The sequence below is a fragment of the Cibotium barometz genome, chromosome 7 (assembly GCF_041138505.1).
Source record: "Cibotium barometz isolate CiBa-2024 chromosome 7, ASM4113850v1, whole genome shotgun sequence".
Taxonomy (NCBI): Eukaryota; Viridiplantae; Streptophyta; class Polypodiopsida; order Cyatheales; family Cibotiaceae; genus Cibotium; species Cibotium barometz.
This window is the reverse complement of record NC_141052.1, coordinates 14,499,594-14,571,682: the sequence shown is the minus strand read 5'-3', so window position 1 is coordinate 14,571,682 and position 72,089 is coordinate 14,499,594. Positions and strand designations below refer to the sequence as shown.

Here is a 72,089-nt window from a genome sequence, read left to right as displayed (position 1 = left end):
GGTCAGATCAGTTCTGTTAGTTAAGGCTCTTGACTACGTTAGAGTAAATTTATCCCTGAGAAATCAAAGGTGCTTTTCGAGCGAGGGAAGTTTTTCTGAGTTCGGATTTGGAAGAACCGATGGATTAGTCTCTTGTCCGAATATCCATGGGCAAGGCCCCGAGTGAGAGACCCTGCCCCGCGCAAGAAGTGCTACTTCCGCTGCTAGCACCCTTGAATCCGTTGCGCGGAGGGGGCAGGGATCTTTATTAGAGCGAATTGACTAAAGTGGATCAATCGAGAAGCTAAAAATGTCAAAAATTTATGAAGTAATAGTAAAAAGTTGAAAATGTGATGAAATTCATACAAATTGATATTCGGACTGAAATTCATAAATTAGTAATTGGGTCTTCAGATGGAAGTACCGCAATTGCATGGAATCCCTAACTTGCTTGAGGCTTAGACATGATGGTATTTACCTTATAATTCTAAGGACTGTGACTACTCGTATATACCGAGGGTATAACTGCAGCTCTTTACTGGCACTATATAAGAGTAAATCTAATACTTTGAAATTATAAGCAAAATGCTATCCAAATGATGAATTCAAATGTGGTTGATATGATTTTAAAATTCTGGTTGAGAATTGATGAGTTGATTTGGATTCTGATTGAAAATGACGATTCCTGAATTTCGGTTGAAAAGCGATAAGTTGAACAAAACCACAATGAGGATGAATGGGACGAGTCCCTGTGATGATGTTCGTAACTGGAATGACGATAATGACTTCAGCAAATCACTATGAGATTAGTGGATTGTGCTAACAGATTGCTACTGTTAACACTTGACCCAGTGGATCAAGTTAAGGGTTGACAAATTAAAAATCTGTATAATTGAAATTCCCATGGAGGACTGTTCAGATGGAAATTTCCATGGAGGATTGTTCAGATGGAAATTTTGGTCTAATGGACCATTATTGTGTTAAAGATATGAATGATATGATCTGAATAAATTGTTATCTGATGATGAATTCTATATAAGGGATCTTTATCGTAGGATTCTGTTGGGTTCACCAGACTTTAAGGAATCCCAGAATCAGTTGCATCTTAAGGGAAAGAGTTATCCTCTAGTTTGCGAGCTGAGAACATCTCGCATTTTTTAAGTAGGGTAGGATGTAAGATTCCTCTCTCTAGCTTTTGAGGTGTGCAGGTGTAAGAACTTCCCCTTCTGATCTTATAATTATTCCCCTTTCTGAAATAAAAGAAAGATCCTATTTTACCCTATTTTGGACTAGAGAGAGAAAATGTCTAGAGGGAGGTAATCCAAAATTGAGATATTTTTTGATATAAAAATCCTCCTAGTGTCTAAAATGGTTTTCCCTGAAACAGAAATTAAAAAAGAACTTTCTAATTGGAATTAATTGAAAATAGGTATAAAGGACCTTAGCCTAAGGGTCCAGATTTTCAAAAAAAATTAGATTATGGTCCAATTAAGGTTCCTGTGGACCAATAAGATTAATCCAAATGTAGGGAGGAGATAAATTGAAGAATAAAAGAAAAATACCCAAGAACGAGTAAATGCTCACATAAGATGAAGAGTTGACTGAGTACAAGGTTTATTAGTAAAAAAAACTATGAATATTACTAAAAAAAAGAAGAGATATTTTGGGTATAATGATACATTTTTGACACCTTGGTAAGGAGAAGGGGGCTCTTCAAGGAGGCGCCTATTTCACATGTGTGGAGAAGTTTTAAACTAAAAAATAATAGATATCTTTATCTCTCCTCTCTCCTATTTTAAAACTAGATCCAAAAAGTAAGCTGAACTGACCCAAAAATAGTCAAAAATTGACCAAACTGATCTGAAAAATTCTAGAATCAGTTTGCTTGGTTAGAGGCTCACTTTTTCCTATAAATAGAAGCCTCCCTCTTTGTAAAAGCTTAATGGTGTTTTATGCACTGTTACTCTACTCCTGTCCTGAGCCATCTACATTGAATTTTTTAATAATTCAATTATTTTTGGCCTAATCCTCTCCAAAGTGAATTGGTGGCCACTATTGCTTCAAACAATAGTAGAACCCTCAATCCCTCAAGCCAAAAGAGAGCTTACAAGCTCCATGTAAGCTAATTTTCTTATTTGTTTAATGAAAAATCTATGGTTTTCTTAATTTTTATGTTTTGCAAATATTGAATTAAATTCAAATGCTATGCCTTTGATAAAAAGGCCACCCCCTTCTCTTCTTTACATTCCAACCTTTCTTAATCCTAGAAATATTAACTAAGTGATTAATTAAACTCTCCTTATTGTTTACTCTCTTGAATTTAGAAAATTACGTAGATTAGAGTTCTATAATTCTAAATTGAATTAATTAAGTTAAATAAAGAAAGATAAAAATGAGAAATGGTCAGCCATACAAAGGAGGTTATGGTAAAATTTTCTAAAATTTTGTGGAAAAGAAAGTTTGTTTTTATGTTATTCCAAAAGAGTAATTCCCACCATTTTTGCATCTAAAATAAATATTCTAATTACTCCATGTACATATTCACCTATGAATATGCTTGGATATCACTGATATTCTTATTAAATTTGATTTTTATGCATAGAAAGATGCATAAAGGAATTTTTTTTATTACAAAAGTGTTATTCTTATTAAATTTGATTTTTATGCATAGAAAGATGCATAAAGGAATTTTTTTATTACAAAGTGTTATTCTTATTAAATTTGATTTTTATGCATAGAAAGATGCATAAAGGAATTTTTTTATTACAAAAGTGTTATTCTTATTAAATTTGATTTTTATGCATAGAAAGATGCATAAAGGAATTTTTTTATTACAAAAGTGTTATTCTTATTAAATTTGATTTTATGCATAGAAAGATGCATAAAGGAAAATTTTTTATTACAACAAATTCCCATGACATTGGAATGCAAATAATTAAATGCAAAAAGAGGAATTTCCATGGTATTTGAGATCCATGATATCAAATGGAAAGAAGAGGAATTTTTAGTATAATTTAATTTATGATTATTTATCAAAAGTGAAAATATGGATAGAATTGATTTTTGTAAATCCCATGAATTATTTTATTCAAAAGAGGAATATTAAATATAATTCAATTGGGGATTTGAGAAGGAACATGAAAATAGTCGTCAAGAAAAAGAATCTTTATCTAAGCCAAGAAATTGATAGAAATTTAGAAAAAGACTCATTATCGGTATCAAAGTAGAAAAAGTTACTAAATGGGAATAAGATGTGGAATGGATGTGATAAGATGTAAATGGGATGCGATAGGATGTGAATGGATGTGATAAGATGTAAATGGGATGCGATAGGATGTGAATGGATATGATAAGATGTAAATAAGAGGTGATAAGATGTAAATGGGATGTGATACGATGTAAATGGGATGTGATAGGATGTGGTGTAATGAAAATGAATGTGGATGTATGTGAAAGAATGGATGTGGATGTGTATGTGAAGAATGGATGTGGATGTGAATGTGAAAGAATGGATGTGGATGTGTATGTGAAAGAATGGATGTGGATGTATGTGAAAGAATGGATGTGGATGTGTATGTGAAAGAATGTGATGTAAATGTATGTGAAAGAATGGATGTGGATGAATGTGAAAGAATAGATGTGGATGTGTATGTGAAAGAATGGATGTGGATGTATGTGAAAGAATGGATGTGGATGTGTATGTGAAAGAATGTGATGTGGATGAATGTGAAAGAATGGATGTGGATGTGTATGTGAAAGAATGTGATGTGATATAAAGAGATGTGATGTGACATGAATATAGGTCGTACATGTGAACGATTGGATGGATGTGGATGAATGAGATGAGATGTGATATAACGTGAATCGGGATGTGAATGAATGAGATGTGATGTGAAATGGATGTGATAAGATGTGATGTAAATTGGGATAGATGTGAATGGATGATATGTGATGTGAATGAATGTGATGTGATGTGATGTGAAACGAGATAGATGTGAATGAATGAGATGTGATGTGAAACGAGATGTGATGTGAATGGATGAGATGTGATGGGATGTGAATCGGGATAGATGTGAACGAGATAGATGTGAATAAATGAGATGCAAGGTGAAATGGATGTGATGTGATGTGATGTGATGTGGATCGGGGTAGATATGAATGGATGAGATGTGAATGAATGTGAGGTGATGAGATGTGGATATGGGTAGATGCGAGTGGATGAGATTTGATGAGGATAAATGAGGAAAGATGTGATGAGATGGAAAATGATGTGATTGGATAAGAATGGGAATACATATGAAATGGATGTGGATTAAATAATGTGGATTGATGTGGAACAATGTGGAAAGATGAGAGTTCATTATAGAAACTGTATTTATGACATGTTTTTAAATGACTCTTTTATGTCAAAAATGCTAGGGAAGCATTTTGACTGTCTTGTAAATGAGGTTGTGGAGACCTAACGGATAAAGTTGCAACAGCTGCGAGACGGAGAGTCAACAGAGGACGTCTCGCGTAGCAAGGTCGGCCGAGGTCTTGACCAGCCTCGATTCGATTTAAATGGTGAGCTTCCGGCGGTAAGGTGGATGAGGGACCAAGGAAGCGACCTATGAGTGAAGCGCTAGGTGACCTACGAAGCATCCTAGAGGGTGCTGACCATACGGTGCTCGGTCGCCGAAGATACCCACACGTGCATCGTGGAAGATATGGAATAAGGAGTAAGAGTTGTTTTCTAAATTCGGGCATGAATCTGGTTGATTGACCTTGCGGTCCTCAACGGATGAGTCCATGGCTCTTTTATATGGATCTGTTGGTTGATCTTGCTGATCTTCAATGGTTTTGATTTTTATAAGTGAATATATTGCTGGGTACTATGAGCTAGGAACTATCGAAAAGGTCCCTAAAGTGGATAGGTGGTGAGCGTTCTGGTTGCCAATGATGCCATAGGTACACCGATGAAGAAAAAATTAGAAATTAGGATTCAATCGGATATTTTGGAGGATTATGATCAGTGACACTGTGGTTTCATTAAATGATTGTTTTAAAGAGAGCTGAATCTGTGAAAAAGGCAATTTCATATTGGGTGTGTAAGTGGTGTGACTAGTTTTAAGTTTGCATGAATATCCAGCTAGGGGGCCTGAGAACTCTTTTCCGTGGTACCCGGGACAAAACCTAACCAAATTCTTAAATGGATCCCATCACTACAGTGGTTGGGCAATTGGCTAACCCACAGGACTAGATGGGGTTAGGCTGGACTGATGGATCCCTAAAATGCGACTCAATTCTATTATGGTATGATAGATGAAGTAAATCCCGGATAAAAATTGTTCTATGGAAAAGAATCAACGGTTGTGCCTCTCAATGAGGAAAAAAAGCGTTGGTCTCTATGATCCAAGTGCAAGTCTTTTCCTTGATCTGACTATGGGACTTACGGGTTCGGTCAAATCAGTTCTGTTAGTTAAAGGCTCTTGACTATGTTAGAGTAAATTTATCCGAGAGGAATCGCCCGTGCTTTCCGGGCGAGGGAAGTTTTTCCGAGTTTGGTTTTGGAAGAACCGATGGATTAGTCTCTTGTCCGGATATCCGTGGGCGAGGCCCCAAGTGAGGGACCCTGCCCCATGCAAGAAGTGCTACTTCCACTGCTAGCACCCCTGAATCCGTTGCACGGAGAGGGCATGGGATCTTTCAATGGAGGACGAAAGATATCCATGATAGGTGTGTAGGAGTAAAGTGCAAGTAGAGATATAAGATGGAAGCTCAAGCCATAACAATGGTGCTGAGAGAGAGAGAGAGAGAGAGAGAGAGAGAGAGAGAGAGAGAGAGAGAGAGAGAGAGGACCAACGTCCGAATCCATTCCACAACACATAAAAATCAAGTGTGTTATGGAAAAACCAAACACCTATGGTCTTAGCAAGAATCCAGTTAGAAGAGCGCCATTTAACCCTTGTTTTTTGGAAACAATCCTAATGGAAGAGCACCATTTAACACTTGTTTTTGGGAAACACCCATCACCAAAACAAGAACACTCTCTACATCTAATAGTAAACCCTAGGATGCCTACGTGAGAAATATACATAATGGGTGCTTGTCCCAAAGCCACTATGCCCCATCCACTGGGGATGCATCAGAGAGATGCTGATGTGCAAGTCCATAAAGCCACAAAGTCTTTACTTAGTTGCCTTCTCGGGGATGAAGGAAAGCATTCTAGGTGCATGTGGGTTCACACAACCTTGTTGAACTGAAAGTTAATCCACTAATGGGTGCCCACCACGTGATGCTTTTGGGTTGAGCACCACACCTTATGGGACAGTTTGGAAGTTCTTCAATATCAAATAGACCTTGACTGCCTAATGTTAAATGGGTGATGGCTATCCAAAAGCACTTGAATTATCTCTAAAAACAAAATCATTGGTTTTCCACTAATTAGCCAACACACAAAATTGAGAGGGCGCTTTTGCATGGAAACTAGTTTTAGGAGAGTCATTTTTGACTAACGTAACGTCTTAAGTGCACAACAGTAGACACTCCCATAGTTGTATGTTGATGTCATAAACCATGAGTTCCCCATATTTCCCACCATCATATGCTTTCAAATTCATCATCAAAAGGACACCCCCACGTTTCACTTCTCGTCGGCTACTATCGGTCGATTGGGATTATTCCTACTATCGGCTACTATAGGTCGCTTGGGATTATTCCTACGACGTTAAAAGCTTCTCTCTTTCATCTTCAGTGGAATGAGTCTGATGGAGTCGACTGGGGTTGATAGGGATATCCAATGGTGTCATGAGAATATATTTTAAGTCCTCTAGAAAAATATTATTTATCCCCTCTTGAGTAATTTGGGGACGCCTGGGTTACTCTTGCGTCATGCCGGCTAGGTTAATATCGTGGGTGACACCACTATAAATATTAATACGTGCGGTATAGTGATGTATGTTTGGGGCCATCTATGATTATTTCACTTAGGTTCATATGGCAGGGTGATTCCTGGGGTAGTCATGAGTTGGTTATGATTTGTGCCTGTTTAATATTTGTGGGATTAATTTAATTATTAATTGGGCTTATATTTTCAGGTGATGAAGACTATGGAAAATGAAGAGTTTACTTTAGAAGAAATATCTTGGTTCATCATATTTAATTTTTGGCAAGCATAGTAGCTTGCAACCTTAGCAAATGATTTTTCCATTTTGAACTTTAGGAAAGATACATTTATAATGTGGAATTTATTAAAGCCTATGGCTTTACCCTAGTCCCAATATTACACACTCTATTTTTGTAAAAGAAGAGTGCCGTGCTCTCTAAAAGCACATTTTGTATATTTTGGGGACTATGGCCTATTTTTGAAAAAGCTAATTAAATACCCTTGTGTGGCGGAAGGCCATGCACAAGGAGGGGGAAGATTGCACCCAGCATGGTCTATTGAGCTAAGTATTTTAATTTTGTTAAGTGTTTGAATTTCAATTAATTTGATTTAGTTGAAGCTTGCAAAGCATTGGTTTTTATGGTTGAATCAATTCTTGTGAATTCTCTACTCTTCCACAATCTATCCTAGAGTAAGATTCCGGTTGCAGTGGTATCAGAGCTTGGGCTAGGAGATTTGTGGAGAAGGTAGGAAAGGGCTTCATCTTCTCAAAAATCAAGAAAGTGCAGGAATTTATCCATTGGACAGAAGGGTGCTTTGTAGGTCTTTACCCAAAGGTCGAAAAATTCAAAACTAGATCTACTCACAAACCCACTCACCACCCTGCAAAACCATACTTCTCTATCAAAAAGTGGTTTTTCTAAATACTCAGAGAAATCAAAATCTGACCGCATGGATGAAATCCCCATAGCCAGAAACCTCACATGATTTTCTCAGAAATTAGAAAGCTTCAAGCACTAGCAAATCTATAATGGACGGAGCATGTTTATCTGTGGAAAAGCCATTAAAAAAATTTCACAAAATCCATGAGGAAATAGACGCAACGCGGGTAGCTGCCAACGCAAATCGACGTTTGGTTTTGATTAAATTTTTTTTTTACAAAGGCTTAATCCTCCATAAGCCTAATCAATCCTTAACCCAAAACCTACTTTTTCCAAGTCCCATGCAAGTCACATCACCTTTTTGAGCTTTTACTCCTCCTATTTTCAAATTTGAAGAGAAATTCAAAAAGGTTTCCTATTTTGAAATTTTTGGGTGCAAAAAAGTGATTTACAGGTTTTAAAAAGGCTTAAAAATTGCCTAGAAAAGGCCAGAAAATTCCAAAATCATTTTTGAAAATTTTTTAAAAAATTTCAAAAAATATTAAAGAGATTGGGAAAGGTTTACAGGACTATTTCAGCAGGTTTCAGAGTGCAAAAAATTAGTTCATCAACAATTCAACTAGCCCAAGTCTTGTAAATCACGCGAAATCGCTCGAGATTTGTTTGAAGCGACGAGGATTCCATTCAGCCATTGAACAGCATCTTTGTTAACCTTCAACCAAGATCAAATTACGGGAGAAAAACAAGATAAGTACTTACATTTGCTTTATTTATTTACATCAAATAAAATAAAATTTTATTTATCTACATCATTTGCACAAGCACTATGGCAAATTTTCCTATCTCGCCATCAATTCAAGAGCAACTCCTTTCTTTACAACATAAAATTGTAGAAGAGAGAGAGAAGCGTATTGAATTGGAGAGATAGCTCACGAGTCGTAGACGCAAGCGTGACTCTTCGCTATCTTTTGATGACGAAGATGACACTATCCATGGCAAGCACAAAGGTCACAGAAAGAATCCAAGATTAGTCGGAAAGCTTTCACATTTCAAAATTATGACGGAAAGAAGGATGCTAGGGTCATTCTAGCTTGGCTTAGTCAACTAGATGACTATTTTTCAAGAGAAAAAATTTCAGAGGGTAATTCCGATCCAGACTACTCAGAACAAGAAGTGTCTAGTCAAAGGAGAAATGAGTCCTTTGTTAAGTCACACTCAAGCAAAGAGAGCTCTAAGAAAAAGAGAGAAGACTTATATGGTATGGGTTAACTAGCTTGATGCTAAGTTTGACACATCCAAAAGTCCAAAGTTTGATCTTTTTATCTCCAAATTTAGTGACTGTTTCATGGAAGATCTACCTCCAGGATTACCTAAGTCTAGGCTTGAGGATCATAGTATTGACTTGTTTCCTGGAAATTCTCCGCCTTGTAAAGCTCCCTATAGAGTCAACAATTTAGAGCAAAAAGAAATCCAAAACCAAATCAAAGACTTGCTAGAGAGAGGCCTTATTCGACCTAGTAGTTCACCTTTTGGAGCTCCAGTCCTTCTTGTTAAGAAGAAGAACGGAACTTTCCGAATGTGTGTAGACTATCGTGCATTGAATAAGATTACTGTCAAGAACAGATATCCTATTCCTACGGTAGATGATCTTCTTGACAAGCTTAGAGGATCAAAGGTCTTTAGCAAGATTGATCTAAAGTCTGGGTATCATCAAGTTCGCATGACTGAATCTGACATTTTCAAGATAGCTTTTAGAACACAAACTAGTCATTATGAGTTTTTGGTTATGCCATTTGGTTCGACCAATGCTCCAGCTACTTTCAGCCGTATGATGAATCGCATATTCCTTAAGTTTCAAAGTTTTGTTATAGTGTTCTTTGATGACATTCTTGTTTTTAGCAAGGATCGACAAGAGCATGAACAACACTTGGAACAAGTGTTCAGCCTTTTGAGAGAAAATGAATTGTATGTCAATCCTGAAAAGAGTTCTTTCTTTCAAAAAGAGATTGAATACTTAGGTCATATAGTGTCGCTCGACTGAAGGGATTCGTGTAGATCCTAAGAAAATTGAGTGTATAGCTTCTTGGCCTAAGCCTAGGAACATACATGACCTTAGATCTTTTCTTGGCCTATGTAGTTATTATAGGAAGTTCGTCAAGAATTTTGCTTATATTGCTCATCCTTTGACTGAACTCCTTAAGAAAGCTACAAATTTCAATTGGACTGAAAAGCAAGATAAGTCTTTTGCAACACTCAAGAATGCTTTAACACAAGCACCAGTTCTAACACTACCTGATTTTCAAAGACCATTCTTTATAGTAGTGGACTGATGCTAGTGGCAAAGGATTTAGAGCTATTCTTATGCAAGACAACCATCCTATTGCTTATCAGAGTAGATTGCTTAAGCCTGCAGAGCAAAATTATAGCACATATGACAAGGAATTAGCAGCAGTCGTGCATGCTTTGAAAATCTGGAAGCATTACCTAATGGGTTCTAAATTTCTTATCAAGACGGATCAACAAAGCATTAGGCATTCGCTTTCGCAATCCCTTATTTCAGATAGGCACATCAAATTGGCATCCCTTATTTCAGATAGGCACATCAAATGGGCATCTTTCATTCAAAGTTTCCAACCTATGATTCAATACCAACCTGGAAATTAAAATGTTGTTGCCGATGCTTTGAATCGAAGACCAAATATCAACAACATTTCCATTATTGAAAGTGAACTATTTGTACTTATGAAAGAAACTTATGAAGTTGATGCAGATTTTTCTAAAATATGGGTCAAATTGCATGAAAACAATTGGACACCTCAAGGAAGTTATTCTCATAATGATGGCTATCTTTTCTTTGAGAAAAGATTGTGTTACTCAACCTTATAGACAACTTGTCTTGGAAGAGATGCACCAACCACCATTTGTGGGACATAGAGGAGTTTCCGCAACACTTCAAGTAGTTTCTCGAGAATTCTTTTGGTCTCATTTGAAGAATGATGTCGCTAAATTTGTAGCTGAATGTAACATTTGCCAAGCAATTAAAAGCTACAAAGGCAAAGCTTTAGGATTGCTTATGCCTCTACCCATTCCTAATAGACCATGGGAACAAGTGTCTATGGACTTCATTACTGGTTTTCCTACTACTTCCAGTCATCATGACATGATTTAGACAATAGTTGAACAGGTTTAGTAAGCAACCTATATCATTCCATGTAAAAAGACACTAACTTCTCAGCAAGCCGTGAACATATTTGTCAAGCAAATCTTTGTTCATCATGGACTACCCAAAGTGATAGTTTCTAATAGAGATTCTAAATTTTGTAGTCACTTTTGGGTTGCTCTTTTCTCAAACTTAGACACTAAGTTAGATTTTTCCACGGCTTTCCATCCGGAATCGAATGGACAGACCGAAGTCACAAATAGCACTATCCTAGATATGCTTAGAGCCTATGTTTCCCAGCAACCTAGTGCATGGGATAAGTACATACACCTACTCCAATTTGCTTATAATAATACTCCTTATTCTACTCTACTGGTCGAGCACCATTTGAGATTATCTATGGTAGAGCTTTGCCTATTCCGGCTACTAGACTCTCCCATAAGATTGAAGCTGCCGACCAATATGTTAGAGACTTTGATCGCATTTTATCTGAAGCGCGTGATTGTATTGCAAGAGCTCAAGAGAAGTATACATCTCAAGCAAATAGGAAGCGTAAAGATTTTTCATTTCAAGAAGGTGATTATGTACTTTTGAGAATTGAAAAAACGGCGATTAAAGAGTGTGGAAAAATTCCCTGCAGTTAAACTAGCGCCTAGATATTATGGGCCATTTAAAATCCTTTAAAAGATTAATGATGTGGCCTATAGACTAGAGCTTCCATCTAATTGGAATATCCACAATTCTTTTCATATCCATCTCTTGAAACCCTTTCAAGGAACACTTCCTACTCACCCAACATATGAGGAACCACCTCTTATTATTGAAGGAGAGGAAGAAGTCTTAGTACCTGATGCTATCATTGATCAAGAGATAACAACAACAAGAATAGGTAATCAATACTTCAAGTATCTTTTGACTTTCAAGTATCTTTTGACTTTCAAGAATCATCCTCAAGAAGATGCTAAATGGATGCTTGAGAGATTTTTTCGAGTTTACCCTGAAATTTTTCATTCTTTTCAAACCCAGCAAATCCGCAATTGAGGACAATTGCAAACTCAAGCAAGAGGGATGTCATGAGAATATATTTTAAGTCCTCTAGAAAAATATTATTTATCCCCTCTTCAGTAATTTGGGGACGCCTGGGTTACTCTTGCGTCATGCCGGCTAGGTTAATATCGTGGGTGACACCACTATAAATATTAATACGTGCGGTATAGTGACGTATGTTTGGGGCCATCTATGATTATTTCAATTAGGTTCGTATGGCAGGGTGATTCCTGGGGTACTTAAGCCTGGTAGTCATGAGTTGGTTATGATTTGTGCCTGTTTAATATTTGTGAGATTAATTTAATTATTAATTGGGCTTATATTTTTAGGTGATGAAGACTATGGAAAATGAAGAGTTTACTTTGGAAGAAATGTCTTGGTTCATCATATTTAATTTTTGGCAAGCATAGTAGCTTGCAACCTTAGCAAATGATTTTTCCATTTTGAACTTTAGGAAAGATACATTTATAATGTGGAATTTATTAAAGCCTATGGCTTTACCCTAGTCCCAATATTACACACTCTATTTTTGTAAAAGAAGAGTGCCGTGCTCTCTAAAAGCACATTTTGTATATATTTGGGGGCTATGGCCTATTTTTGAAAAAGCTAATTAAATACCCTTGTGTGGGGGAAGGCCACACACAAGGAGGGGAAGATTGCACCCAGCATGGTCTATTGAGCTAAGTATTTTAATATTGTTAAGTGTTTGAATTTCAATTAATTTGATTTAATTGAAGCTTGCAAAGCATTGGTTTTTATGGTTAAATCAATTCTTGTGAATTCTCTACTCTTCCACAATCTATCCTAGAGTAAGATTCTGGTTGCAAATGGCCAATGAAAAAAAATGAATTTTTGGTTTGTAAAAAAAAAAAACACTCCCCCCAGGTGCCCGATTTTTCTCCATCATGTTATTCGGTATGCTATGGTTTTGCATGGTGGTGAGAAAAAGAGCACCAGAGGGACGCTAAAAGAAAAACAGGGCAGCGTGGGCAGCCCTATAGATTAGGCATTTCTCACCGGCTGAAGCGGATCCCCTTGTTCCATGGGCGGGTGAGTGGGCGGTCAGGAACTCTCCCTTCGGCCGGCAAAGCATGATGCTGTGCACGAGCAGTTGTTGTTGCACGTGTTACATATTCGATGGAGAAGCTGAAGAATCAACAAAATGGTGTCCATTTACAATAAAAAATAATAATAAAAATGATGTCCCTAATTACCAATGACATTCTAAACCTTCCTAATCTACCTTCCAAATTAAAATCATCCTAATAAACCTCTTCTTCAGTTAAACGTTGGACCTAATGAGGCTCAAATACCATGATTAAACACACTATTAAGGATAAGGATTAACACATGATTCAGGATAAGGATTAAGATGGACACAAGAGATTCAGTAATTAGATCAATCCAATAACCGAGCTTAAATTAGATAAGCAAAGTATTCCATTTTATAATCCTCCATAGAACTATCTAGATCTCATCCACCTCCTTGACCTCCATAATGCAGATATCCATATAACTCATCTATAACATTTGATCCACATTTTGGTTTTTTCTTTCTCTCTCTTTTGTGTTTCCCATTTAAATGAGTTTTTGAGATAACGAACCGTACAATAACATGAAAGAACTCTCACACCTAACTAGGAGAACACACCCTTCCCCCCAAATCATAAATGCCAAATACACAAATGAGTAAACTCTTGCCACTCGAACACAAACATACCCTATTGAGTGACAAAGTGTGAAGCAAGAGCTAGGGACATAAGCCCACATAGGATAGTCCATAAGAATTCCTTTATATCTTGAGTCATAAATCAAAGAGGTATACAATTGCTCCTGTGGTGATATGATAAATGGCTCTATCCTTAGTCAACACATTAGAAGTGTAACCCTATGCGACCATTTTGACATTGTGCTAGTAATTAACAAAACATATCAGTGTGAGGAGTCATCCAAAAAAGAACACTCTCCATGTAAGATGATTGGTAGTGAATCCAATGAGACAGGTACAACACTGCATGGTCCATGTAGCAAATTAGATAAAAGGGGGGATTGTGGTATCTCTTGCAAAACAGCTAGAAGGATTATGCAACAAATTTGATAAAAGGAGCTGAGCTGTTGTGGCACGTAGAAGGATTATTCTCAAGCGACTTCAACCCATAACGCGGAGGTTTAAATGATAATATCTAGTCTTCTTCTCTTTGGCATTCTAACGTTAAAGAGCATCACCAGAAAATTACACTATTCTAACCTTAAGCATATGTAAGATCTAATATTTTACCCATAATTTTTGGAAATAATAATCTCAACATATGATAATAAATATGGCACCAAAATGTTTTTTGCATTTCCATTAAATATATTTATTAGATGTTGAGATTATAATCTCATCATATAAAATAAGGCACCAAAATACTTACTTTGATTAATTAATTTCCAAATTAAAAAAAAATGAGCTTTTAGCGACGAAATCGTATATTCTCGCATGAAATGGAAATGAGCTCGACATAAAGGTGCAGCAGTGAAGCTTGTTTTCTGATCGTTGCGTGGCCAAGATGATAACCAGAGTGAGATCTCAAGCTTAAACCTTGTAATTCGTGTGTGATTAGTCTGTTATCTTTCTAGATCGAACTCGCAGCTAGTAATCGTGTTAATTGAATTATTATTTTTTTGTTTTTGGGGGTTTTTTCTGCAGCAAAGGAGCTCGCTTGCAGGACCAACCCCTAGCGCCGAGCCCCCTTTTCTGATCGTGTCTGTCTCCGACCCTGTGAAGCTCGGCAATGGCGTGCAGGCCTACATCTCATACCGTGTCAGCACCAAGGTATTTAGGGCTTCATCAGAAAAGGGGAAAAATTAGGGTTTCATCACCAAGGTAGGCTCTGTGCGGCTGATATAGACGCGCATGGCACCAACAGAGTCCCACAACTTTTGTATGATCATGAGACTACCGCTGCTGTGCAGCCAGGATACCCTTGCTTATCTCATGGTAAATCTTGGACAAGAAAAAACTCCCACATAGGTTTAGGAGTCCGCCACTTCAATATGCTCCTCTATGTGGGCAAAATGCCCTCTTGACAAGTATGGAAGACAAAGTCCTTAGTTCTCCCAAGTTCACATTAGCTTCTGAAGGTCCTTTCGTATGGAGGAGATGCTGGCCAGTAAGAGATTTGAGGGCGAGTGGCCATGTCTCTGCAAGGGTAGACCTTCACCTTGAGCATGGAGTAGCTTGAGCTTTGGCTCTCTATATCCAGCTCTGTGCAAGGGTACTCACAATAGACACGAATGCTGATGCCATTCTGTGACCAACCACAGGGTGTCCTCTCTTTACATGGGCATGCCATGGATGATATGCATACAGATCATGGTTTGGCATTTAGAGGTGACAGGGATACAGTGATGGATGTTGTGGTCCTCAGACATGATGAGACTGCACTAGGAGATGCTACAGTGGATTCTCTTTTTGACGAGCCACCTCTCCTTGATGTTGACATAGATGTGTGTGGGCCCACAAAAGAATCCTTTCATGATCTGTAGGGTTTTTTTTTTTGTTTGGGGGGGTGGAGGGATGAAGGATCCACACTGAAGGATGTATTCAGTTAGGAAACTCCTCTGTTCTTCTATGTGGGTCTATGCAACATCATGCTATACCTTGAGTCATAAAGTTCTTTCAATTGAATCTGTACATCATCATAATTGGACTCCTTTCTCTGCCTTTTTCTTACATGCTATGATATGCTTTGCTAACACTGGTCAGACAAATATGCCTGAGTATCGTGGGCCTGAAAAGATAGTAATACGGCGATATAATGATTTCGTATGGCTCCAAGAACGCCTTGCAGAGAGATACAAAGGCATTTTCATACCCCCGCTTCCAGAAAAAAGTGCTGTTGGTAAGTTTTTTTCTTTATAAGCCTTTGCTTCTATTTTGCCATCTTTTACATGGTAGGTATGCTCCACCTTTGCTATCCTCTCTTTATGTAGAGAAATTCCGGTTCAGTGCTGAGTTCATTGAGTTGCGCCGGAGGGCACTAGACGTATTTTTAAATCGCATTGCAAGTCATCCACATCTACGCCTTAGTGAGGATTTGCGAAGCTTTTTACAAGCAGACGAGGAAGTTTGGGTAATTTTTTCAACTAGAGAATTTTGTTTTCCCATAAATAGTTGGCTTTTTCAAAATAACCAGCACATTTTTACCCCAATAATATTCTTGTATTGCAGGCTGCAGAAAGAGCCAGATCACAAGAAGGGAGCGTGTTTCAGAAGAGACCCGGAGATTTCATGCAAATGTTCAAAGTGAGTGTGTGCATGTGTGCATGCGCGCGCACGCACGCACGCATTGCATGCATATGCACTTTTTGTGCACATTTTCTGTGAACATTGCATTCCTGAACTTTAGAGCAATACCTAGAATAGCTTCTCACCCAAGCGTTGTGGGCCCCATACCGCTAGAACCTATCCTTATGGTGTAAGGCATGAGCATAGCAATTGGCTCATCTCATTAACAACTAACTTTTAAGATATGTTTATTCCTTAAGCTTTAGTCTAACTAGTAATTATATATGTGCACGACACATTTTTATATGTTTACAATAGTTTTGTTACTGTATGCTTCGTTAGTCTTTCTCTCCCTTGGAAATCTTATGTATTTTCTTTCATCTTGCACTTGTACTTCTTATTAAGCACTGATGTGTCAAATCCCCATAGGATCTCCTCGTAGAACGCTCCTGGTATAAGACTCGAAACCTGCAAACAAACCAAACAAACATGACGGGGGTGCAGGCTTGACTCACCTCCCAACCTTGACAGCCGTGGGCAAGCCCACAAGTCTTGGCTGTCCCCACCGAGCCACGAGTTGAGCTAACTAGATGAACGTACCGACCAATCTCTACTTCGTGGCGTCCCATACCGCCACAAAGCTACCCTCGCGGGCCTCGAGATTGCTGCCGGCCTCGGTTGCGTAAAGCAGGTGCACGTCTGCACTAGATCGAGGCTCCAGACCATAGAGCTCTCACAAAGACACGCGAGACTCTATATGACTAATGTGGCCACCCTTTTATAGGCTCTTGGCCGGTCATCGTGCGTCCACACTTGGACGCCCGCCCGTCCATACTTGGGTGCCCGCCCGTTAGTCTATCCCTAATTGAGCTCGCCAATCAGCCTGCCTAGCTCCAAGCTTCCCCGAGTCTGTCATGTGCACAGTGTGTATCTACCGTGTGCTACACGCACACAAGACTAGCTTCGAGGTTTGGGGAAGCTTGGAGCTAGGCAGGCTGATTGGCGAGCTGAGTTAGGGATAGACTAATGGGCGGGCACCCAAGTATGGACGGGCGGGCGCCCAAGTGTGGACGCCCGATGACCTACCAAGAGCCTATAAAAGGGTGGCCAAGGTTAGTCATTAGTCATATAGAGTCTCGCGTGTCTTTGTGAGAGCTCTATGGTCTGGAGCCTGGATCTAGTGCAGACGTGCACCTGCTTTACACAGCCGAGGCCGGCAGAGCAATCTCGAGGCCCGCGAGGGTAGCTTCATGGCGGTATGGGACGTCGCGAGGTGGAGATTGGTTGGTACGTCAACCTAGTTAGCTCAGCTCGTGGCTCGGTGGGGACAGCCAAGACTGTGGGCTTGCCTACAGCTGTCATGGTTGGGAGATGAGTCAGGCCTGCACCCCCTTCTTGTTTGTTTGGTTTGTTTGCAGGTTTCGAGTCTCGTACCAGGAGCGTTCTATGAGGAGATCCCATGGGGATTTGACAGTGGTATCAGAGCAAGTCTCGTAAACGAGCAAGTCGGTAGGTAGAGAAGATGAGGTCGAAGAAAGATATGTGTTCAAGAAGCTTGCTGTTTTGTTTATGCATGTTGCTATTTTTTCTGATAGTATGTGCTTTTTCATCAAAGAACCCGTGATGGAGAAGGTGGTTTAATAGGGTTGATTTGCTTTGCAAGAAGAAGACTGATTGTGTTTGTGTAGTCACATGAACAAGGTGTGAGAGAAAACAGAAAACAAAAAAGCATATTCGTTTTTTGTTTGAATGAGAGAGAGAAAGCGTGAGATGCGGTCGCATGCTGGTCGTGTGCTGTTGGAGGGCGGTCGCGTGCTGGTCGTATGCTGTTGTAGGCGCAAGCGAAGAGACGGCCGGCTAAGCCGGCGCCCAGGCCTACGCAGGCCGGCGCCCAGGCCTACGCAGGTAGGCGTCCAGGCCAGGCTGGCAGCCGACTAGGCCTATGTAAGCGGCCAAGCCTACGTTGACTGGCGGCCAGGCCTGCGGAGGCAGCCAAGCCTAGGCGAAGGTTGGTGCACATAGCCAAGGACACCCGGGCGTAGGCGGCGCCGGCAGCACGGTAGGCAACGGCAGCAAGTTCGGCGACGCGACAGCAACGCAAGCGCCGGCAGCGCGAAATCTAGGAGGGAAAAAAAACAGTAAAAGCATTCGCCGATTTGGGATTGCTTTCGTTTTTTTTAGATTAAACTTTTTTTTAAAAGAGTTTAAAGGCCCCTTTAAGGTTTAAAGGTGTTTTTTTAAAAAGAAACCAGAATATATATATATATATATATATATATATATATATATATGGAATATATATATATATATATATATATGGAATATATATATATATATATATATATATATATATATATGGAATATATATATATATTTCATATATATATATATATATATATATATATGGAATATATATATATATATATATATATATATATATATATGGAATATATATATATATATATATATTCCATATATATATATATTCCATATATATATATATATATGGAATATATATATATATGGAATATATATATATATGGAATATATATATATATATATATATATATATATATATGGAATATATATATATATATATATATATATATATATATATATGGAATATATATATATATTCCATATATATATATATATATATATATATATATATATATATATTCCATATATATATATATATATATATATATATATATATATATATATATTCCATATATATATATATATATATGGAATATATATATATATATATATATATATATATATTCCATATATATATATGAATATATATATATATGGAATATATATATATATATATATATATATATATATATATATATATTCCATATATATATATATTCCATATATATATATATATATATATTCCATATATATATATGGAATATATATATATATATATATATATATATATATATATATTCCATATATTCCATATATATATATATATATATATATATTCCATATATTCCATATATATATGGAATATAGGAATATATGGAATATATATATATATATTCCATATATATATGGAATATATACATATATATATATATATATATATATATATATATGGAATATATATATATATATATATATATATATGGAATATATATATATATATATATATATATATATATATATATTCCATATATATATATTAAAAAAACACAAAAGCAAAAGCTCAAGTTGCTTTTGGGGAAGGTTATATAAACCCCTTAAGTGGGCTTCTTGCCACACATCTCTCAAGTTTTCAAGCTCTCACGCTCTCAAGTTCTCTCGCACTTTTTTGTGCAAAGATCGAAATTTCTCTCTGCTTGCCCTCTTCAAGATGTCGACCCAAGAATCGGAGTTGGAGCCCCTTGTCGAACACGAGGCTTGCCGGCTATGGAAGATACTGATTCCGATCTTTTTGACGATTGTGTGTCAAAATCAGATTTCCAAGAGTTCAAAGTTGCTCTCGAAGCTTCTTCTTTGGAACGTTAGGCACAAATCGCCGCCCAGATGCAAGCTTTGCAGAACTACATCTCTCTCTTGACCAGTACCCTCTCTACTCTTTCGGGTATGGATACCTTGGCCTCTGCTTTAGGTCCCAAAATTACTCCGGAACCGTTCGGGGGCGAGCAAAAGCAGCGTACCAAGGTGGCTACATAAGTGGCAGGTCCATTTTCAGTTTTATCCATATGATGATGGAAAGAAGATCCAGTTAGCAGCAAGTTTCCTCTCAGGCAAAGCTTTGCTTTGGTGGAAGGAACTCAACCCTAAGCCAACAACTTGGACACAATTCGAAGACGTCTTCAAGAAGGAATTCCTTAAGAAAGAGGATGATTATGATGTTATTGCTCGGTTTACAGCTTTGACCATGACCTCGCAGCACCTCACTTATGAGGTCTACCTCCAGAAGTTTAGGGACTTGCAAATGAAAGCTACAAAGATGGATCCCACTACTCTTTTGGGGTTCTTTGTAGCTGGTTTACCAGACTCATACCGTTTACAGGTTAAAAATAACAAATGCAAAACCTTGGACGAAGCCATTCATTCAGCTTATATCTATGATGATACAATGATCTCTTCCAAGTCTAAACCCGTTTTCCCCGAGCAGGGGAACAAGCACAAAAGAAAGTTCTCCGCACCTATGGCTAACACGACTGAAGGAAAGTCTTCGTAGGATCAATCTTCGAAGAATTCAAGTTCGATACCAGCGAAGAAGAAACGACACCTTAAGGCTTTAAAGCTCAAGAAGGAGGGACGTTGTTTCATCTGCAAAGCAAAAGGACACATGCGTAACGAGTGCCCGAAGCAAAAGGGTGCAAAGACCAACGCAGGACCCAAGCCAAAGGCAGCTAATCAGCTGTCTTTGAGAGGTATGTCAGTTACTGTACTTTCTCGCCCTAGTACATGTTTTGATTGTCTGTTCAACTCTAAAGTATTTGGCTTGCATGATCTTCTTCGAGTTTATGGAGAAGTGAATGGCCATAGAATTCACATTCTTCTAGACCCTGGTAGCTCACACAACTTTGTTAACTACAAACTTGTGCAGAAATTGAGTCTTGATACGACACCCAACGATCATACCTATGAGGTACGCTTACCTGCGGGAAGACAAGTATGGGATCGAAAGGTGGAGATGCTACCAATTTAGATTCAGGACTCCAAAGATACTCTGGAATGCTATATTATGCACCTAGAAAATGTAGACTTGTTATTAGGGATTGAGTGGTTTAAGACTCTTCAAGTCCAGATAGATTGGTCTAGTCATATTTTTTCTTTTCAGCATAAGGATACCCAGTATAGTATTTTAGGTGATTGCATACATCTCTCTCAGGGACCTCTTGTAAATACAGTTGATTTTGGAAATATAATGGATTCTTCTTTGTATACCGCTTTCCATTGTGTATTGATTCCACTTTTTTCATTTCTCATACCTTCCATGGATGTCAATGAATTAAGTGTGTTTGAAAGCAAAGAATTTCAGAAGATACTTGATTCGTTTCAAGATGTATTTCCTAAGGAACTGCCATCGGGTTTACCACGTGAAAGGACAGTAGATCATCGTATTGATTTGATCCCTGGTGCCCATCCTGTCAGTATTCCACCTTACAGGATGAGCCAAGCTGAGGAAGATGAGTTGGCTAAACAACTTGAAGATTATTTAAGGATGGGCCAGATCCGTCCAAGTAAATCACCTTGGGGTGTATCTGTGTCGCTTAGGAGAAAGAAGGACAACACCTGGAGAATATGTATAGATTACAAGAGATTGAACAAGCTGACAATTAAGAACCGTTATCCTCTCCCTAGATCAGATGACATGATTGACCGGTTAGCAAGAGCGAAATATTTCATGAAGATAGATTTACGTACTGGCTATCTCACCAGATACGTATTCATGAAAGGCATGTCGAAAGAACCGCCTTTCGAACTAGGTATGGCCATTACGAGTTTCTCGTATTACCTTTTCGGTTAACCAATGCTCCAGTTACTTTCCAGCAAATGATGAACGATCTTTTTCGTGAATATTTGGGAAAATTTGTGATGGTGTTCTTGGGTGATATTTTGATATATAGTCGTACTCTTGAGGATCATGTTAGACACCTCACGATTGTCTTATCTATTTTAAGACAGAATTGATTATATGCTAAATTAAGTAAATGTGAGTTCTTTATGACATAAATCATTTACTTGGGACACAAGATCACTAGAGATGGATTGAGCATTGACTATGACGGAGTTTAGAAGGTTGTGGACTGGCCTATACCACGAACAGTGAAACAACTTCGTTCTTTTCTCGGTTTTGTTGTTTTTCTTCAGAAATTTGTGCGGGAGTACTCTCAGCTCACACTACCGATGACCGACTTATTTAAAGGTCGTGGACGTAAGTCAAATCAGCCTATCACTTGGAATAACGATTTGGATATGGCCTTCAGACTTTTGAAAGATAAAGTCAAGGAAGCACCTATCTTAGCATTATCCGATCCTAGTCGGTCTTATGTTCTTGAAACTGATGCCAGTGACTATGCCATCGGGGCTGCTCTATTTCAAGATGGTAGACCGGTTGCTTTTGAAAGTAAAAAGCTAGATGACACTCAATCTCGTTGGCCAACCCTTGAGAAGGAGCTTTATTCTGTGATTCATGCTCTCAAGGTTTAGAGACATTATTTATATGGCTCCAAGTTTGTGGTATTGACTGATCATCAGTCAATCAAGTATGTGTGTGATGCGAATGATTTGAGAGGAAGAAAAGCTCGTTGGACTGAGTTAATGCAAGATTTTGATTTTGAGATCCGTTTATCGGAAAGGGTCCATGAATAGTGTTGCAGATGCGCTTAGTCGAATTAGAGAGGTGAATACTTTGTCGTTCACCGAGATTTCTACTGACTTATTTCAGTCATTGAGAGGGCTTTGTAGGATTGATAGTTATTTTGGTCCATTTTGGCAGAAGATCCAAGACGGGAGCTCATTGATTGACCAAGACTCAATGACTGAGCAGTCTACCATGCAGGCTGCAGGAGGCCAGTGGATGATTCGGAATGGTTTACTATTCCGTAATGACAAAATTTGTGTACCCCAGATCCCGGACATTCGGTCCAAGATTCCTAAGAAGTGTCACGACGCCCCTTCTGCTAGACACCCTGGGGTACACAGAATGCTATTATTAGTGAAACACACTTTTTATTGGCTAAAGATAAAAGGGTATGTAGAAGATTATGTTCTCAAGTGTCAAATTTGTCAGGTAAATAAATCTGAACGCTTTAGACAGGTTGGGTTGTTTCATTCTTTGCAAATCCCAGGTAATAAATGGAAAAGTATTTTCATGGATTTTATTACCGGATTGCCAAGAACACATCAAGGCCACGATTCTATTTGGGTTGTGGTAGATTGCTTGACAAAAATGGCTAGATTTTTACCGACCCGGAAGACTATTACAGCTATGCAATTAGCACGGCAGTTTATCGAGCAATTGTTTAGACTGTACGGGTTACCGCAGGACATAGTTAGTGATAGGGACTCAAGGTTTACGAGTGATTTTTGGAAACTTGTTTTTGAGAAGTTGGAAACAACTTTGAATTTGAGTTTCTCAGATCATCCTCAATCTGATGGCCAGACAGAAAGAGTGAATCAGATTTTGGAGGATATGCTTCGAGCATATGTATCCAAAAGACAGAGTTCGTGGGAGGATTATCTTCCTATGAGAGAATTTGCTTATAACAGTACTAAGCATACGAGTACAGATTTTAGTCCTTTCATGCTTATGTATGGTTTTCAACCTAGATCACCTGTTACAGTAGGATTCTCAGGACTTCAGCATGATGCAGTACGTAATTTTTTGCAAGATATGGAAGAAATATTACAAGTTGCGAAGGAATCTATCAGAAGTGCTCAAGACCGAGACAGATTTTATTCTAATAGACATCGTTTACCTACAGAGTTCTCTGAAGGAATGATGGTGTATTTGCGAGTTCCGAAAGATTCCGAGACTTTACGGACAAGTCGATCTCCGAAATTATCCCCTAGATACTGTGGACTGTTGGGGTAAAGGCGTTATGCCCACCCTTATAGTGTGTACAAGCCCATAAGTTATAGTACATAGTACACTTAGTACTTTTAATGTACTAAGTGCACTATGTGTACTAGTGCAATATACATGTGTGATAGGGGAGTCACACACTCATGCCTCATGAGTTGACTTATCCCCACATCTCTCTCTCTCTCTCCCTTGCTTCTCTGTGTATGTCTCCCATGAATGAACTCTAACCCTAATTGCTGTTTTCTCCCCATCAACTGGTATCAGAGCCATTTTTCCCGCCGACACAAATACTACCTCCTAATGCTGCAAACGATGTAATCTGATCAAGTCGTGCAAGGTCGCTAGCAAGCGAAAACTGAACCATCTCAGATCTTGCAAGGGCCGAAACATTTCTGTACCTGTAGAAGGTTCTAATCTTCAGTATGTAGACAGCACCCGAGATAGTGACCACGAAGGCAGACAATGCGTAGTTGACAGCATAAGATAGCTGGCTACGAAGGGAACCCAGGCGGCAGCTTTTGTCGACTAGGGGTTGATCCTTATTAAGGAGGCGAAGTCGACGGCGAAGGCTATAAGTCGAGCAAACTGAAGCGAACGCAAGGCAGCGTGTGAACGTGTGCGCTAGGCGAAGGAGACAGCGAAGGCATAAACCAAGCGGCAACGTAAACATACAGCAGCAGTCGGCACTTTTGCCTGTAGTGTTTTTTGCGGTGGCGAGGGTCTGGAGGAGGGTCGTGAAAGATGCAAGCTCACCATTTGGGCGTTTCTGCGTGGCGTCCCTGCATTCTGGTGGCCTGTTTCTACTGCCACGCCAACAAAAGTAAGCGCAGGCCCGCTTTCCCTCACAGAGCTGCGATAGGATTTCGGTTGGGCAAGGCCCACCACACTCGCCGCTAATCACTTCTACAGGTGGCTTCAACGCTTGAGCACAGAAAAGGGTCTCATCAGAGAACTGTAGAGATTCGCACGGGCTGCTGCAAAGGAGTCCTTCATCTGCACTAATTCTGCAGCAGCATCAGCAAAACCCCTTTTTTCTGCAAATCAGAGAAAAATCAAAAAATTACAAGGTATTTGCCTCAATTTTTTTTTGGGATTTGCAATTGAGCAAGTACAATCAACAATTGAGCAGGTACAGGTGCCCAATTGCTCAATTTTTGAGCAAAATTGGCAAAATTGGGTGACATTGGTCACAATCAGGATAAATTTGCAGGAAATTGGTCAAATCAGGATCAATTTGCAGGAAATTGGATGTCGAAATTTGGGGCTTTTGATGTAATTGTGCAATTAAGCACTCATACATGCTGTATGATGTAAAAAATCGCACATTTGGGCAAAATTGCAGCAAATTGCAATGCAAATCAAGGGGCTTTTGTGCCGATTTGGTTGAGTTGCAGGCAATCGCATTTGATGCTGTGGATAATGTGTTGATGCCTTACAAGCACTCAATGTGCCTGTAAATCAAGGGGCTTTCATGTATTGGATGTATATGTGGCCAGGGGAAGCATCGTGAACACTCTAAATGCCTTCATGTGCGTCAATGTACCATGCATGATCAGAAATTGATCTCAAATCAAGGGGCTTTTCAAGTTTGTATGCTTGTTGAGCTTGGCAAAGCAGCAGGCAAGACATTTATGCCTTGAATCCTCAGAAATCAGCTTGCAGTCAAGGGGCTTTTGCCCAATTTCTGTTCGGGACTGTTGTATGCAGTGTACAGGACTGTAAAAGTCTGATTTTCACTCATTTGGACAGCCAGGAGAGCATTTATTGCTACTGTACCTGTTGGTACAGATTTGGCACAGCTTTGTGCATGTTTTGGCATGGCTGTACACTGTTTTGAGTGACCAAAAGGTTCAATTTCAGCTGCTGTACTTGCCGGTACAGGTTTGGTACATCATTGGTGAGCACTTAGTACTGCTGTACAGTACTTTGGAAGGGCAAAAGAGCACATTTAAGTTGCTGTCCAAAATCTGCAGCAACCAGATTTTGGTGTTTTCATCACAAAAAGTGGGAGAAAAGTTGCATTCTTGCTTCCGCAGTGGGAGATAAAGCTTGGGAGAACATTTGTGAGCACTTTGTGTGCTCTGGGTGCAGTGTTTGCACATCTTGGGTGCAGTGTTTGCACATTTGCAAAGAGTCAGGCATTGACAGGTTGCATTTTGCTATGGCAACCACAGGTGAGAGCTCTTCATTGCTTCACATCAAGAAGCTTGAAGGCTCGCAGAATTATGACATTTGGCAAACCCAGTGCTACAATGTGTTGCTCCAGAAAAAGCAGCACAAGCCTATCAAAGAAAGGGGTGTGATGCCCGCTTCTCTTACTGCTGAAGAGTGGGAAGATATGGATGAGCTGGCAAGATCTACTATCATGTTGTCTGTGTCAGACTCATTACTTTTCAGCATTCGTGAAGAGAAGACAGCTTGGGGAATGTGGCAGAGATTGCAGGACTTGTATGCCCAACAAAGTGCCTCAAGCAAAGTGTATTGGTTGAAGAAACTCATAGGCCTTCAGATGAAGGAAGGGGCTTCTATGACAGCCCATCTAAATGAGTTTAATGGTATTGTCAGCCAGGTCATTAATCAAAAGTTGGCAATGGACGATGAGTTCAAAGCCACTTTTCTGTTATGCACTTTGCCAGAGAGTTGGGACACATTCAGGACAGCCACTAGCAATTTGCATGCTATGCTGTCATATGCAGATGTTGAGGGTGCTCTTCTTCAAGAAGAGATGAACAGGAAAAACAACTCTGTTGGAAAGTCCAATGCAATGAATGCACGTGGGAGATCCCAGCAAAGGGGGAAAAACCAAGAAAGGGGAAGGAGCAAGTCTCGCTCCAAAAAGGATTTGGAATGCCATTATTGTGGCAAGAAGGGACACATCAAAAAACAATGCTACAAATGGAAAAATGATCAAAAAGAAAAGGGAAAAGGCAAAGACAAAGAGAAGGATGAAGCCAAAGATGTAAAGCCAAAGGGCAAAAGTGGAGTCAAGATCGAAGAAATCAATGTGTCACATGCGGGTGGCAGTGAGGATGAGGTCCTATTTACTTCTTCACTTGATGCCCATTCACTTCTTACAGGTGGTCATGGTATGCACTCATGGATCATTGATTCAGGTGCCTCCTTTCATGTCACAGGTTGCAGAGACTTGTTTGTCAGGTACACTGCTGGCAATGAAGGAGTGGTTTATTTGGGTGATAACCATGCATGCAAAATTCTTGGCAGAGGTGATGTGAGGCTTGTGTTTTCAGATGGCTCACAGCTTATGCTCCATGATGTCAGGCATGTGCCTGAGATCAAGAAGAATCTGCTTTCTACTGGACAGCTTGATGATGCTGATTATGTTACCACATTTGGTCGTGGAAAGTGGAAGATTAGTAAGGGCTCACTGGTTGTTGCCAGAGGCTCTAAGGTGGACACTCTTTATTTCATGCATGCAGGTGTTTGTCACCATGCTAATGTAAATGCAACCGAGCTGCCGGAAATTTCTATGTGGCATAGCCGGTTGGGACACATGAGTGTCAAGGGAATGGAGCAATTGTCTCGTTTGGGTTACTTGCCTTCTCTAAAGTTTTCAAGTTTTCAGTTTTGTGAGCATTGTATATATGGTAGGCAACTACAGTGCCCCCACAAGAAAGCTCTTGGACAGAAAGATGCTCAGTTAGAGCTTGTGCATACAGATGTATGTGAGATGCCTCAGCTTTCTTTGGGAGGGGCAAAATACTGTGTCCTTTATTGATGATGCCACACGTAAGGTGTGGGTTTATCCTCTTCGTTTGAAGAGTGATACATTCTCAGTGTTTGAGAAGTTTGTTGCTCTTGTTGAGAATCAAACTGGCAAAACACTGAAGGCTTTGCGTTCCGACAATGGTGGAGAGTATATGTCCAAACAGTTTCAGGACTTTTGTGATGCTAAAGGCATCAAGAGGGAGCTCTCTACTCCTTATGATCCTCCACAAAACGGGACAGCAGAGAGGATGAACAGGACCATTCAGGAGAAGGTCCGTTCTATGTTGTCACATGCTGCATTACCTCATGGTTTTTGGGCTGAAGCTGTTATGACAGCCGTTCACCTTATAAATAGGTCACCTAACACGAGGCTTGGTGGGAAAGTGCCAGAAGAGGTATGGACAGGGAAGCCTCCGTCATACAAGCACTTGAGAGTGTTTGGTTGCGTTGCGTACGTGCACATACGCAGGGAAATGCGCACCAAACTTGATCCTAAGTCTCACAAATGCATATTCCTAGGATATGGTGACAAAGGTGAAATGGGGTATAGACTTTGGGATCCCATAAATAGAAAGATTATACGCAGCAATGATGTCATTTTTGATGAAACATGCATGTATAAGGAGCCTGCAAGGCAACAGGAGCCTGGCAGAGTCATCTTTGATGATGATGGACATCATGGACAACAACAAAGGGCTGTAAATCAGCCATTACAGCAAGAAAACCAGCCCTTAAATGGTGCTGAAAATGGTCCAAAAGGACAGCCAGAGATGGCGGAAGATATCCCTATGGATATACCACAGTTAGAGGAGATACCGGGCATGATTTTTCAGCCTTATGGCATGGAACAGGAGCCACCAATGGGTGATATGCAGGCTGGACAGCAACCTACAAATGATGGTCATTGGGTACGGAGGTCCACAAGACCCTCCAGAGCCCCTGACAGGTTTGTTCCAGGGGTTGACTATTTGATGCTTACTGACTGTGGGGAGCCCTCATGTTATAAAGAGGCTTTACAGAGGGCAGACAAAGCTCTATCGGAGCGTGCCATGAAGTCAGAGATGGATTCTCTGCATAAAAATGGAACTTGGAAGTTGGTGCATTTGCCTGCAGGCAAGAAGGTTTTGCCATGCAAATGGGTTTACAGGCTCAAAGTTGCACCTGATGCAAAGCCAAGATACAAAGCCAGGTTAGTGGCTAAGGGCTTCAAGCAGGAATATGGTGTGGACTTTGATGAGATCTTCTCTCCAGTGGTCAAAATGACCACACTTAGAGCTGTGTTGGCTTTGGTTGCGCATGATGATCTGGACTTGATTCAGATGGATGTGAAGACTGCTTTTCTTCACGGTGATCTCCATGAGGAGATATATATGCAGCAACCAGAGGGTTATGCAGTAAGTGGAAAGGAGAAGCTTGTATGCAAGCTGAAAAAGAGTCTTTATGGGCTCAAACAGGCACCAAGAGAATGGTATCATAAATTTGATACATTCATGAAATCTCAGAAATTCAGGAGAAGTGACATAGATCACTGCTTGTACACCAAGAAAGCTTTGGACGGCAGTCTCTTGATTCTCATTTTGTATGTTGATGATATGTTGATTGCCGGGAAATCTCGTAAAGAGATGGATGCATTGAAAAAGAGGCTGCATGAAACCTTTGATATGAAGGATTTGGGTGATGCAAATCACATTTTGGGTATGCGGATACTTCGGGACAGAAATCAGCATGTGTTGTATTTGTCTCAGAAGGAATACATTGGCAAAGTCTTGCAGAGGTTCAATATGGACGGGGGGAAGAAAGCTAGTACTCCTTTGCCTCCATATGTGAAACTCAGTGCTATGGACAGCCCACAGTCAGATAGAGACAGGGCTGATATGGCCAAGATTCCGTATGCTTCAGCTTGTGGTAGTCTCATGTATGCCATGGTTGCTACTAGGCCGGACATTGCATTTGCAGTGGGAGTGGTTTCTAGATACATGGCCAACCCTGGCAAGAAGCATTGGGAAGCAGTGAAAGGTGTCATGAGATACCTGAAGGGCACACAGGATTTGTGCATTTGCTTTGGCAAACATGATGCATTAGTGCATGGTTACACGGATTCGGATTATGCCGGTCATCCAGATAACCGGAAGTCTACTACCGGTTATGTATTTACATTCACAGGAGGTGCTGTGTCATGGATATCCAGGATGCAGAAGTGCACTGCCTTATCTACTACAGAGGCCGAGTATATTGCAGCCACAGAGGCTTGCAAGGAGGCATTATGGCTATCTCGGTTAGTGGTTGATTTGGGCTATACAGGGGATATTCCATTGTTGCATTGTGACAGTTAGAGTGCCATCCAGTTGGCAAAGAACCCTGTCTTTCATGCAAAGACGAAGCATGTGGATGTGAAGTATCACTTCATCAGAGAGGTGATAGAGAACAAGCAAATTCAGCTTGTTAAGATTCACACGGATAACAACCCGGCTGATCTGTTGACAAAGAGTTTGCCTCCGGAGCGGTTTGCTCATTGCAGACACTTGATGGGCATTGGATGAGGCCAGTTTCAGCCTTGATATGGCCTTGTATATTATCATGTACATGCTGATTTTTTCTTTTCCTTTACTTAAGGGCACTTTGCCTTTAAGTGGGAGGTTGTTGGGGTAAAGGCGTTATGCCCACCCTTATAGTGTGTACAAGCCCATAAGTTATAGTACATAGTACACTTAGTACTTTTAATGTACTAAGTGCACTATGTGTACTAGTGCAATATACATGTGTGATAGGGGAGTCACACACTCATGCCTCATGAGTTGACTTATCCCCACATCTCTCTCTCTCTCTCCCTTGCTTCTCTGTGTATGTCTCCCATGAATGAACTCTAACCCTAATTGCTGTTTTCTCCCCATCATGGACCATTTCGTATTACACGAAGGATTGGTTCGGTTACATATGAATTGGATTTACCTTCTCATGTGAAAGTTCATCGTGTATTTCATGTCCTTAGACTTAAGGAAGTACTGGGTGGAACAGATCAGTTAGTTACTCCTCAAGAAATCATAGATGTCGAGGACATGACATTTGTTCCGCATGAACCTGAAAAGATTCTTGGATTTCGTGAAAGAAGATTGCGTAATACGCTTATCACGGAATACAAGATCAAGTGGAAGGATCGTTTTGAGGAGGACGCTACATGGGAGACATTGACTACTCTTCAGAGAGATTACCCTAGCTTTTTAGTGAGCTCAAGAGTGAGCTCTTAGAGGAAGGAGAGTATGTCAGGTGCACAGTGTGTATCTACCGTGTGCTACACGCACACAACACTAGCTTCGAGGTTTGGGGAAGCTTGGAGCTAGGCAGGTTGATTGGCGAGCTGAGTTAGGGATAGACTAACGGGCGGGCACCCAAGTATGGACGGGCGGGCGTCCAAGTGTGGACGCCCGATGATCGGCCAAGAGCCTATAAAAGGGTGGCCAAGGTTAGTCATTAGTCATATAGAGTCACGCATGTTTTGTGAGAGCTTTATGGTTTGAAGCCTGGATCTAGTGCAGACGTGCATCTGCTTTACGCAGCCGAGGCCGGCAACAATCTCGAGGTCCCCGAGGGTAGCTTCATGGCGGTATGGGACGTCGCGAGGTGGAGATTGGTTGGTACGTCAACCTAGTTAGCTCAGCTTATGGCTCGGTGGGGACAACCAAGACTGTGGGCTTGCCCACGGTTGTCATGGTTGGGAGGTGAGTCAGCCCTGCATCCCCTTCTTGTTTGTTTGGTTTGTTTGCAGGTTTCGAGTCTCGTACGAGGAGCGTACTACGAGGAGATTTGGTGGGGATTCGACACTCCCCTTCCTCTAAGAGCTCACTCCTAAGCTCACTAAAAAGCTAGGGTAATCTCTCTGAAGAGTAGTCAATGTCTCCCATGTAGAGTCCTCCTCAACACGATCCTTCACTTGATCTTGTATTCCGTGATAAGCGTATTACACAATCTTCTTTCACGAAATCCAAGAATCTTTTCAGGTTCGTGTGGAACAAATGTCATGTCCTCGACATCTATCATTTCTTGAGGAGTAACTAATTGGTTTATTCCACCCAGTACTTCCTTAGGTCTACTGACATGAAATACAAGATAAACTTTCACATGAGAAGGCAAATCCAATTCATATGCGACTGAACCAATCCGTCGTGTAATACGAAATGGTCCACAGTATCTAGGAGATAATTTCGGAGATCGACCTGTCCGTAAAGCCTCGGAATCTTTCGGAACTCGCAAATACACCATCGTTCCTTCAGAGAACTCTTTGGGTGAACGATGTCTATTAGAATAAAATCTGTCTCTGTCTTGAGCACTTATAATAGATTCTTTCACAACTTGTAACATTTCTTAAACATTTCTTGCATATCTTGTAAAAAATTACGTATTGCATCATGCTGAAGTCCTGAGAATCGCACTGTAACAGGTGATCTAGGTTGAAAACCATACATAAGCATGAAAGGACTAAAACTTGTACTCGTATGCTTAGTACTGTTATATGCAAATTCTAACATAGGAAGATAATCCTCCCACGAACTCTGTCTTTTGGATACATATGCTCGAAGCATATCCTTCAAAATCTGATTCACTCTTTGTGTCTGGCCATCAGATTGAGGATGATATGAGGAACTCAAATTCAAAGTTGTTTCCAACTTCTCAAAAACAAGTTTTCAAAAATCACTCGTAAACTTAGAGTCCCTATCACTGACTATGTCTTTCGGTAGCCCGTACAGTCTAAACAATTGCTCGATAAACTGCCTTGCTAATTGCGTAGTTGTAATGGTCTTCCGGGTCGGTAAAAATCTAGCCATTTTTGTTAAGCGATCTACCACAACCCAAATAGAATCATGGCCTTGATGTGTTCTTGGCAATCCGGTAATAAAATCCATGAAAATACTTTCCCATTTATTACCTGGGATTTGCAAAGGATGCAACAACCTAGCCTGTCTAAAGCGTTCAGCTTTATTTGCTTGACAAACTTGACACTTGAGAACATAATCTTCTACATACCCTTTCATCTTTGGCCAATAAAAAGTGTGTTTCACTAATGATAAGGTCTTGTGTACCCCGGGGTGTCCGGCAGAAGGGGCATCGTGACACTCCTTAAGAATCTTGGACATAATGTCCGGGATCTGTGGTACACAAATTTTGTTATTACGGAATAGTAAACCATTCCGAATGATCCAGTGACCTCCTGCAGCCTGAATGATAGGCTGCTCAGTCATTGAGTCTTGGTCAATCAATGAGCTCCCGTCTTGGATCTTCTGCCAAAATGGACCAAAATAACTATCAATCCTACAAAGCTCTCTCAATGACTGAAATAAGTCAGTAGAAATCTCGGTGAACGACAAAGTATTCACCTCTCTAATTCGACTAAGCGCATCTGCAACACTATTCATGGACCCTTTCCGATAACGGATCTCCAAGGTGGTAAGGTACGTAGTGTACGGTACGCTATCAGTACGTACGGAACGTACTTCTGCACGGAACAAATTTTAAGGTACGTAAACAGTACGTACCATTTGTAAACAGTTCTAGAAACCTGAATATTTTGTAGACATAGCAACCAAAATACTTAAAATAAAGAGATTGAACCTCATTACTTAAAGTTTAAATCAATTATCAGTTACCAAGCCCATTACACAATACCTCATGTTAACATTAAACAGTCATAGTGATATAAGCAAGAACCATGAAAGTCATAGATAATAAAAGAGAGTACAAATATCATGTCTACAGCTGCCAGCACATGTCCTGGTCCACAAGTGCAAAAAGCAAAACAATGAAACACTACACAGTTGTCTAGACTCTAGAGTCTAGATGCAAGAGTCTCAAATCTCATCATCAGATGAAGATGATGAGTCTTCTGAAGAGAGCATGCCTCCATCATTGATACCATTGCTCTCTTCATCGAACTCTGGCTCAGTAGCAACAAGCTCCAGTGCATCCTCATCATGTGCCTCGGGAATCTGAGTGTGAATGAGTTCGACAGCCTCATTTGCACGCCTCTGCTGGGTGCGACGAACTGGAAGCTTTCCCCTGCGAATGCTCTCTCGTCTCGCAGAGCCTGGATCTGGAGCTGCCGGGCGTAGAGGAATGCTGAGAGATCGTGCACGTGAGCGGGTCACACAACGATCCACGCTCTCAAGCTCTCTATGTAAAGCTCTCAAAATCTCCTCTTGCTCATCTCTAATCTGCCGATCCACAAGCTCCGGGCTGGGTTCATCTACCATTTTGAGTAGTGTTGGATCAACCTGTTTAAACATGCCACAAATTGCATATTGGACAATGGACATCCATTGAACTACAAAAAATTTCTACTTCTAAGTTCTTATTGAGTCCAAATTTCAATGTATACCTGCTTCGGTGACCCCAAAGCATGGTAGCTTCGCACGAGCCTCATGTTAGCTCTGCAATACACCAACTTCTCTAATTGAGAAGTACTAAGGCGATTCCGAATCTTAGTGTGTATAAGGGAGTATGAGCTCCAGTTCCGCTCACATGCTCCAGCCGAGCAATCCTGTGCAAAAATGAGTGCAATGCGAGCAAATTTGTAAATCTTTCAATGCTAAAACATCAATCTTCATTTCCGAAGATTATACTTTAGAGATTAATTACAAGTTACCTGAGATAGAACACGAAGAGCAACTCGTGAAAGGTTTGGAAGACCAACCCTTCCATAAGAGTGCCAGCATGTCAAAGGGAATTTCATGGCTTCCTTCCTCAATGACACAGGTCTCGCAAATGAAGCACCAATACCACTCATGTAAGTGGTGAACTCTCTATCAATCTGAAGTTGCTCCTCCTCTGAGAACATCCTTCCCACATACTCTGACTGCTTCATGCACAAAGCAGTATTATTCCATAGCTCTGGCGACCTGTAGAGAGGATGGAGCATGGCAGCCATCGCATGGATGGGACGGCTCATGAATGTCCACCGTTTGTCTACAATGTCCAGGATCTCACCTCGGCTGAAAATGAGAGATTGAACATACATGTCTTAGGTTATAGTGCTAAGAGAATCGAGAATCGAGAAGTCATAAAAATCAAAGAAAGAGGAAGAAATTAGAACTATTGCTTACCGTTGAGCAGTCATCATGGAGCACTGAGCAACATGGTCTTTCATTTGCATAAACAAATGAAAGACCAGCCCCAGAACCCTCCATGTCTGTAAGTCGGAGAAGGACATACACGGGCTTAAGTGCAACTGAAAGGCTATGAACTTGCTACCAAAAATCATCATCCAGGATCCGCCTCTGCAAGTATTTTGTACGCTCATCCTCTGAATTATGCATCTGTCGCCACCTTGGATCCACAACTGTTGATGATAGTGAATCTCTTATCTTGTAGAGCCTATCCAAGACCAAGAACATGTAGGCAAACCTGGTCTTGGATGGTCTCACCATATCCAAAGGGCTATGGCTCCGAAAGATGGCAAGAGCTTGATGCTTCTTGCGGAAGAAGGTGGTGATCTTTACAGCATCTGCAACAATGGGCTGCACCCAAACAAGCTTCCCAATGTCTTCCATAAGTAAATCAAGACAATGGGCAGCACATGGAGTCCACACTATATGTGGAAACTCTGCCTCGACCATTTGACCCATTGCCTTGCAGTTAGAGGCGTTGTCGGTCACCACCTGCACAACATTGTCCTCCCCAACCTCAAGGATAGCCTGTCGAATGTGGCCATAAATGAACTCCCCTGTGATCCTGTCGCCTGCTCTCCCTGCATCCACGGCACGCAAGAAATAGGTGCCCAAGCAAGATGACACAAGGATATTGATTATGTGCCTCTTGCGAATGTCTGCCCACCCATCCGAAATAATAGTGCATCCAAACTCCTGCCAACCTGCTTTCACAGGTGTGAGCGCCTTGTCTATCAAGGCCTTCTGCTCATCCAACATGGATGTACGCATCTTCGTATACTGAAGACCTGTCCATGTCTCAGTAGGCCCTACCTGCGCAATTGCTTTCACCATTCTTTTCCATTGGTCTGTCCTTAACACATTGAAGGATATATTACACTCAATAAGAGTGCGACAAATCTCCATTTCTGCCACCCTTTGTCGCTCTTTTACCCAAGCTTGTGATGAGATACAAGAACGCAGAGTGGATTGCTTTGATGCCTCCCCTGTACCTCTCGCATCTTGTGGCAGGAGGTCCTCATCATCAGCAATACGTGCCCTCTTCCTGCCTGTGGTGGATTGGGCTGAAGCCGAAAGACTTTCACCCTCATCTACTGCACCTGAACCTGTAACATCTCCAATAAAAGCATCATGGAGAGCATCTTGCGTACTTTCACCACCTCTAACATTGCTTGCACCACCCATTGCAGGACAATTCTCCGCAATCAATTGGTCCCTCACAGCTTGTGGTATTTTATCACATGGACCACATTGATTGGTGCACCCGATACCTATCATGTGCTTGATGACGCGAGTTATGGTGCTAGTGTACTGCTCCCCGCAATACTTGCATGCCCTTAGCCGAGTACCTGACCCTTGCTGAGAAGGGGTGTTAACAACCCTCAGGACATTGGTGTGGATTGCCCAGTTCGGGTTGGTCTTGCGCGGCATGATGAAGCCTGGGCGTGAGAGAGAGCGAAGAAGAGCGAAGAAGCTACTCTGCAGAGTTTTGCAGGTACACACGATTGTGCAAGTATTCACATGGACCCAAATTTTTTTCGCTTAATGCCCAAAATCTGGTCGCTTATCCGCAAGCGCATGGTCGCCACACGTTTCGCCACGCCACGCCACGTATTATTATTATTTTTAAAAAAAAACCGTACGGATCCGTACAGTACGGTATTGTACGGTACTGTACTGTACCGTACGGCTGTACCGTACTGTACGGATCCGTACGTACGTACGGAATCAACCTTGCGGATCTCAAAATCAAAATCTTGCATTAACTCAGCCCAACGAGCTTTTCTTCCTCTCAAATCATTCGCATCACACACATACTTGATTGACTGATGATCTGTCACGTGCACACCAGTCAGGTGTACAGTGACATGGCATCATTTTAGCATCATTAGCATCATCAGGAGTCATCAGGTATTTTACTGGCATTTATGCAATTTTATAGGCATTTTACAGGCATTTATGGGGCAGCCGACAGTAGTTGTGGACATGGCATCTGGCCGACAGCACTTATGCTGGCCGACCAGGAGCATTCTTGCATATATATATAGGCGCCTCTCCATTCAGCAATTCAGGTTCATCATTCAGCATTCAGCCTCAGTCCCTCAGCGTTTCTACTCCAGAAGGGGCTGAGAACATCATCGCATATCAGTTCAGCAGCATACAGCAGGGTGTTCTCCAACGCATCTCCTCCAGGAAGCTTTGGGAGCAGCATATTCAGCCAACGCATCAGCATACAGCATTCAGTCCAGCATATTCAGCAAACGCATCTATCTCCTCAGCATTTCCTTCCCAGGAAACAGGAGAGCATCTGCGTTTCATCATCAGGACAGCAGTTCATTCATCATATCAGTATATTCAGCATATAGACAGCATATTCAGCAGTATAGATCCATTTGGATCTCATTGTAACCGCATTCATCATCTAATATAGCTGCATTGCATTGACACATATTTGTCTATCTCTTAAACATCATTAAGTGCAGTTTAGTTAGACTAAGGTTGTGATTACTACGGTCTTAACCTCTCACATGTCACATTGGTATCAGAGCGTTACAGGGTAACCAGCCTTAGAGCATGTTCATTCCATCAGTCATTCAGTCAGACTTCATGTTAATCGCTTCCGCACAGTTAAACCCAATTCTCAAAATTTTGCAAGCCACCCTTAGGGATTTTCCCTTAGGTATGCATTAGTAACCCATCCATCTGCATTCTTGCACAGCATATAGGGTTGCACATGGCTTGCATAGCAGTCATCTTTGCAGTCATCCTAGCAGTCCATCTTGCATCTGCAAGGCATACATGTTGCCCATGAACTCTCTGGGAAAGAATGACATCCATCATCAAAGGAGGACATAAGTTTTGGGCTTCAACTGGCAGCAGCAGGGGGTTTCTCTTCCACAGAAGACGGAAGTTTGCTCCAACATCGCCTCAGGAGGTTCAGAGCTTTAGGTACGACGGAGATGGTAGGTGAAAGGTTTCCACAGGCAGGTCAGGGGTGACTCAGGTATTTGCCATTCAGTTCCCGTAGTACATAGAGTCTTGGCTCGAAGGATTTCACTCCCGCAGACGGCCTCAGTCCCGGCAGCAGAAGACAGAAGGGGGCAGTGGTTCGGAGGATAAGGATCACAGAGGAGTCGAAGGTTGCCAGGTATACCACCCATCAACAGTTTAGCAGCGGGGAATGTCACGTGCACACCAGTCAGGTGTAGAGTGACATGGCATCATTTTAGCATCATTAGCATCATCAGGAGTCATCAGGTATTTTATTGGCATTTATGCAATTTTATAGGCATTTTACAGGCAGCCGACAGCAGTTGTGGACATGGCATCTGGCCGACAGCACTTATGCTGGCCGACCAGCAGCATTCTTGCATATATATATAGGCGCCTCTCCATTCAGCAATTCAGGTTCATCATTCAGCATTCAGCCTCAGTCCCTCAGCGTTTCTACTCCAGAAGGGGCTGAGAACATCATCGCATATCAGTTCAGCAGCATACAGCAGGGTGTTCTCCAACGCATCTCCTCCAGGAAGCTTTGGGAGGAGCATATTCAGCCAACGCATCAGCATATAGCATTCAGTCCAGCATATTCAGCAAACGCATCTATCTCCTCAGCGTTTCTTCCCAGGAAACAGGAGAGCATCTGCGTTTCATCATCAGGACAGCAGTTCATTCATCATATCAGTATATTCAGCATATAGGCAGCATATTCAGTAGTATAGATCCATTTGGATCTCATTGTAACCACATTCATCATCTAATATAGCTGCATTGCATTGACACATATTTGTCTATCTCTTAAACATCATTAAGTGCAGTTTAGTTAGACTAAGGTTGTGATTACTACGGTCTTAACCTCTCACATGTCACATGTCACATGTCACATGATCAGTCAATACCACTTCTCCAAGCAACCGGTCTACCATCTTGAAATAGAGCAGCCCCGATGGCATAGTCACTGGCATCAGTTTCAAGAACATAAGGCCGACTAGGATCGGGTAATGCTAAGAGAGGTGCTTTCTTGACTTTATCTTTCAAAAGTCTGAAGGCCATATCCAGATCGTTATTCCAAGTGATAGGCTGATTTGACTTACGTCCACGACCTTTCAACAAGTCGGTCATCGGTAGTGTGAGCTGAGAGTATTCCCGCACAAATTTCCGAAGAAAAATAACAAAACTGTGAAAAGAACGAAGTTGTTTCACTGTTCGCGGTATAGGCCAGGCCAGAACCTTCTAAACTCGGTCATAGTCAATGCTCAATCCATTTCTAGTGATCTTGTGTCCCAAGTAAATGATGTCTGTCATGAAAAACTCACATTTACTTAATTTAGCATATAGTCGATTCTGTCTTAAAATAGTTAAGACAATCGTGAGGTGTCTAACGTGATCCTCAAGAGTACGACTACATATCAAAATATCATCCAGGAATACAACCACAAATTTTCCTAAATGTTCACGAAAAAGATCGTTCATCATTTACTGGATAGTGGCTGGAGCATTGGTTAATCCAAAAGGTAATACGAGAAACTCGTAATGGCCATACCTAGTCCGAATGGCGGTTCTTTCGACACGCCTTTTATGAATACGTATCTGGTGATAGCCAGTACGTAAATCTATCTTCGTGAAATATTTCGCTCCCGCTAACTGGTCAATCGGGTCATCTGATCTAGGGAGAGGATAACGACTCTTAATTGTCAGCTTGTTCAATCTCTTGTAATCTATACACATTCTCCAGGTGTTGTTCTTCTTTCTCCTAAGCAACACATGTGCATCCCAAGGTGATTTACTTGGACGGATCTGGCCCATCCTCAAATAATCTTCGAGTTGTTTAGCCAACTCATCTTCCTCAACTTGGCTCATCCTGTAAGGTGGAATACTAATGGGGTGAGCACCAAGGATCAGGTCAATACGATGATCTACTGCCCTTTCAGGTGGTAAGCCCGATGGCAGTTTCTTAGGGAATACATCTTGAAACGAATCAAGTATCTTCTGTAATTCTTTGCTTTCAAATACACTTAATTCATTGACATCCATAGAAGGTATGAGAAATGAAGAAAGTGGAATCAATACACAATGGAAAGCAGTATACAAAGAAGAATCCATTATATTACCAAAATCAATTGTATTTACAAGAGGTCCTTGAGAGGGATGTATACAATCACCTAAAATACTATACTGGGTGTTCCTATGTTCAAAAGAAAAAATATGACTAGACCAATCTATCTGGACTTGAAGAGTCTTAAACCACTCAATCCCTAATAACAAGTCTACATGTTCTAGGTGCATAATATAGCATTCTAGAGTATCTTTGTAGTCCTGAATCCGGATCGGTAGCGTCTCCACCTTTCGATCCCATACTTGCCGACCCGCAGGTAGGCGTATCCCATAGGTATGATCGCTGCGTGTTGTGTCAAGACCTAATTTCTGTACAAGTTTGTAATTAACAAAATTGTGTGAGCTGCCAGGGTCTAGAAGAATGTGGATTCTATGGCCATTTACTTCTCCATAAACTCAGAGAAGATCATGTAAGTCAAAAACTTAAGAGTTGAACAGATAATCAGAACATATACTAGGGTGAGAAAGTACTGTAACTGACGTACCTGTCAAAGACAATTGGTTAGTTGCCTTTGGCTTGGGTCCTGTGTTGGTCTTTGCACCCTTTTGCGTCGGGCACTCGTTACACATATGTCCTTTTTCTTCGCAGATGAAGCAACGTCCCTCTTTCTTGAGCTTCAAAGCCTTAAGGAGATGTTTTTTCTTCGCTGGGGTCGAAGTCGAATTCTTTGAAGGTTGGTCCGAAGACTTTTCCTCTGTCGTGCTAGTCATTGGTGCGGAGAACTTCCTTTTGTGCTTGTTCCCCTGCTCGGTAACGGGTTTAGACTTGGAAGAGACCATTGTATCATCATAGATACGAGCGGAATGAATGGCTTCGTCCAAAGTTTTGCATTTGTTGTTTTTAACCTGTAAACGGTATGAGTCGGGTAAACCGGCTACGAAGAAACCCAAAAGAGTGGTGGAATCCATCTTCGTAGCTTTCATCTGCTGCAAGTCCCTAAATTTCTGAAGATAGACCTCATAAGTGAGGTTCTGTGAGGTCATAGTCAAAGTAGTAAACCCGGCAAACAACATCATAGTCATCCTCTTTCTTGAGGGATTCTTTCTTGAAGACGTCTTCGAACTGTATCCAAGTCGTTGGTTTAGGGTTGAGTTCTTTCCACCAAAGCAAAGCTTTGCCTGAGAGAAAACCTGTTGCTAATTGGATCTTTTTTCCATCGTCATATGGATAAAACTGAAAATGGACTTGCCACTTATGTAGCCAAGTGTCCACTATCTCCTTGGTACGCTGCTTTTGCTCGCTCCCAAACTCTCCTGGAGTAATATTGGGGCCTAAAGCAGATGCTAAGGTATCCATACCCGAAAGAGTAGATAGGATAGTGGTCAACAAAGAGATGGAGTTCTTTAAAGCCTGCATCTGCACGGCGATTTGTGCTTGACGTTCCGAGGAAGAAGCTTCGAGAGCAACTTTAAACTCTTGGAAATCTGATTTTGAAACAAAATCGTCAAAAAGATCGGCATCGGTGGCTTCCGTAGCCGGCGGGTCTTCACGTTTGAGAATGGACTCCAACTCGGATTCTTGGGTCGATATCTTGAAGAGGGCAAGGTGAGAGAAAATATGTATCTTGCACAAGGAGAGTGAGAGCTTGAGAGATGTGTGGCAAGAAGCCCGCTTGAGGGGAATATATATGCTTCCCGAAAAGCTGACTTAGCTTTTGCTTTTGCTTTTGTGTTTTGTATATATATATATATATATATATATATATATTCTGTTACAAAAAAAAAAAACATTTATAAAGCAAAGTATGGGTTTTTTAAACCCTTTCTAAGGTTCAGCAAAAAAAACGAAGGCAAAGTAAACGTGGCGTGGGTTTTAAAAAAAAAATGAAAGCTAAAAATATAAAAAAACTCTGCCACACCCGTCGACTGCTTTTAGTGATTTTTTTTGCAGCAGCCTTAGCGCCGACTTTCAGCGCTGCTGTACGTGCCCGCCTGTGAGCGCCGACTGGAGTTGCTGCTTGTGTGCGCATACTTGCCCATCTGCGCCTGTATATACACGCGTGCGTAAACCTACCTGTGCATACTTGCGTATGACTGGCTCAAGGGCTCATTCGGCTACTACTTCCCCCATAAAGCTGCGCAGCCACACAGGCGCCACACAGCCACATAATCGCTACAGCCACACAGTGGCTTATGTGCAGCCACTTATACGCTGCAATCCACCCCACAGGCGATACAGCCACACAAGCGCTACTTCTCTCTCTCTCTCTCTCTCTCTCTCTCTCTCACACACACACACACACACACACACACACACAAACAGCCGACAGGTTTTTTCTTCTTCTCTCTCTCTTCAAACTGTTCATACAGCTGAAACACTTACAACCCTTCTTCTTGCAAAGCAAACAACCCATACAATACCAACCCTTCACCACGGGTTTCTACGATGCAAAAGCAACATGTTGAAATTGGGGAAAAAAAAACGGCAGTATGAACAGAAAAACAGTAAGCTTCTCAAACTCATGTCTTTTCTTCGACCTTTTTTTCTCTACCTACCGACTTGCTCGTTCACGAGGCTTGCTCTGATACCACTATCAAATCCCCATAGGATCTCCTCGTAGGACGCTCCTAGTATAAGACTCGAAACCTGCAAACAAACCAAACAAACATGACGGGGGTGCAGGCTTGACTCACTTCCCAACCTTGACAGCCGTGGGCAAGTCCACAAGTCTTGGCTATCCCCATCGAGCCACGAGCTGAGCTAACTAGATGAACGTACCGACCAATCTCTACTTTGTGACGTCCCATACCGCCACGAAGCTACCCTTGTGGGCCTTGAGATTGTTGTCGGCCTCGGCTGCATAAAGCAAGTGCACGCCTGCACTAGATCGAGGCTCCTGACCATAGAGCTCTCACAAAGACACACGAGACTCTATATGACTAATGACTAACCTTGGCCACCCTTTTATAGGCTCTTGGTTGGTCATCGGGCATTGGCACGGTCCGGGCTGCGGGGCGTGACGGCACGGCATGGCACCGTGCCGGGGGGGGGGGGGGTGCGGTGCGGGGGCGTGACGGCACGGCCCCGGAGGAGGGGGGGGGCTGCGGGGCATGCGCCCGTCCATACTTGGGTGCCCGCCCGTTAGTCTATCCCTAACTTAGCTTGCCAATCAGCTTGCTGCCTAGCTCGAAGCTTCCCCAACCTCGAAGCTAGTCTTGTGTGCGTGTAGCACACGGTAGATACACACTGTGCACATGACATGATGAGAACATAAGTATTGCTTGGCTTACTAATAGGCTCTCTGTCTCTCTCTCCCCTGCTGCCCCCCCCCCCCCCCCCCCCCCCCGAGAGCCGCCTCTCAAGAGGTGACACATGATCGGGTGCTACAACTTAGTGGAGCTAGACGTCCGAGGCTCAGAGGACCTAGCAAGAGATCTCGTATGCACTGGCGGATACAGCTGATCATAGCCAGGCACTAGCAGAGGCCTACCAAGCACTTTGCCTCGGATGAGATTGGCCTCATGTTACAGCATCCCATGTGAGAGTTCCCCAACCCCCCCCGGCGCGCCCGCGGGGATGCTATCACTCATCTGATCATACCCCTCTTCATATTATCTTTCTTGTTCCACAGACAGCTTGTATCGGACCTTTGATTGTAACTTTTGTCTCATAGGTCATTCTGGTCTTTTGAAGATGTTAATATGACATTTCATGTCATTTCTCTCTCTCATTTTTAATAGTTTTCTTGATTCAAATCATAGCTTGCTAAGTTTCTTGTCTTGATAGTTACTCTATCAATCTAACTTCATTTTCAAAAATTTGTATCTTTACTTTGTATTCTTTGCAATTATGAAGGTAAACAACATTGTTTATGGTTGCGTTTTTTAGTATTGTTTGCTTGCTGACATATGCATTATTGTGCCGACACAGCATGGTGTTCTCTGTTGTGATTTTTCCTTAATTGATCAATCTCTATGCTTGTCTACAGGATGTACAATCCAAGGTCACTGATATTGTGCTTGGGAAAGATAAACCTATTGAAGAGTCAGATCCTGATTATGAGAAGTTGAAGCACTACATTTTTGAACTAGAGGACCATCTAGCAGAAGCACAAAAACAATCTTTCCGATTAGCCAAGCGCCACACAGGTTTGTTATTGAAGAAAGTTGCTCACTTACTAGCTTTTGTAAGTTTTTGGCCTTTTAGGAAAAATAATTAAAAAAGAAAAACTAAAGAGAAATGTTCTACACTTTTTTTTGGTTGTTGGCATTTTAGAGCTAGGTCAGGCACTTGTGGACTTTGGGAAGGCAATCAAAGATCTAGGAGGTTGTGAGAATGCAAATCTCCAGAAGGCATTTTCGGAACTCGGTTCTCAATCAGAGCTACTTTCTTATAAGCTACAAAAGCAGGTATACTTATTTGACAGTTATATGCAAGCAAGCATGCACACCAGGTGTACTTTCTTATAAGCTACAAAAGCAGCTATACTTATTTGACAGTTATATGCAAGCAAGCATGCACACATGCACACCAGGTGTACTCCTGTATGCAAATGAGTACACAATCATACACCTAATGTACAATCATATGGACGTGCACCATAGTTGCCTTGGGGAAACAGAAACGGGGTTCCTTGAGGGGAAACCTGAACAAGAGAATGCCAGGTCCACGTGTTTTGACATACAAACGATGCTTTTTTTTCTCAAAAAAAGCATAGCAAACAATGGACATGCCTCAGAAAATAGCAAACATTAAGAGAGTCAAAATAATAGATAAAGGCCTTATGTATGACATGCATTGAAAACGTGTTCTACAAAATGGCATGTTTGGAAAGGGACGAATGATGATCCTCGGTAACTATGACATGCACATTAGGTGTACTCACGAAAGCAAGTGTGATGCCTTTGTATGATAAGAACCATCTGTCTCTGTTTGTCTGTTGGAGGTCGTATGGTGTGAGGCCTTGGATGTCAAGTTACTCCCACACTAATAGCAGACCTTGGGCTGTGAGGATGTAGTTTGATGCGATTTAGCTTGCCTGTGGTGAATAAGAAAGAACATGTATTGATAGGTGTACGCCATTTTAAACACTTCACCAGCATGCCAAAGACTCAAATAAAAGGTTATGAATGTTTTTCAAAGTAAAAGAGGGTTGGTGTTTGGAGTGTTGCCTGTGAAGTTAAGCATGAAAGCTATGCTGTATGATGGGAAATTGTCCATGACATTTTGGAACTTCATGGTGTCCATTGCAACTGATGAAAAGATCTTTTGATTGCAGGGTCAAGATTTGATGATGAATTTTGAAGAACCATTGAAGGAGTACGTACGGACTGTGCAGTCTATCAAGGTTTCAATATTTTCTAGCCTGTTGCAACCTCTTAGGACGGAACTTTATAGTTTTCCAAGCCAACTTTTCTGTTTGTCTTTTTTTTTCCTTCTTTAGTCAAATCCTTGTAGGATTGATGACTAGCAGTGGATTAGTGGATTTTGATCTCCTGCATGTTCTGAGATGAGAGCACAATGCATGAAAGTAAAAAGTAGAAAGAAAGAAAGAAAGAAAGAAAGAAAGATATATTAAGCGTCTACTAAAGACCCAATGGGCCTATGAGACCAAAGTGATACAATAATGTCCATGGCATATCTCATCATGGAATGGAAAATAAAACAAAAAGAAAACATAAACATAGCTATCTCACTGGGGCGATACAAAACTGTCCATGGAAACTCATATTAACATCTTTAAAAGACCCAATGGGTCTATGAGAAAAGGTACAATGAATCTATGAGAATACTGAATCATGGAAAACTGAAAAGAAAAGAAAAGAAAACTAGCTATCAATGCCTTAACATGTAAGGTATAAACTGAAAAGTATGAAGTACTACTATGGGTTATCTTCTAAGCTAACATCTGGCTGAGGATCCTACTTAATTGAAGCATTATTCTCAAATTTTACATCATTTTTCAAAATTGAGGGCATATATCAAGCATTGGAGTGTTGCTTCAACCTCCTAAAGCAAAATCCTAATTTTTCCAAAGAAAGAGATGAAAAATGTGTTCTCTGTAATAATTCAACCGCTAAGCCATCAAATGAGTAGGCCAAGTTGGTATCAAGGGGGGATGATCATAAATGTGGTGCTACAGAGCACAAAAGCGTGTTTCCATGTCTGTGTCGAATTTCTTTGTGTGAATGTTTGGCCTTATTAAAGTCCAAAAAATGTGTTGTGTTTTGTTCAATTATGTGTTGTTTGTTGTTCAAATGTGAGTTGTGTGTTGTGAATGTGAGCGACTTGATCTCGTGTGTACTTTACCCTTGGGAACTCATGACTGGCATGCGAAACTAGGCCATGAGCCTAACATTTATCCTTGACATAGTATGAGGTAATTGTTAGAATCGTGCACCTCAGTGTATTTATGGGGTTTGCCTATTTTATGGGCTTTTATCATTTTCTCCTATTTTTAGTAAGTCGTGGGCAATCGGCATGTTTCTAGAGGCAGTCGACCATTTCACATATGCACTATAAAAGGGGTCTTCTCATACTCACTTGGGGTAGTTCATTGCATAGTTCAACACTACTTGCTGGCTATTGCCATTGTAAAGCTTCAAGATATTATAAAAGGTGATCTCATCCACAAGCTTTCTCTCCTTTGCTCCCTCTTCTCTCTCTTGTTTTGTCTACGCTTCCGCCTATTTCTACTCCAACATGGTATGAGACGTTGAGGTCCCGGCTCTCCAATTCCAGGCGACTTTCTTCCTTCTTGCTGGTGTTTTTTGGAGCTTGATCTGCACCTACGTTTTTTGCAAGGTGGCTGCGTTTTCTGCCTCATCAAACCCCTCTTCATCTGTGTTTTCTGTCTGTTGGCTGCCTCTACTGTTTTGCTATGTGCTGAGCATCAAAGGCAAGCTTCAAAGTGCTATTTTCAGCAGTTTCGCAAGGTGAAGGGCTGTTCTTCAGTCCTGGACAGCAGCAGCTGAAGGTGTTTTGTTTGGTGTGGAGGTGCTGACAAGCGGCTCTTTTTGGTCCTCTTCCTCCCCGGCTTCCCCTCCCTTTGGTTGGGTATTTCTGTGTGATTTGGTGGACTGTTTTGTTGCTGTTCAGCCTCTTTTTCTCTCAGATTTGAGAGGGGTTTGATTGATCCTTGTGCCTCGCTTCATTGGAGAGTGCTCGAGAGGAGTCTTGGAGTGCTGAGATCTGTGTACTTTGTTGTTGTGGATATGGCTCCCCCCTTGTTGGAAGCTGAATATGTAGATCTGGTTCATCCACAAGGGTTTGTGGGAGATTGTTCAGGGCAGTGAGAAGAAGCCTGAGCGTCCTCAGAACTCCAGGAGGTGGATTTAGGATCAAGAGGATGAATTTCGTGCGGAATCACAAGAGTTTATTGGCAATGGGTGTTGCTTTATTCTCTGCTCAATTGGTTGCACTTATCCTTACCAAGCTTCCCTCGGAGTATGATGTGGTTTATCGAGCTTTGCGGTGCTAGGTCACAACCACTCAGTTGGATTTTGATGACCTTATTTCCCTTCTCTTGGAAGAAGACTTCGTCCAAAGGTGTCTCTTAACAGTTCAGATCAGGCACTTACTTCAGTACAGAAGAATGGTCGGAATCGTTGCTTCTCATGTGGGAAGCGAGGAAATCTGTCGAAGGATTGTTTGTCCAAGAAGGACAAGACTCTTCATCTCAAAAGAACTCCCAGGGTGCTTCCGGCTTGAGAGGACCAAGATGGTGTACTTCTCTAGTATACATGCAGTTTCCCCCATGTGCTTCTTGTTAGACATCATCTCCTTGTTGCTGGCTTCATGTTTAGTGTCCTATTTTAGCCTCTAGGTTGACCATGTTAGCTTGAGGGGCTGGTCACCCCTCACTTATTTTACCCATATTTTATCCCCATTTTATGGAGTCTTAGGGCACTTTTCCCTAGTCGTGGAGGAATTTTTCCCTAGTCGGTTGCCTTCATGTTGGCATATATTTAGCTGGCTTGCCTCCCTCATTCTTCACTGCTTGCTTAGCATTATTTGCTGCAGTCTCTCACATACGAGGTTTTCTCCCCTCTTGCTCGGGACATGTATTCCTTTGGATGATGATATTGAGAGTAGGTTTTCACTTGTGTTTACTCTCCATCTCTCTCTCTCTCACTCTCACTCTCACTCTCTTGTGTTTCCACCTTCCCTTCTTCCGCTGTGCATTCTATCATGGTATCAGAGCGCCAGTGATCTACAGTGTTGGATGCTCCCTCCTCTCCCTCTTGCGTTTTTTTTTTGTGTTTTCAGCAAGGTGGACAGATCTGCGTTTTTTTTCTCTCGGGTTGTTGCTGGTCGGCTGGCTTCTTCCAGGTGTTTTTCTCTGCAGCCCGTCGTCATCCATATCAGGTTTTGACCTTCTGAGAACCCCCCTTCACCTGTCGGCTGCAATGTTTTTAGGGCAGCAGCACCTGGTTTGCTGTGTTTTCTTTTACTGGTGTTTCCTACAGCAGATTTGCAGTGTTTTCAGCATCTACCCCTCCTTGTTGCGTTATTTTTCTGAACAGATCTTGCTGGTAGCTCTACCTTCATCTGGGCTTCATTTGTTGGACCCGAAGGTACCTTCTCTTCAGCGTTTTTCCTCATAGGAGGTGTGGACATTGGTTCGCCTGAATTTTCAGGTTTGTAGCCTCTTGTTTGGCTGCGTTTTCTTTTCTGGTGGACACAGATCACTTGCAGAGGGGGTTTTGTTTGGATTGTGGCTTTGGAAGCAGTTTGGTACTTGAGGAGGATACTGAATTTCTTGTTTCAGTCAGCGTTTTGCTGATTTTGGATTATCTATACGTGTGTTTTGTTCCTAGCCTACACGGTTTCCAGTTTCTTCATGTTCCTTGCCTTCTGTTGGCGGTGGAGTGCTGTTTTTTCCTGGACAGCAGTGTTTTGGCTGCGTTTTGCTTCCCAAAGGAGTTTTCTACACTCAATTGGGGGCCCATCTCCAGCTACTTCACTTGAGGATTAGTTTCGGGAACTGTTTTGTATTTGTGGAGACTTTCTGTGACAGGAGTTTCCAGATTTTGGAGGAGAGTAGTGATCTTTTCAGAGATCTTGAGCAGAGTTTATTTTGTCCGAGCTTGTGTTCTTTGCAGTGTTTGCAGAGAAAGGAGGGTGTTTTGCTTATGAGGTCTGATCCTTTCACATGGATCACTTGTTTGTTGCTGATTCTTGGGATCTAATTCTACTTATGGTGTCACGATCCTGTGAATTTGTGCAGTGTAGGTGTGAGCATGGTGGATAGTGCGCAAGACACAAGTGTGTAGGACAAAGGTTATATGATCACACTTGGGGACACTTATTAAGGGTTCTTTTTATTACCCCATGTGGGGGAGGGATAACTGTTTTGAGAGGACAAAGGTTTTAGAAACCTTTTAACTAAAAGAACACCTCTTTCTAAAAGTGAATCGTGGCTTAGGGGAGCCCATGTTATTTTTGGAGGAAGCTTACTCTTGGGGAAAAGTCGGGCTATAGCTTGACACGCTTGCTTTTTCTTATCTTGCATATTGGCGGCTGCAGCAGCAGGAACAGAGAGAGGACCGAGAACAGGTTGCAGGCAGGCTGGATAGAAGATCATGAGCTCATAGGGATGCACACCCTTGGAGTTGGCAGGCTGCGCAGATGCTTACCAAGTTGGGCTGCAGGCAGATAGGATTGCAGGAGGCGCGTAGGTTTGCAGGTAGTTGCAGGAAGCGCAGAAGGGTTTGTACTTCCCTTTATCTCTCTCTTCTGCATACTGTCGGGCTCCAAGTCGCATGTGGATGCTTTTCATGTTTCCTCTGAAGAGCAGCAATCCTACGTGTAATAGCTCTCTCCTTGTCCAGAGCCTCCTCCTTCTTAGACAAGGCAGTGCTATGATAATGATAGCTGGTTCTCTCAAGAGCTAGCGCAATATATTGACGAGGATCAGGACCGTCACAAGATCTCCATCTCTCTCTGATCTCAAGGGAAATGTCAGCATCAAGATAAAGAGAGTCAGGGATACGGACACGGGGAGAGGCCGAGCAAGCCCCAGGCTCCCTGAGACACAAAACGACGGGGCAATGGTCGGATTTGGTGGTGCTAGGCATAATAGCAATTGTGCCTCCTCTGTCCAAGGACCAATCATCCACATAAAACGTGTCCAGACGTGCAAAGATGCTCTCATCCCCGCTCCTGCGGTTATGCCAAGAGAAAGATAAGGAATTTGGCCTTCTTTGGAAATCATCCTCAGTCCAACAATCCCTGCCAAAAAAGGAAAGCGTGAACCTCTCCCATGAGGTTTGCTCCAAAGGGTGTAAACCCCCTTCGCGTCCACCCTTCTTGTCAGAAGGTTGCTCAACCATATTAAAATCTCCTCCCACTATCCAATGATCAACCTGGGGAATGACATTTGTAATGGTGTCCCAAAAGGCCACCCTTTCACCTCTCACGTTAGGTGCATAGATATGCAAGATTCCCAATTTCTGACCCTCATGCATGATCAAGATCCACTGCGCTCTAGCAGGGATGATAACACCGTGCCCAATAACATGAGGTATAATAGATGCTGCCACTGAAATACAAACACCTCGTCTGGTCCGAATTGCCGAGGACAAGAAGGTGTGGCCAGAAAGCATCTTACCAGTTTTGCCACACTGAGATCTATCCAATTTATCTTCCTGCAACAAAAGCACATCCATAGACCTTCCTGTAACAGCAGGGTGAAGCTGGTCCTTCAGAAGGCGCTTCCTACCATGGGTGGGAAGCCCTCCAAGGCCCTGAACATTCCATGAGACGATTCTCATGGAAGAGAAGAGGGTTTGACCCCCGATCTAAGAAGACGATGGGCAACGTGAGGACGCCTCTCATAATGCTGGAGGACGGGAAAATCCATGAGGCAAAGTCCATTGACATGCCCTTGTCCGAGGCACTGCACTGTACCTGCATATGTACGAGAAACCTGTTCGCCCTGCGGGGCATCAAGGGCAATGGCATCATGCTGAAAATCTTGCAATACATGATCCCCATTGTGCTGAACATCCTGCATATCGCCCTCTCTACTTACTCAACAAAATCATCTTGATCTGAGATATCATCTCTCTGCAAAGATGCATCAACTGACACATCCCTCTGACCAGAAACATCATCTATCTGTACATGATCCCAAGAGGCCTTCCCATCAATCGCACCAGGGGGACGGGCGTGAGAGACAGCTCGCCACACCTGGCGGATTGAAGGACGGGAAGGAACCAAGGGAGGTGGCGCTTGAGAAGCACGCTTACGAGGCCTCATGCGACCTCGAGCCTGAGGACAATCTTGAGCAAAGTGACCCTGTTGGTGACAAACCCGGCACTGATCGGGTTTACCTGCAATCTCCATACGTTGCTTCAAAGGGCCACAAGGGCCCGGAAGCAAAACATTGTCCTCAAAGAGCTCAATGTCACGGGCAAGAACCATGACCGTGGGGACAGCATCCGCCGAGGCAGTGACCACCTGGGCAGAAGATGTCGGCAAGGCGTGAAGTGGGGGCACTTGAAGAACCAGCCCAAAGGCAGACCCGATGGCCTCTAACAATATGTGCGAGGAAGACCTGGGAATCTGAGAGTAATCGGGAAATGGTTCCGGTCTTCCTCAAGAGGGTCAAAATAGCTGGAGTAGGGAAGAAAGAATATCTTCCTCGGGCCCAATGGCAAAGGGTTGCCCTTCAAAACCTCTAAGGCTGCGTCCTCAGAATCAAAATCCACTTGGAAGAAACCTCTTCCAAGAAACTTGACATCTTGAAAGTGTAGAGCGAAGTCAGAGGGCAGAGCCGCCAGGACCCAATCCTGAGCCTGGAGATGGGACGGGTGAGATCCAAAGATTCTGGCAATGAGGGTCGTTTTGGAGTCTTTCTCTATTTCGGCGTAGAGGACCGCAAGCTCGGCTTCGGAAAAAACAATGGTTTGCTCGGCCGAGGGAGAATGATTAGCCATGATGCTAATCGAAGAAAAAGGTCGACTTGAACCCGGATGAGGAGCAATCCGAACCAAGGGGAAGAGGTAGGCAAGGAGGCGGAGGAAAGGAAGGGAGGGAGGAAAAGGGAAAAGCAAAAAGGAAAGGGAAGCAAGGGGGAGATGGCTGGATGCAAAGGCGACGAAGGGCGGGGGAAGGGCAGCACAACAGGGCTGCGCAGAGGGAAGAGGCGGAGGAAGGAGGGGAGGCGGGGAGAGGAGGAGAGGCGAAACAACGCAAACTGGAGGGCGAAGAAGGGCGGGAGGCAGAGGCAGAGGCAGGGGCAGGGGAAAATGGCGATGGAGGAAGGATGGGAGGCGGAGTGTGGATGGGGGTGAAGCAGGCAGAGAGGCGGAGGGGCGCAGCGATGGAGGAAGGAAGGGAGGCGGAGGAAGGAGGGGGCGAAGCAGCCACAGAGGCGGAGGGGCGCAGGTTAGGGTTCGGGGAGCTAGGCGGTCCTCTCGTTGCTGTCGCTATCTTGAACCATTATTTGAAGCAACACGTCGTAGCCTCATGGTTGTTTTCTTCCAGAGGAGCGGTGCACCTAGCAGCTTGTTCTGTTGCTTTTGTAGTTGAGTTGCTGAGGAGATTGCTTGTGGAGCTTTCTTGGTACCTGTTTCTGCAGTCTTTCATCTTTGATCGAGGACGACGTCTTTGGCTTCTTGGAGTTCACTTAGCATCCGGTGTTGAGAGGGGGTGTTGGATATCATTTCCTTGTTGTTGGCTTCATGTTTGGTGTCCTATTTTAGCCTCTAGGGTTAACCATGTTAGCTTGAGGTGCTGGTCACCCCTCACTTATTTTATCCATATTTTATGGAGACTTAGGACACTTTTCCCTAGTCGTGGAGGATTTTTTCCCTAGTCAACTGCCTTCATGTTGGCATATATATAGCTAGCTTGCCTCCCTCATTCTTCATTGCTTGCTTAGCATTGTTTGTTGCAGTCCCTCACATATGAGGTTTTCTCTCCTCTTGCTCGGAACATGTATTCCTTTGGATGATGATAGTGAGAGCAGGTTCTCACCTGTGTTTCCTCTCCATCTCTCTCTCTCACTCTCTCTCCTGTGTTTCCACTTTCCCTTCTTCCGCTGTGCATTCTATCACTTCTAGCTAGAGGAGGCTTGTGGGCGGGAAACTCTATTTGTTGGTGCATGGGAACCGTGAGTCGGAGTTCAAAGCATTAAAAATCTGACAGGACATGGTCATCTTTGGTGTAGTAGAGATTATGGATTGGATTTGTTTCGAGTTCTTTGTTCGAGGCTTTTGCGACGTGATGTGTTCACAGTCCACTGTTGGGGATTATGGGCGCGGTGTATCCAGCGGCTCATCATCTTATTCTTGGAGTTCACTGCACACTTGTGTGGGAATTCGGAGCCAAGCAAAGTTCCTTGCTGGTCATGGTGGCATTTTGTTTTGAGGAAACAAGTTGATGGGTACTCTTTCTGAGGTGATTCCGGTATGTGTAGTACTGGAGGGTCCATGGTTGCATCTTCATCAGCTTATCTTCTTCAGACTCTTGCACACTATGACCTGTAGAGGGGGTGTTAGAATTGTGCATCTCAATGTATTTATGGGGTTTACCTATTTTATGGGCTTTTATCATTTTCCTCTATTTTTAGTAAGTCATGGGTAGTCGGCCTGTTTCTAGAGGCAGTTGGCTAGTTCACATATGCACTATAAAAGGGGTCTTCTCATATTCACTTGAGGTAGTTCATTCCAAGCATAGCTCAACACTACTTACTGGCTATTGCCATTGTAAAGCTTCAAGCTATTATAAAAGGTAGTCTTGTCTACAAGCTCTCTCTCCTTTGCTCCCTCTTCTCTCTCTTGTATTGTCTATGCTTCCGCCTGTGCATACTCCATTAGTAATCCCTTGAGAGAAGGGATTGTTGGGAATCAAGGTCTTAGGTGTGTGTGAAAGGCTTCTAAGCCTGAATAAATATGTGGTAATGTGTGTGTGTGGACATCCGCTAAAAAGGAGTAAACACTTGCTTAAATGTTTGTGTGTATCTGTGTGTGAGCCCTCTCTTAGAGGGGCATGCATAATGTTCTGATTGTCCAGCCGTTAGATTGGTCCAGAGAATTTCGTGTATTCGTTGATGCAATCAGATGTGGATTAGGAGTGTGCTGATGTGGGAGTTTGATGAGGGTTGGTTCTGCCCAGTGCATTACGCTAGCCGGATGTTGTCAAGAGTGGAACGCAACTATCTCACCACCGAACAAGCAGCTCTTGGGACGATCTATTCAGTCAACAAATTTTGGCATTGTTTGTTGTACAATCACTTCACTTTTCACGTGGATTGTAACATGTGGAAGCTTACAAATAGGATTATACTTTGATAACAAATATTCACCACCTTGGTTCTTGATGATTGCACAATGTAGTGGAGATAAGAGTACGAGAGAGAGAGAGAGAGAGAGAGAGAGAGAGAGAGAGAGAGAGAAGAAGAAGAAGAAGAAGAACAACAACAACAAAGACAAGGTACACTCGATTGGGTCCCCGCCAAGGATTGGTGTATTTGCTTTATTGAATGTTGAGAAAAAGACCGATTTCTGTAGGCACACCTTGGCTGTAAACCTGCAGCCTGTAGTACCTGACTCTTGACCTTCAAGTTCACCTTTTGCTTGGGATTCCCTTGGCTGTCCTTGGCCTTGAATACCTTCAGCACTTTGTGAATATGAGATGGTGAAGACCTAAACAATCCTATGCTTTTATAGTTCCCAAAAAGGCTGGTCAGTTTGCTCATAAACCCTGTCGGCCTGTTGCTATTTGTCCCACGACTTGTAATATGCCATAAAAGGTGCTTTTTCATATAGGGCCACCAAGTGCTGGCCACCTTGCTGCTTGGGTGCTGGCCCTCCATGGGCTGGCAACTGGCTGTGAAGGCCTCGTGGGCTGGCCGACTGGCTGCTCAGGTCTTCTAGGCGTGGCTGGCTGACAGCGAGTCCATGCCCTAGGAGCTGGCCGTAGGCCTATGCCCTTTAAGGGCTGGCCATTACGTGCTATGGGGCTTGTGGGCCACAACCATGGCCCATGGGTACGGATTGGCACTGCTTCATGTGCAGGACTTGCACATATGACCAAGACCATGTACGAGACTTGTACACCTGACCTTGGATGCTTAGAGTGGAACGCAACCTGACTCGGCTTGAACCGGGGTTCACAAGGGACTAGTTACCACTCGAGGAGTCGAGGTCCTACACTTGCCATACATATATGTCCAAGTGCGGGATGCACGTGTCATGGATTATCAAGCTTTGCTGTTTTTGGTCAATAAGCCCATTTCATGTGAGATCCTCCCATAGATCAACCCTAATACATAGGACAAAACAATATTAGTACAATCCAAACCAAAGGGGTGCAAGCAAGCTCACCACCCAACCGTAGGTTTGCGTTTGTGAACCACCCTCGAGCTAGGGGCTAAGGTTCCACACCCACAGGTCCATGCCAGTCAACTCTGGTGTCCCATACCACCAGTGTCTGGACTTTGCCCATAGGGGCCCTCGGCAAGACTACCTGTGATCCGCCATGTCGATGGTGGAAGTAAGCCTCTTGGTGTAGGTCTAGGACCACACTGAATCAATAATAACCAAAGACTCACTTATATAGTGTTTATTGCTGCTATAAATAATAGTCCAGTCATAAATAGCCAATAACCTTGGATTTATGAATATTGAACCTTAGCCACCTCTCCAAGCCTGCTTTCACTCTTGGTAATCAATAAAGGAGAAAACAACCACCTGCATCAATTGTCTTCGAATGTAGGTTTATGCTTGTCTATCAAATCCAGATAGCCATGTATTAAAGAACTAGCTCAACTGAAGCTGATGTTCCTCCAACATATGACCATGGAAACAATGCAAAGTAGAATCTTCTCAGCAGGTCCCTGAAGAATATAAGCCATCCTTCAATCCTTCAACTCCTCATAGAATTGGAAACTTGAAATCATCGAGACAAATATCTGCTAGGTGTAACTTAATACCCATCTCTTTAGGATTTGGTAAATCCTCCTATCTAGGCACCACAATTGTGTCTCCTTCAAGCTATCAAAGTCTCAAGGAATTTTTTTTAACCCAACTCCTACCAAACATATTCTAGCTATGGCCAGAAGCATATGCTCAATAGTACCATAGGAAAACTCGACCATAGGAATGTACCTCTTCCAATGAAATGGTTGCCTGGAGCGGTATACACAAAGCATAACCTCGAGAACTTGATCCCACCCCCTCTCTCTGTCCATTAGATTCAGGATGATCAGAAAAACACAAGTCCGCTATATTACCGGATGATTTGTTGTAGGAGTGTCGCGACATAAGAAATTTCCTAATCTCAGCACAATCCAACGTATAGACTATAACATCCGAAACAACAACCAATTCTGAATGTAGTACTGACTACCTTCCACTCTTAACACGTGGAATAATCCGTGAGTCTTGGTCTAAATCAATAGAGCTCGTGGCTTGGACCTACTACCAATACCGAATGAAATGCCCATTGGACCGACATAGCCCTCCAAGGAATTATATAAGTCAGCACAAAATCGGGTTAAAGATTCACCTACCCAATCCTATCAACCCCTCCCAATTTACCCTTCCAATTTCTCGCATAAATTCTTAACTATCCCCAATGGATAGGACAAGGGAAGGTGAGAAAATGTACACACCCCCAAAAACTCTACGTGCTGCATAACCTAGCGTCCCATACCACTGGGATACACACCATCCAAAATTTCCCAAGACTTGTAAGGCTATCTACCATTTATTACTAACATGAAGTATATACAGTGCTGAATGGAGATGTCAATGGTAGCTCTGCTCTTGAGTTCTCAATGAGTCAATGATAACTGATTGATCAATGAATGAATATGACTAAGGCCTAGACTCCTATTTATAGTGTCTAATGTTAGTGAGTTGGCTACCAACCCTAATAATAATGTCCAACTAAGTATGTTCACACATTTACTCAATAACTCTGCCCACATTGGGTTGCTGATTGGGTGCTTGGACAATATTACAATGAACTAGCACAATGGCCCTTACAAACACATGAATCTGGCCACATACTCGACCTCTGAGCTAGTGAATGGGTAGAAGCATGTCCACGTCACACTCGAGAGAGCGTGCACATGACATCACACTGTACAGAAGAAAAGAGTACTAGAAGGCAACATAATGATGAAATGGCTCAGATTATGCTGAATGAAAATGGTTTATCCAATTCCTTTTGGGCCAAGGGGCAATTGAAGTGCCACAAAAGCAGTGCAAGGAATGACACCTAAATAGGCACTCATGTGGGGAGGGTTTATCATTGTGAAATGTTTGCTTACTTTGGGGGAAGAATTTTCAAGTCTATTTTCTCTGCTGTGATGTTTTGTTTTTTGCAGCTTTCTCATATTGATGATTAAAATTCTGGCAAATTTCTCTTTGAATATCTCCAGCAGGTTGTAATCCTTGTGACGTTTTTACTTTCATGGGTTCTGAGCAGTATGTCGCTAACTCACAAATCTTTTTAGACTGTGATGGCAGATCGTGCACTAGCCTTCAGGCAGCAAAGGGAGCTGACAGAGGCAGCCAAGTTGAAGGAAATTAACTTGTACACATCTAATACACCCCACTCAACCCTGTTGCACTCTTTGTTTCTATTTCTTTGTACTTAAATTTTAATGGAACTTGCTTCATATGGTGCAGAGAAAAGCTAAGGTTTGTTCGACCTGATAAGGTACCTGAAGCTGAGGCTGACTACAAAGAGGTTGGTTAAGCTTTGATGTTCCTTCTTGTCTTTTACACGTGATGGCTTCCAACTGGTGAGTTAGAGTTTAATCTTACGTGCAGACGAGGATTCAGAGCGAGGAAGCTCGCAAGCGTTTTGAGAGGATCATGAAGGCAATGCAGCAAGAAATGACTCGTTTTCAGGATCAGAGAACACGGGATCTAAGTGCAGTTTTCTATGAGTTTGCTCGCTCACAAGCACAGTTGGCCAATGATACTGCTGATGCATGGCGTGCTCTCCTCCCAAAACTTGAAAATTGCCATCCCCAAAGCTCTGCTATGCCAAGCTGACATGGCCAAATGCCATCTAAGTGAGTGGGTCCAATTGACATGTTGGTTTGATGGTATGGTCCTACACCTTAGTACTTAATTTGTGGCAAGGGTTATGGTGCCGATTCAATCGTATTCTATGAGGTCACGCCATAATGTAGTGTGCGCTTCGTGGTTTTGGATGTTTAGCAGGGGCTTTCGAGATGTGGTGCTGTTCCACGGGCTGGTGGTGCTACTGCTTGCACACACAGCTTGATCTATCCACAAGGCGTCATTGGCAGATGAAAAGGCTCTAATTATAGACTTGGATGTTTGAAGTACTCTTTTAAAACCGCTGCCCTCTTCTTGGGCAGTTGCTATCCCTGGCTTACACGCTCTTTGTAAAATGTTAAAGAAGATATATTTGTTGCTAGTCTACCATGTCAGTCAGTACTCCAGCTTTTGTCTGCATTTTCTGATATAGATATGGGAATACCTTGTCTAGGAAGATGGCCAGGTGTCAAATCATGCTGTCACATGTGGAAGGTTGTGCATGCTGTGGTGCCCTAACTGAAGAGAGGAGAGGAGAGAGTCAACTAGACAGGGCATTGGGTCCCAATACCCAAGTGAAGGGTCGCCAACTTTTGGTGCATTTACTTTATTATGAAGTTGAAACTTCTAAAATGGAGATCTTATCCTAACTGCCTTCCTGTAAGCTTGTGCACCCATCCTAAACAATAGGCTGGAACTTGCTGCTTTAAATGGGTTCTTGCTGGAACAACTGCCTATGACGTGGGGCTCTGGAATATGCTATTTTGCAAGGTGTGAGGCAAAAAGCTTGCTTTTGTCCATCTGCCTTGAATGGGAATGTTGATCTACTTTGAGGTGAGTGCTGATGTTGATGCCACGTTGGATGCTCTTGTGGAGGCAGGGCCTCCAATAGGGCAAATTATGCCCTCTTGCTGGTCGGCCAGTTGTTTGACCAGCTACTTGACCTAGAGCTGTTGGAGTAGTTGCCGGACTTGCGTTGACCTGTCCAAACATGTTCAGACCTATCTTGATAGGCTGCCTGATTGGTTGATGTGGACACTTTGCTGGTGGGCTGAGCTAACTGACCTGCAGTTGCCTGACTAGGTGTTAGCTGATGTGCTGCATGACTTGCTCGATCTGCCTTGACTTGTCCAGACATCTTCAGATCCATCTTGATGGACTGTTTGGTTGTTTGAGGTGGGTGGTATGTTGCCTGTGTGCCATTCTACCTTGATATGTAAGTTACCTAAACATCACGTGAGTTACCACACTTTGCAGCTCTTGCGTCGATGTATTTTGTCTCGTCTTGATGGCTTGGGGTGATTGGTTCACGGTCCGGAGGCACTGTGCACATCACTAAGTCAAAACTTCCACTTGGCACATGTGAAGTGGGAGGTGCATGTGACATGCTCAACCTCGGTATCCCTCCGGGTGTTCTTGTTCAATCTAAGTATTGGGTCTATGGTGTGGGTAAAAGATGTTTGTAAGACCAACACATCAGAACATAAAACATTGTTTTTTCTTTTTGGAGAGCGCATAGAACATAATTAAGGAATGAGTGTTCATACGCATGCTCAAAACAAACAAGGGTGATCTTCAAATTGCATAAAAGCTTCAATCAACCATCAAATAATTCTCATAACGCACCCTTGAGGTTAAAGATAAATAGAGGAGACTTTGATTATGTAGTAATTTACAATAAATATTTATTAGTACTTGACCCGCGTGTTGCTATGGCGTGTGCACTGTCCTCTTGGTATCACATTATTGCTGTGTGGCATGTGTTAGAGTTGTTCTCAGACCTACTACGCGGTAGATATGAGATTAGTTTCTTGCATTGCTACTTTGGCAGCTGTGCTGCCTTCAGAAAAGAGAGCATGCAAGTTATGGACCCGCGCAGAAACAAAACTCATCAATCACCTTGAAATAATATTTCAATTGTCTTGTGTACCAACTTGTGAGCTTATATTCGAATATGAGTGACTGTGTGAATACGTTCATTGTGTGAGATGTGCATATGTTTTGTTGGGAAGAACACTACTATAAATATGTATGTGTGTGGATTCACACATCTCTATTGGAAAACATGGTGGGTGAGTGCATAGACATGGTAGGGTGAAGGAGAGAGAGGGGTGTTGTGGAATTCAAGAGAGCAAGAGATTGCACCACTCAAACGATGCTTTCATGTTATGAGAAGAACCACCCAAGTACATGCTTTTATAGGCACTTAGGCCTTATCATTAACCCTTAGAGGTGGTTCACACCTAATGTGTTCACACCAAAGACCATTCACAACATTGAGGCTCAGATAATTCCAACACCTCCGCGGAGGCGGTGAGACCCGAACGCAAAAGACGCAACCGAACTTCAACTCCATCACATCACTGTAGAGAGGCGACCTAGCCATGCGCATGTTCCGTGCCACAACTATTCTCTCAATTGGCTTATGGCCGAAATTGAGATTAGTACTTAGTCACTGAGGGATAAGAATACATCTATTCCTCTTGTCTTTCTCAATCAAAAGAGATACCAAATCATCATATGTTGTCGTTGCAAGATGTAAAACTTTTAAAGTTTGTTGGAATTGAGTGATTCCTTGCATGCTTTTAAAATGCATAGCCATCTTATCCTTGTTGTCGGGCTCAGATTTCAAGTTAGTTAGCTGTTGTATTAATGATTCAAACTTGGCTAAATGATCACTTAGCTCTTCATTGTCATGCATCTTTAGATCATAGAATTTGAGCTCGAGAAAAACTCGAGTTAGTGAAGCGGTTATTGAATATAGCTTCTAGCTTGTCCTATTGGAAGTCGATGTAGTGTATTGGGGAATTTGGAAGGCTAAGTCCAATAAGAGCAATAGCCTTTTCGTTTCGTTATCGACATAGCTTTGCTTGATTTGGATCTATGGACCTTGGATATGTATCATTATCGGGCACTATTCCCCATATTCATTCCCGCATGAGAAGTAGTTGAACCTTGGTTTGCCATTTTGGAAAATCGGTTCTAGAGAATTTTTCGATGGAGGGTGTTAACATCATGATGCAGAGGATGAAGAAAATGAGAAAGCAACCTTTAGAGTATAAATATCACCTTAACCACCGAAAACGCACATGATATTGCTTTTGTATGCCTTCATGATGTAGAAGATCCTTTGTTGGTGATAATTACAATGCTGATTATTACAGGAGATGCCTTAAAAAAAACCGTCGGTTTAATGTGTGTTGACAATTCGCTTCTCCTCTTGCTTGCATTAATGGCCTTCAAGTTTATGATGATAGGCATGGTGGGCGTTGCTAGTGGAAGGACACGTGGTTGGTGGTGGAGAGACGATGGCCTATTGGGCTCTAGCATTGCCCATAGATTGGAAGAGCAGTTACAGAATAGGAGAGAAGGGCCAAACATTCTATTGCCATCGGTTAGCTACTATATAAGTAGCTTCATCCTCAGTTTAGGGTAGCTGTTCATTTTGTACTTCATTGTACCTTGAGCTCTTACTCCTAGTTCTACACACTCTCTCTCTCTCTCCCTTGTGTGCTCTTTGATATGTGAACATTGAGTGAGTGTTTGCAGCTTTACTTTCATTCAGTTGTATTAGAGCCAAGCTCTCCCCATTGCTTGTTTCTCTCTGATTTTCAAGCTTCATAATTATCTAAGCAGTCTAGGGTTTGTTTACTGAAAGCTTTCATAGCTTGTTTGCAGGTGGTTTTGTAGCTTGAAGTATTCCATGTTTTGTGGACTTGTTGCTAGCATCAGTTTAAGCTTTCTCTTTGCATATTTCCTTCTCAAATTCTCCAGGAGTCAAGTATGGCCAACAACTTTGTAAATGATTTGTTTGGTATTTTTTTCAAAGAGGATAAATTAGATGGGTTGAATTACTTTCTATGGAGTTTTATGGTAAAAAATGTCCTTGTTGTGCAAAGAACTTATGGGGTCATATCAGTGGTAATGACCTCTGTCTTGACACATTTTCTCCTCGTACTCTTGAAAGGGGTCAAGGCCAACAGACCCGTCATCAAGCTCATGAAATTATCACTAATCAAAGAAGACAAGACTCATACAATGCTCAAGCTTTGGCATTGATTGCCTTGTTAGTTAAAAGATCTATTATTCTGCACATTCGCTCTTGTAAAACATCCTTGCTTCCTTGGAACACCAAGGGGTCCATGAATGAACATTTAACAAAATTACAGGACTTGAGAGAGCAACTTCTCAAAATTGATGAAGTCGTTCTTGAAAAGAACATGATAAACATCACCCTTAACTCTTTGCTTGAATTTCAATACTTCCCTCCATCTTTCTATAGCCTCTCTTGTGTATCAGGAGCTTTTTAGCTTATTGTTATAGGAGGATCAATCAAGAAAGAATGTTTCTGAGAGTTCTAGAAGCCAAGAATAAGGACAAGAACTTTCAGCTGAAGACCAATTCCAACAAAACTTATGCAACTAAGGGTGATTCTGAATAGCCAAAGAAGATGACTTGCTGATATTGTAAAAAGCCTAGACATGTAATTGAAATTTGTTTTAAACTTCAAAATAAGGAAAAGAAAAAGGAATCCAAGAAAGATGAGTTTTGCTTTTGACATCAGAGTTCCAAGACAGAGGACTTTGTTAATGTTGTTGTCTATGGAGACTTCTCACGAATGGCTATTTGTAGTTATAATCTTAATGAGGATGTTGGTTTCTTGATAGTGGTGCTTCTAAGGACATAACTTCTCAAAGAAGTTTGGTCAAAACATATGGAGAATATGCAAGTGGTTACACTGTTACGTGTGTTAACAATGTCTTGTACTTGTCAAAGGTATTGGTGAGATAGTTCTCACTACTGTTAGCGATCACATTGTTATGTGTGCTAACAATGCCTCTTACCCTATCAAAGATATTAGTGACATACTTCTCACTACTGTTAGTGGTGAGGATCTTTGTCTTGAAAATGTTTGATGTGTTCCGTTCTCTTAGTGGGCATAGAGAGTTGCCTCGTAGTCCTCGTGATTTCATCCACTCTCTTTTGTGTGACCATGGTCTCAGAATCATGGCAAATGGGAGACCTTGAATTTTCATCCAGCGAGGTGCATAGCCCTACCAACACAACTGAAGACTTGCATAGAAACCCTGTTTTCTTAAAGGACTATCTTACGCCAGAATGCTTGGACGGAGCATTATTGGGTGTGCGATCTCCCTCCCGACGTGTGTGGCTCCTTCTCCCACACACGATATTTATGTCATATTCATATTTTTAACCCTTGGAGCCAATAATAGCATCTTTTCCACTTTTGGACTTTTGATTTACATATAAATAACTATGTCAAGGTTTCTAAGGTTTATACGTGCTCTTCGCCGAATGTGCTAGAGTGAATGTGATACAAGAGAGTGTCTCCTACCAGAATGTGCTACAATGAATGTCCTACAAGAGAGAGTCTGTCCTACTGCCGAGAGAGTGCTCCTCTTATCTTCTCCTTGGGTGTCCTCCTCCTCGAAGTCCCCACCCTCATCATGTAGTGTAGAGGGAAGATCATAGAGCTTGCAATCAAACAATAACAATCACCTTGAATCGTGGATCCATTGCTAACCCATCTTTTGAAACAATGTGGCCAAGCAAAGCTTCATTACTTACTGTGCAAAAGCACATTTTGTTGGATTGAGACTTAGTCTAGTTTCACTCACAGCACCTTTGTAAACACAACATCAAGTGTTGGAGATGCTATGAACTCCTTCCGAAGACATTGAAGTCATCCACGAAGATTCTCGTGAATGTTGTGAGGTACTCATAAAACATTTCTTGGACCATCCTAGTTGGTGCATTCTTCAACCCAAAAGTCATTACATTTGTTAAAACCCTAAGATCTCTCTAGATAATTGTTATGCATAAACATGCATAAATCAGGCATAAACTCATCCACCCAACCACCCCCGAGCCCAAGGGATGCACACATGAAATATAATGAAATACTCATACCTTTACCTTGATGTCTCATACTATCAAGAGGTATAACTCCAATCCAATAGCATGTAGCTATAGTGTGAAATGGTAGGTGAGTAGATATGATCCTCTACACAAGAGACCATAGCCTAAGCCTCCAAGCCTCCCTTGAGTGTGCTCCATGCCCCTATTATATAGGAGAGCCCTCAAGTGACTCTTGACTCTCCATTTCCCATGTGTGACCCTTGGATGCCTGACCCTAACCTTAACCCTTAAGGTTAGTCCTAACCTATGCTCCACTAGAGCTTGTTCCCATGCTCCCATGCTCACAAGCCTAATGTGGGTGAGCCTTCTAGTATATGTACACATACTGTGCATATAACATACTTCCCCTCTCTCTCAAAACATTGCACTCTTGTAATGAAAAGAAGGAGAACTGCGCTGAACAATCTCAAACGACTCCCAAGTCGAATCTTCTATTTCCCTATCTTTCCACCTAATTTTAACCTCAGGGATTAGTCAACTACAAAGTTTCCTTTCCTTGAATTCAAGTACCTTATCAGGTTCATGTGGAACATAGGATAGTTCTTCGACTTCAATGAGTTCTTGAGGAGTAACTATGTTATCCTCACTCACCTCCCAGTTTTCCTTTCAATATATTGATATGAAAGACTGGATAAACTCTAACATGTGGAGGTAGTTTAAGTTCATACGCAATCGTGCCAATCCGATGTATAAATCGAAATGGACCACAATATCTAGGAGATAAATTCGAGCATTTTCCTTTTGACAAAGTCTGAAAATCTGTAGGAACTTTTAAATAAACGAATCCCGAGCTTCGGTTAGTATTTCCTGCATATCACACAAGAAATCCCTCGATGCATCAAGCTCAATGTCCTTAAGACCGACATCAATAGGTGCCCTGGGTTGACCCATACATAAGCATGAATGGACTAAAACCAATAGCCGTATGTTTAAAACTGTTATAGGCAATTTCCATCATTGGAAGATATTTTTTCCAATTTTGATGCTTTTCCAAAGACATATGCATGAAGCATATCCTCTACAATTTGATTCATACGCTCTATTTGCCCATCAGACTACTGCGGGGATGATCATAGGAATTCATACTCAAAGTAGTTTCCTTCTTGTAAACCATTCGGAATAAAGTAGGAAAACATGGCATTATAACAATAGGAACCAGGGATTCATCGGCGCCCCGACATACCCACATCTGCACATGGAATTATCGGTGTCTCGAGTTACCCATATCAACATAGAGAGTCATTAGCATCTCGATGTCACATATGTCCATCCCCGTAAACCATCAGGTTGACTGTATAAATCACCTAAAGTACGGAACTAGAGAAAGAAATGCCAACAAAGGAGAAATCCAAATTTTCTTAATCCGAACACAACAAGTTAAACTCGTTGAACTCTAAAGAAAGAAATTTCAACAAATGAAAATGCCAATGAGATTACACTCATCAAAACATGTAGGCTATAGATAAAAGAAGTTTATCTAGAGAATGCCCACACTATAACTTCTAGTGAATTTAGAAAATGAGATTCTTTGAATGTTGAGGTCAATATGCTAAGTGATGTAAGCAAAGCAATAATCTTCAGCCCAAGTTATCCTATAAGATAATATATGTGAGGGATCTCTAGTGTCCCATACCACCATGATACCACCCATACATACCTTAACAATTTGAGGTCAATATGCTAAGTGATGTAAGCAAAGCAATAATCTTCAGCCCAAGTTATCCTATAAGATAATATATGTGAGGGATCTCTAGTGTCCCATACCACCATGATACCACCCATACATACCTTAACAATTTTGAAACTCCCTAGTATGCTGTCTAGGAAATATGAATAAAATCCTGTATAAAAGGAATAAGATGGACTTATCCAAGACTTTCACATACTAAAACCTGTCTCTATATTCCTGAGACTACATCAAGGAATAACTCTTTCCGAGTGCATCATTAGAAAAGAATTTTGAATTATTGGCGCCTTTCTAATGATAACTACCCAATAAACACACTAAAGCTACGGTAGAAAAATAACTCATCTAGATACATAAGCAACTAGGTATCCAAGTTGGAATATGTATAAGAGTACAAGCAATATACTCCAAAATTATGTGCAAAAAACGAAGGGCAAATGCTACCCTCAAAGCACATGATATTATCCAAAAGATCAAAAGATCCTTATAAAACCATGGATAAAAGCATAGAAGCTCCTCGAATCCATGAAAACCATAGTTGATCATAAAAATCAATGCATGCCATCTAATGGACATTAATCATGCCAAAAGAAGTATTAAAATTGGTGGCCAAATCATCAATCTGGAGGAGTATATGAACGTGGTGTTGTTCAAGCAAAACTCCAAAGTAAGCAAGTGAAACACATGTGTGTAGCACTCAATAAAAAAACCGCTAGACACAAGTGATCTAGGCAGAACCTGACGAGTCCATATAAAACTTGAAAAATATCCAATAAAATCCACCAAAACAAACTAATCAACTGACCCATGATAGAATTTGTCTTAGGCTTAAGAAATTAAGCACAAACCACACTTAAATAAGTGAAAAATAAATTATCATGGAAAAGTGTCAAAGGTGAAACACACTTTGAATGCATAATATTATAGCCATCAAAAGAAATTAAGGAACATGTCCAAAAAGAATGGTTAAACAATGGCAACAAAAAATCACGAAAACATCGTTTAAAATTAATCCAAACAAAAATAACTACTAATACGAGGTACAATCATATTAATAATATGCGAATAATTCGCATCTATCTAATGTCAGCATGAGAAAACGTACTTCAACATTAAATAACCCTCGAAAATATTAAATTCTCGAGAAAAAGAATTATCATGATTTTTTTCTAATTTTTTCTAATTTTATAGGGCCTCAAAATATGATAATTTTAAATTCTGCCAAACCTATCTTATGGCATTCCAAACCTATATTTTTCCAGAAAATTTTTAGCAAATAGATTTGCCAAAATACCATTGATATTTTAAAAATCTAAAAATAATTTCTAGAATATTCCTAATTTCTCATGAGAATCCCATCGTACGAAATTTCCAATTCCGCCCACAATTCTCAAATCCAATGAAAATTTACAATTTTAATGGATTTTTAAAATTTTGGGTCAAAAAATATATTTTTTAAAGGAATTTGAATGGTCATGGGCACCCGAATGGACACACCACATGCCAAACACCAACCCCACATTTTTTAAAAATTTTAAATAACCTTTGTCTAATTTTTCACTAATTTTCTAGAATTTTTAAAAATTTTTAATTTACCCCGAACGCATTTAGAATACGAAGGGTCAAAAAATTTCGGAATCCCAACGGTTTTTCCAGAATACGGAAAGCTAAAAGTTTTGGGAAAATGAAAAGACAAAAAAAAATCGGAATGTGAAAGGTCAAAAGTTTCCGGAATCCGAAAGGTCAAAAGATTTTCCGAAATTCGGAAAGCCAAAAGGTTTCCCGGAAGATGAAAAGCCAAAAGGTTTCAAGAAAATAAATCCAAAAATTTCCAGAGAATTTTTTTCTCAAATGTCAAATTTCCTCTATTTTGAGGCTTTTTCCAAGCTTTTTTTGAAAAAAATTTCAAAAGCTTTTTTTTAAAATAATAAAAAAACTCATTAAAAAAACAAAGTTTAATAAGCTTTAATAGAACCTTATGGAAAATTTTTTAAGGGAAGGGGTCGTTTTTCCGCCGGCACCCGCTCGTACAGGGTATTTCACCTCCTCCCAAAAGGGATGAGCTCGCATATCTCGGGAGGGTCTTCCCCTCGTGCAGGGAGCAGATAGGGAGGGAAAGGCCTAAGCTGCGCGAGGATGCTGCTTTGCGCAGTCCCCCCCCCTACGCGTAGAAAAATGAGAGAGGCTTCTCTCTCTCTCTCCTCTCCTCTCCATCTCCAATTCTCATATTATTTTTTTCCACCCCATCTTCTCTTCTCTTTGTTAAGAGAAGATTAAGCCATAATTAAGATTACCTTAATCATAAATTAAGGTTTAATTATGATTAAATTTAATCAATTTTTGTCTAATAAGAGGAGTGCTTCACGGGAGAGAGGAAAATAGAAGAGAAAATTCTGATTTGAGAGACGAAGAGGATCCCACGCACACGGGAGAGCATTCCATGCATCAACATGCTGCCCCCTACTACTGAATTTCAGTAGAAAATCGACAGAAATTTGATCGCATACCCGTGGAAAAACCTGCAAAAATGTATAAAAAATACATTTTAACCATAAAAATGCTCCAAAAATTTCTAAAAAATTAGAGAAAAATTCCTAATAATTCTAAAAATTTAGGGAATCCATTCTACCAAAAATATCCACAATAAAATATGTGTTATTTTCGTAAATTTTTTTATTAATGCTTATTTTAAACCACAAAAAATAGAAAAAAATAGCATTAAACTCACGGAATTTCCCCACAACGTCGATTCGTCCATTGAATAGTAATAACATGCGGTCAAATCACCATATCAACGATCCACATACAAATCATCAACACAAATTAATAAAGTAATATTTTTATTAGTAAATATTAAAATTTACTTAAAAAATACCCAAAATTGTAATAAAAAAGAAAAATAACAACAATTAACTAAAGATTGCTCTGATACCACTGTTAAAACCCTAAGATCTCTCTAGATAATTGTTATGCATAAACATGCATAAATCAGGCATAAACTCATCCACCCGACCACCCCCGAGCCTAAGGATGCACACATGAAATATAATGAAATACATCATACCTTTACCTTGATGTCCCATACCATCAAGAGGTATAACTCCAATCCAATAGCATGTAGCTATAGTGTGAAATGGTAGGTGAGTAGATATGATCCTCTACATAAGAGACCATAGCCTAAGCCTCCAAGCCTCCAAGCCTCCCTTGAGTGTGCCCCATGCCCCTATTATATAGGAGGGCCCTCAAGTGACTCTTGACTCTCCATTTCCCATGTGTGACCCTTGGATGCCTGACCCTAACCTTAACCCTTAAGGTTAGTCCTAACCCATGATCCACTAGAGCTTGTTCCCATGCTCCCATGCTCCCATGCTCACAAGCCTAATGTGGGTTAGCCTCCTAGTATATGTACACATAATGTGCATATAACAACATTGGAGGCAAACATCCCCCACTTCATGACAAAGGCTGCCTTTTCTTTATCCTTCCTCTATTGCCATTCTTACCGATTGTACCCTGCTAAATCCATGCAAGAATGAATACATTTCATGGCCCGCTCAAGTTGCCATTCTTCTTAGGAACAATGACAATCGGAGACACCCAATTAGCTCTGTCAATTGGATAAATGAAACCTACTTTGAGCAATTTGTCAATTTCTTCTTTTACTTGTCATGCATAATTCGGATTTACTTGGTACCTTTGCTGCCGGGGCGGGGCGGCGGATAGGAACTACATCTTCCCTAAGATTAATTTTATGCTAATAAAGATGGGATCAATGCCCTTCATATCTATATAACTCCAAGCTGTTAGGAATGATGATACAAATCTCCTTTGGAAAAAAATAAATTGGATTATCAAAATGGATGATGATGGTAATGGTGAGACTAGACCAATGTGAACTCTACATGATTTGAAAATCAAGGTTTTTTCCGTCACTTATCATCACACTTGTAATGGTAATGGTGACAAGAGACCAATGGGAATACTGCATGATTTGAAAATCATGATTTTTTCCTTTATTTATCGTCACACTTGTAATGGTAATGGAGACCAAACCAATGGGAATATTGCATGATATGAAAATCAAGATTTATTTCTTTACCTATCATAATTTTTGGTGATGATCTTTCTAAAGCAACTTGAGTCATATGATGTTATACTAGGTTGCTGTGATCATTTATGTGAGAATCTAGGATGGTGTATGGTTGGTCTATAGATCACATGTACTTAAGAAAGCATGGCTATATATTGAAGTTAACATATGGAAAACACATCCCATGTGGGGAGGATTTTTTGGGGAAGATTTAGATATGATAAATAGAACAACCTCTATCCAAGGTTTGTTGAACATGTCACATGAGCCCACAAAGTGTTGATGACACTCATGTCATCTCCCATCCCTTTACCATCAACCTCCAAAAACGTTCAGAGTGTGTGTTTCTAGTGAGATTTTTTGACAACCACTCTCTTTATATCCATACCTCCCAACTTCTTCTCACTCTTCTTTCCTCCCCTAGTCCTCCCAGCCCAACTAGGGCTTCAAATTTCTCCTCTGCCCATGGGGCTCACATCCACTTAACATCTCTCTCTATACCCTCCCGCACTCTCTTTATATCCATACCTCCCAACTTCTTCTCACTCTTCTTTCCTCCCCTAGTCCTCCCAGCCCAACTAGGGCTTCAAATTTCTCCTCTGCCCAAAAACGTTCAGAGTGTGTGTTTCTAGTGAGATTTTTTGACAACCACTCTCTTTATATCCATACCTCCCAACTTCTTCTCACTCTTCTTTCCTCCCCTAGTCCTCCCAGCCCAACTAGGGCTTCAAATTTCTCCTCTGCCCATGGGGCTCACATCCACTTAACATCTCTCTCTATACCCTCCCGCACTCTCTCTCTCTCTATACCCTCCCGCACTCTCTCTCTCTCTCTCTCTCTCTCTCTCTCTCTCTCTCTCTCTATATATATATATATATATATATATATATATATATATATATATCTATCTATCTATCTATCTATCTATCTATCTATCTATCTATCTATATATATATATATATATATATATATATATTTGTGTGTGTGTGTGTGTGTGTGAAGGTATTATAATTTTAGACATTGGACTATTAGGATAATGGGACAAATCTCCTTTGGAAAAACAAATTGGATTATCAAAATGGACAATGATGGTAATGGTCAGACCAAACCAATGTGAACCCTGAAAGATTTGAAAATCAAGATTTTTCCCTTCACTTATTGTCACACTTGTAACGGTGACCAGAGACCAATGAGAATATTGCATGATTTGAAAACCAATATTTTTTCCTTTATTTATCATCACACTTATTGTAATGGTAATGGAGATGAGTGTATAATTTGAGGGAGCTTGGTGGAGGGAGCTTTTACTGGCAACTCTTCTCTTAAAAATGTGGACATTCTCTCTTCAGTCCCTCCACCACTACCTCTAGCCCAACCCACCACTATCTCCTACAACCTCCATCACCACCTCTCAGCCCACCAACCCACTTTCTCCCCTCTAGCCCAACTTAGCTCCTCTCTCTCTCTCTCTCTCTCTCTCTCTCTCTCTCTATATATATATATATATATATATATATATATATATATATATATATATATATCCCAATCTCTCACCCTCTTCCCTCTCCCACCCTCTCCCACCCTCTTCCCCCTCTCACTCTTATATATATATATATATATATATCCCAATCTCTCACCCTCTTCCCTCTCCCACCCTCTTCCCCCTCTTACTCTTTCTCCCTTATCCACCCTCCCTCTCACTCTTTGTCCTTCCGTCTCTCCTTCCCTCTATCTCTCTCCCAACCTCTTGCCTTTCTCTCTTCCTCTCTCTCTCTCTCTCTCTCTCCCTCTCCCTCCCTATGCATAATCTCTCCTCTCCTCTTCCCTTTGTCTCTCCCTCTCCCTATGCATAATCTCTCCTTCCCTCTCCCTCCCTATGCATAATCTCTCCTCTCCTCTTCCCTCTGCCTCTCCCTCTCCCTCCCTCTGCATAATATGTCCTCTCCTCTTCCCTCTTTCTCTCCCTCTCCCTATGCATATTCTTTCCTTCCCCCCCCCCCCCCCCCCCTCTCTCTCTCTCTCTCTCTCTCTCTCTCTCTCTCTCTCTCTCTCTCTCTCTCTCTCTATGCATAATCTCTCTCTCCATCCCTATGCATAATCTCTCCTTCCCTCTTCCCTCTATCTCTCCCTCTCCCTATGCATAATCTCTTCTTCCCTCTCTTTCTCTATCTCTCTCCCTCACCCTCCCTATGCATAATCTCTCCTCTCCTCTTCCTTTTTTCTCTCCCTCTACCACCATCTTCCCCCTCTCACTCTTTCTCCCTCTATCTCTCCCTCTCCCTATGCATAATCTCTCCTTCCCTCTCTTTCTCTATCTCTCTCCCTCTCCCTCCCTATGCATAATCTCTCATCTCCTCTTCCTTTTTTCTCTCCCTCTACCACCATCTTCTCCCTCTCACTCTAAGTTCTCCCTCTATCTCTCTCCCACCCTCCCTCTCAATATCTCTCCTTCCCTCTATTTCTCTCTCTCCCAACCTCGTTCCTTTCTCTCTCCCTCTCGCACACTCTTCCCTCTCTCCTTCTCCCAGCCTCATCCTTTCTTTCTCCCTCTCTCTCCCCTTCTCTCACCATCTTTCCTCTCTCCCTTTCCCTCTCCCTCACTCTTCCTATGCATAATCTCACTGTCCCTCTCCCCCTCACC

General features: G+C 41.6%; 2 protein-coding genes and 1 pseudogene across 5 annotated transcripts; 1 reads left to right on the top strand and 2 right to left on the bottom strand.

Annotated features, from left to right (window-relative positions):
* Positions 1-14,369: 14,369 nt before the first annotated feature.
* LOC147636717 (sorting nexin 1-like) lies at positions 14,370-58,118 on the top strand. 4 transcript variants are annotated; one of them, XR_015266197.1, is made up of 12 exons: positions 14,370-14,496; positions 14,625-14,750; positions 15,684-15,819; positions 15,911-16,050; positions 16,149-16,223; positions 43,691-43,850; positions 43,978-44,111; positions 44,981-45,049; positions 57,176-57,255; positions 57,351-57,411; positions 57,495-57,775; positions 57,894-58,118. XR_015266197.1 is itself a non-coding variant. In XM_086800200.1 (12 exons), exons 1-11 carry the CDS (start codon positions 14,485-14,487, stop codon positions 57,720-57,722), a joined length of 1,221 nt encoding a protein of 406 aa, XP_086656326.1. In that variant the 5' UTR covers positions 14,370-14,484; the 3' UTR covers positions 57,723-57,742; positions 57,894-58,118. The 4 variants fall into 4 exon arrangements, 2 of the variants coding, with proteins under 2 accessions (XP_086656326.1, XP_086656327.1); XR_015266198.1 differs by having other exon boundaries at positions 57,891-58,118; XM_086800200.1 differs by having other exon boundaries at positions 57,495-57,742.
* Positions 32,908-34,523, bottom strand: LOC147636719 (uncharacterized). Its single transcript, XM_086799832.1, has 3 exons — positions 34,127-34,523; positions 33,860-34,021; positions 32,908-33,755 (listed from the first exon to the last, which is right to left on the bottom strand). Exons 1-3 carry the CDS (start codon positions 34,496-34,498, stop codon positions 33,333-33,335), a joined length of 957 nt encoding a protein of 318 aa, XP_086655958.1. The 5' UTR covers positions 34,499-34,523; the 3' UTR covers positions 32,908-33,332.
* On the bottom strand, positions 34,580-38,209 carry LOC147636718 (uncharacterized; annotated as a pseudogene).
* Positions 58,119-72,089: the final 13,971 nt, after the last annotated feature.

Excerpts from the sequence above, each read along its gene's own strand:
- LOC147636719 (XM_086799832.1), bottom strand. The coding sequence starts at position 34,498 with ATGTATGTTCAATCTCTCATTTTCAGCCGAGGTGAGATCCTGGACATT. Across the intron at positions 34,022-34,126 it reads CTCTTCGTGTTCTATCTCAG|GATTGCTCGGCTGGAGCATG; the intron begins GTAACTTGTAAT and ends ATTTTTGCACAG. Across the intron at positions 33,756-33,859 it reads CTTTGGGGTCACCGAAGCAG|GTTGATCCAACACTACTCAA; the intron begins GTATACATTGAA and ends ATGTTTAAACAG.
- LOC147636717 (XM_086800200.1), top strand. Across the intron at positions 16,051-16,148 it reads AAGCAGACGAGGAAGTTTGG|GCTGCAGAAAGAGCCAGATC; the intron begins GTAATTTTTTCA and ends CTTGTATTGCAG. Across the intron at positions 16,224-43,690 it reads ATTTCATGCAAATGTTCAAA|GATGTACAATCCAAGGTCAC; the intron begins GTGAGTGTGTGC and ends GCTTGTCTACAG.